Source organism: Lygodium microphyllum, chromosome 27, assembly GCF_053477565.2.
Source record: "Lygodium microphyllum isolate KBCC chromosome 27, Lygodium_microphyllum_v1.1.10, whole genome shotgun sequence".
Classification (NCBI taxonomy): Eukaryota; Viridiplantae; Streptophyta; class Polypodiopsida; order Schizaeales; family Lygodiaceae; genus Lygodium; species Lygodium microphyllum.
In genome coordinates this window covers 109821404-109893492 of record NC_141161.1, presented here as the reverse complement: position 1 = coordinate 109893492, position 72089 = coordinate 109821404, and the positions used below count along the sequence as shown (strand labels likewise).

Genomic DNA, 72089 nt, shown 5'->3' with positions numbered 1-72089 from the left:
TTTATATATGAATAAATAATGTGGGCAGTCACAGTGTACTCGGGCCGGCCCAAAGGCCTTTTACCCCAACATCTAATGAGTTTGATGCATACTTAGCCAAGAATGGCATTCGCACATAGCTCTCATGGAGTTATACTCCATGACACAATGGAGTGATTGAAAAAAAGAATAGGGTATTTATGGAGACTACCTATGCAATGCTTAATGAGAAGAACATGCCACCGTACTACTAGGCTGAGTCTTTTATGATAGCAATGTATGCAATGAATCAAACCCTAACTGCAAGCATTCATGAAATGACATTGTATCAGAAACTATATGGGCATAAGCCAAACATCAGCCACTTGAAAGTTTTTGGCTGCATTTCATATGTTCATATTCTACATGAAAAGAGAAGGGAGTTGGATCCTAAGGCAAATAATAGTGTGTTTGTTGGTTATGCTCATGAACGAAAAGCCTACAAATGCTTTGATCCATCTACAAAGAAAATGTTTTTCAGTAGAGATGTCATCTTTGATGAAATGGATTCTTGGTATGTACCATCTACTACTATCCCTACTGATATGTCTTTAGACCATGGGTCTATTGTTGTTCTGTAGCATCAAAGTACTTCTGTGTTTGGGCCTATAGGTGATGCATCTCCCAATGTATCTCCTTGGACTATAAAATTGAGTAGCTATGAGGGAGAGGGAGATTTAAAATTAATAATTGTTTGTTACTAGGAAAAGAAAAAGGAAAAGAAAGGAAAGTGGGATGGGAGATGGAGAGAGGATATAAATTAAGAAGGAGAGGGAAAGAGGGAGAGGGAGAGGGAAAAGAAGACATGGGTGGAGAGGGACAAAAAGCAATAAAAAATATTGGAAACATAAAGGAAATTTTGAGGTCAAAAATAACGTTGTAAGGGAGTTTGACCAAACTATTCCCTCAAAAAATGGGGCATAATAAAATTTCTACAAATCTCCAAACGTATTGGAGATTGTATATTTGAAACCTCTTGAAGAGCTTTTTGTTGATATATAGATTCTTAGGGTTTGAAAGGGGAACAATGAATCTTTTATATAGCTTTATTGTCCCACTTTCATTGCTTTTTGTTGATATATGGATTGTTAGGGTTTGAAAGTGGGACAACTAATCTTTGATATAACTTTATTGTCCCCCTTCCAAACCCTAACGACCCATATATCAACAAAAAGCTCTTGAAGAGTAGATTATAAATATACAATCTCCAATGGGTCTAGAGTTTATTTGCAAAAATTTTATTGTGCCCCCAATTTTTGAGAAAATATTTTAGTTAAAATCCGTTACAATGATATTTTTTACCTCAATTTTTCCCTAATAAAAGAGAGGGAGAGTGAAGAAGAGGGGACAAGTGAGAGAGAAAAAGAGAGGGATATTGAGGTAGGGACACAAAGAGAGAGAGACAGAGATAGAGACAAAGAGACAAAGAGAGATGGAAAGGGGGATAGAGATGGAGAGAGAAACTTAATAATTTTAGAAAGTAGAAATAGGAAGAGAAAAGAGAAGAGAAGGAGAGGGGGGGAGGGGAGATGGAGAGGGGGAGAGAGAGAGAGGGATCTGAAAATAATAGGGAATGAGGGAGTGGGAGAGGAAAAGAGAGAGGGGGACATAGAGAGAGTGAAAATTTTCAAAATGTTGGAATATAGAGAGAGGGAGAGGGGAGATAGAGAGGGGTAAGAGGGAGAGGGATATGCAAGAACAGAAAGATGGAGAGAGAGAGGGGGGAAGAGAGAAATTGAGAGGGAGAGAGAAACTTGAAATTTTTTGGGGGGAGAGGGAGAGAGAGAGGGAATGAAGGAAAGGGTACATAAACAGAGGGGGAGAAGATGGAGAGGGAAAGGGGGGGAGACAGAGGGATAGAGAGTTGGGGAGAGAGAGATGGAGATCTATTTAAAGAGGGAGAGGAAAAAACAAGAAAATAGTGAGTGAGTGAGAGAGAAAGAGAGGGATAGAGAGTTGCGGAGAGAGAGATGGAGATCTATTTAAAGAGGGAGAGGAAAAAACAAGAAAATAGTGAGTGTGAGAGAGAGAAAGAGAGAGAGGGAGAGAGGGAAAGATTGAATAAAAATTTATTTCATTGGTTAAATTAAAATAGTTATTTATTTAAAAAGAGACTTGAATATTTATTTTCAATACCATAGGTAAAATATTTAAATATTTATTTTTAACATAGAAAAGGAGAGTGAGAGAGAGAAAGGGGAGAAAAATAGAGAAAGTTAAAGAAAGAGAAAGAGAGTGTAAAAAATGACGAATGATGATGACCACAATATTGTAGATCAAGAGGCATATCTCAATCAGTGTGTCCCCTGTCCATGCACTCAATGCAAGTTTGTAGTTCAAAAGCATCATTTATGCATAGACCATGTGTGACGCTATAGCGAGTTCTAGCTAAAAATCATTGATCAAGGGAACTTGGACAAAGAGTTAACAGTGAGTAAAGTGTGAACTAATTTGAGTGTATAACCAATATCTAATTATAATATTTTTAAATATATAGTTTGACTATGAAAAACTTCATAGGGAGATACTAGTACATTGCATGCAATAGATGTCCTACACTTGATAAAAAGAGTTTGTAGGCATACCATATAAGGAGTACCTGAGCATATGCATCATCTAAAAGACACTTTCTTTGTTGTGCCCTCCATTAGAGAAGAAATTAGGGACCAATCGGGCCTCCCTCAAATATTGAAGCTTAAGATGGAAGTGATGATGGAGGAATCACTATCCATGGACCTTGAGTCCTCTAACCTATTGAAAGAGGAGGCTCTCAAATCATTACACAATGGGTGCTAGGTATCCCATTTAAAGACACTTCTTGCGCTCGTAAGTATGGATGGAGCAATGCAAGTGTGACGGAGTTGTTTAGGTACATAATACATTTATTTTTAATTATTAAAAAATGTTTATTAATTTCTTTAAAAATTTTGGGATTTTTAGAACATTGAAATATCACATATTTCTATTTGAAAATACAATGTTAGAGTATTGTGATGACAAAAGGCAAGTGTTGTAGAAGCTAGGTATGGATTATAATAGCATAAATGCCTACGTCAATGATCGTGTGTGTTCTGTTGAGGAGAATATGAGCCCATGGCTACATATTTTAAGTATGGTGCAAATGGATATGGACCAAGTGTGTAAGGTCAAATAGTCCCTTAAAAGGTTTCCAAATACTTTTCACTCATATCACCTTTATGTCACATATTTTGGACGTTAAGTATGGTAAGCTTAACAACATGCTATGCACAAAATAGATCCATGGATGGTATTTAGCATACACCAACAAACTCAGAGGTATGTTTTTGGACTTTACAAGAGAGGCAAGGAATCTTAGTCTTACTAGGATGGCATGGATCCATTCGGATTTCACTCAATCTCTTATGGTGTGTAGCTAGTAGGCCTTGTTAACTACAATATTCTGCCATGGCTTTCTACCAAGAAAGGACACTTGATCCTTAGCTTTCTCTTGCTTGGATGCTATAAAGTCAAGAATATGTATGTCTATCTTTGTCCATTGGTTGATGAGCTTAAGATGTTGTGGAAGGAGGAAGTTATAGTGAAAGACATGAGCAAGCATTCTAAGAGGTGGTCCGCTAATATAAGGGCCATTCTTATATGGCCAAAATTTTGTAATGCATGTCAATGACCTATTCAATATCTCAAGGTCTTGGAGGAGTTACCATGGTTCATGCATATCACGTGGTTGCATGACGCATTAACAAGAGCATCACATGAAGGCGAGGTAGTCACAAGAGAGGAGTGGGAGTTCTCTAAGGGATATGGTCCAAAGGTAAACATATGCTTTCACCATTGTTTTATCCTATAAGTATAAGTAACAACTAACCCTAAAGTTTCAATGCACATTACAAAGACTACATCACAATGATGTGGTCATATGGGTGACAGTTTTGAGAAGAGTACATTGATAGATTATGCTCAATGAGGATTATGGTATCATGGTGAAGTTTGAGCACGAAAGTCCACAGCAGGCCACAAATTTGAATATTGTAGTAGATGAGATGGGTTACTATGGCAACTTGTAAAGCATGATTTCAGTAGATATCATAGACTTTCCATGATCATACTTGATGTGCAATGGTTTAAAGGAGTATTGGAAGGAGGGGAGCCACCGTTCAACAAGGATCATTTGGATTCTTGAGGTAGATTTTAAGAAGAAGTGGGACAAATTAGAAGACATTTTTATCTCATCGAGACACTCTAAGCAAGTGCATGTCCTTTTTCAATTAAATTTCAGCAAATTAAAGGCCACAAAAACCTTGTAATGGTAATTGGTTATTGATTAGTTCCATACATGTGATATTCTACCCTAACCCACAACCACCTCATTGGTTGTATGCTGTCCCTCTAACACTTCAAATGGTTTGAGTGTGTGATGAAAACAATGTCCCTAGTGTGGACAAGAAGAGTGTATAGATAGGCGAGAAAGACTTGTAAGAAGTGGAGGATAATGACTAGAGCTTGCAACATATAGAGAAGGCAATCGTAGGAAATTCAACACATTCACTAGTGGAGAAGACAGGAGTACATGAATTCTTTAAGAGTGAATTAGGCTCTTATTTTGATGGAGACCTCTACATAGACCTTTCAATGTATATCAAACTATGCCAAGATGAAGTTATCGAATTGTAGAACCAATTGTATTTATGATAGCTTATTATCAGAGTCATTGACCCCTTTCATATGTTAGTACTTTATTACATGTTTCTTACCTTTTATGCAACTCTAGATATATGTTATTATTGTGTTTCACTTTCACCTCTACATTGACTTTACTAACATCTCTTTTTGGTTATGCAAGTCATCACACTTGGGCCAAAGAGTAGTATAAGTTGTCTTGGTTTGCATCCTTTCATTCTACCCTAGTATGCATCAACACATCGATCTCTAGCAAGCATAGTCAACATTCTAGATTTGTCACAAAGAGAGGCAACTCAAGTATACCTCGCTCGACTAGTGGATTTCGTTGCTTTAGTGGATGTTGTGGAGAGCTGTAGAATTTCTCTCCTGATCGTATTAGGATTGTTTCTTGAGGATATTAGGAAGATAGGGATGCTACAACCCTACAATCAATTGGTACTCCTCCTCACTCCCTCAAGATTCCAAGGAGGGTGGCTCTACTGATTATTGTGGAGATACAAATGTAGTGTCCCCCTCTCATCAATTGAGTGGATGCTTACATGTCCCACAATTGATTGGATGCACGGAAGGTAGTAAAGAATGACATAGGGAAGCCCATGTGACTAGATCAAGAGGATTGGAGGAAGCTCAGAGAGAAGGCAGCTTCCTCTCCATATCGATGGCAATAGCAGGAGGCATCAAGGGCATGATTAGAGGTGGGAGACATGCATGACATTGGGAGTGGCAGCCGTAGGACCTACCTAGAAGATTTTGCAAGTTCTCTATTTTTTATGATGGCTTTTTTATTTTCTATGTTGCTCATACTACTAATCTAACTCTAACAATACTAATTTATCTTTTTTGCTATAGCACTCAATCATAAATCACAATCCTAAGGCCTTGAAACAAGATATAAAAAAAGGCATTGTCTGACTACACTCATCAAGAAGTTCTATGCACATTGTGGTTCAATATATCATGTCTCTTCATTAGAGCTACATTGCAAGTCATGGTAGCAAGGGAGTGGGGTAAAGTGGGCCCCACTATCACCCTATCATGTAAGGTGATTGTGTGGGTAGTGGAGTTTACATCCCTCCACTTGGAACCCTTCTAAAAAATGGGGTTAGAAAGGGAGTGATATTAAGTGGGCCCCACTATCACCCTATCATCTGCAATGATTGTGTGGGTAGTGGAGTTTACATCCCTCCACTTGCAACCCTTCTAAAAAATGGGGTTCAACTACAACATTAGGATGGATTTAAAAATAAGATTTTTGAGTCATCCAATTAGTGGAAATATTGTCATGTGGAAGATTATTGCCCTATGTAAGGTTCCAACTTTTTGCATGAAATGTGTCTCTCTCTTTCCTAATTAAAATGAGGCTTTTATTTGTTTGTTGCATACTAAGAACGGTCATATTATATAATGAAGTCCAACATGTTTGCACCTAAGGTTTAAGACAATTTAGTGTGTTATAGTCTTTGTAGTATCATGCTTTGGAATTATGATTAGACCACTTTTTAAAATGTTTTTAAAAGCATTTTCGTAAAATTGGACTATCACATAAAAATGCCATTATTTAAGCCTTCAATGAATGCAAATTGTAAAAGCCATTCATACCCAAGGTAAGAAGGAAATCTAGATTGACCATAAGTAATTGGCAAACCACTTGTTAGGACCCAATCTACTATAGTAACCAACTTTACTACTACATCTTGCATTTTGTACTCATTCACAAAGCTAAACTATCTCTTATACAAAACTATAAGGAGGAGCTGCTTGATCCATAAAGCAACAATTTTAGCCATGATATCACATTTCACTTTTAACATTATAAGGGGGCACCAATCTAACAATTGCAAACTTTTCATCCAGTTAGGATTAGCTTCACGAGGCCATCATTAATCTCTCCACATACAAACCCTCTCTAAAACCAATGCTTGACAAAACTTGTGAAATTGTGCCCACAAACATTCCAAAGGGCTTTGTAGAGCTCTATAGGTAGCCCATATAGTGCTGCTTAAGATAAGCTTTACAACCCTACAAGAGTAGAGAATGACAAGTATCATTAGGAGTGACAACAAGAGAAGATTACAAATTCCTTCTAACTATTCTACTAGTATCCATAACCACATGAGTACTATTGGTTATGCTTCACATCGTCTAACAAGTGCGTGAACTTATGATGTTGTAAACATACACTTTCTCTTTCTCTCTCCTATGCTGTCTTGAGCTCCCACCACACTTCCAACATGGTATCAAAGATGTTGAAAAGATTGGGGTTGAGTTATTTTGTTTTTCTTCATTATTGTTTCTTATGTTTCTATGTTTTGTTTGGAACTATGACTTTCCTATTCATGCATACTATTGACTATCAATATTTTAGTTTCTTGATCCTTTGAACCTCGATTCTTTTGATGTGAAGAACTTCACACCTTGTGTTGATAACAACTAGATGCATTAGTGTGCAAAACATGTGTCCTTTTAGAATTACATTGAAATACTTGTGTATGTATATCATTATGTTTGATGTTATGTTGTGCATTTTGCATGGACAATAAACTCTTTCACGCAGCTTCATGTGGATAGGGGGATCTCTAACGTAGCATCTTTTTTTATGTGAGCTTTTGTATTTGAATATGCATTTGCTTCTTTTGGCCCTTGTGAGACCTATGAGGGTGATGTGTGCTTGTGCATTAGTCAATCATGATTGAGGTGTGGTTACATCATGCTTCTAGCTATCCCCTAGCATTGTGCTTGTGGCACCCCTAACATTGTTGTCACTTAGTCTTCGCATTCACCTCTTTGGAGCAACAACACAAATAGCTATTCATGAGTCTTTTCATCCTGTCATGCAAAGATGGTGATCTAAAATCTTTGATCAAGTCTCCCCAAGTTGCTCATGTTTGACCTTCAACATCAACTGGTAGCATAATAATGATTTAAAGCATTTGCTAAATTCTGAGGTTTATCACATTAGATTCAGGGAACAATATACATTGAATGTTAGTGTTTTGACAATGTTTCCATTGAATTGAGTTTTAAGTTTTTATTTTGTGAGTTTTAGAACTTTTATTTTTATATGCTTTAGTGTTTACTTTCTTTTAAGTGACATTACCATCGTGGCCCCTTGAGGATAGAATGCAAAATGTATGTTTGATGGCACTAACTATTCTCATTAAAGGTTAGAAATAAAGTAAAGATTGTGTGGCAGAAATTGTAGAACCATGTTTCAAGTGGAGAATGTAATACCCTCATAGTTGCTACTAAATCACTTGAAGATTTATGCAAGTGCAAGGGAAATTGCAAGGCATATCCACTACTAATACCCTCATAGTGATGGAAGGCAAGGAGGAGGAGGAGGAGGAGAAAAAGAACCACCCTTGGGTTTGTGGTAAGAAGGGGATCTAAGTCAAGATTGTACTTACAAGAAAACCCAATATGTGGGAGATTTAGTTGCAGCTACTATGAAAAACCTTTGACCCAACATGAGGTGGCCCAATGTGGCCTCCTCCACCTAAGAACATAATCTCTAGCCTCATGGTGATGACTTCTAATTCATCCAGTCAAAGGGGGGATGATAGGAAGTAGTCTTTGACAAGGGTAATTAGTGCCTTCCTAGAAAATATTTTACATTTGCCTTAAGGATTGCTTTGTGCTTGGTGCTTCTCGGGTTTACTTTCATTTCACTTCATTGCATGAAATCTGGCACTAGTTTTTGGGAGATGATTTGTGAGTCTGATTCCTTAGTGTGGCTTGTGGGTTGGAACTAGATGCTGCTTTGACATTATCAGACCTTCTGAATGCTACATATGATCTAGGACTATTGCATGATCTTCTTTAACTTTGAGCAACTCTTACTTGGAGTATTTTAGTCATTGGTGAGCTACCACATTTGGGGAGTTTTTCTTCATCCCACTCTTTATATTTGAGTATTCCTATTTGTGCTATCTTTTTGGTACATGTAGTCTATGGACATGACAAGAGCATCTATGGTTCTAGCAAACTTTTAACTTCTTTGTATCAATGTTATCTTGTTTCACTCATGACATTTATTGAGTAACAAGTTGGGGTGTTAGACATACATATGTGTCTCTATAATGAGGAGATAATGAGGCACCTAGGCTCATCTCAAGCCTTGTCCTCTTAGGACTCATCCCATATGTAGAATATATATGAGGGCAACCCTATTTGGTAGCCCACACATTATATGCTACACTCATTGTTGACTCGCTATTAGTTGGTGCTTCACTCTTGGCTCCAACTTATTGTTAGTGTTCTTGGCAGCTTGCTTTGGGATAATTTTTCTGTGATCTCCATCATTATTGAGTTTTCCTCATCAGTCTTGTTTATGACCTACATTGTCTTATTGCTAACTAAATCCATGCTATGATATTGTAAATGCACACTCTCTCTTTCTCAAAGAGTGAAGCTTGCTAAATAGGGAAGATAATGGATCTCCAACTCCTTCTAAACCCAATAGATCATGAACAAAGCCCTTGCCAGTAAATTTGTATTGCCTCATTTTGGAAGCTCCTCAAAGTGTGCCTTGCACATGAAAAACATGAATATCAATAGCCATAACTTGAAATATTCAGCATTGGCTAGGTGATTAGACCAAAACTAGTTTGTCCCTTGAATTATCCATCTAGTTCAATGCTTTGGCCCTCATTAGGGGTGACATATTTGTTGTTAATGAAAATCCCAAATTTTCCTATCATACGTCTCAAAAGGGAATCAAGTGTTGGAGAACTAGTGGGATTTCAAGGGATTAACTAGGTGCATTTGTGGCTAATTTATTTTAGTACTTCCCAACATCATAGGAATTAGATTGGTTAAACCAAATTATAATAAAGTTTAGGAACATGCTGCCCATCTTGCCTAGGATCAAGCTCAATTCAAGCTAAATCATTTGGGATATCAAGCTATCCCATTAGAAAATGTGAGAAAAATCAAATCCCTAAGGTAGATAGGCTAGTTTCTAAAGGCACATGCATTTTGAAGTAACCATACAAACTTATATATACGAGTGTTCAGTAGTCTAATTTTATCAACATGGAAAAACATATCTTTTGGTAAGTTTAGTATGTCTCTTTGGAGACTAAGTATATTAAAGTTTCCCATAGACTTAGTAACTTGATGTCTCTTTTAGGACATTTTCCTTTGTGAAAGGTTGAAAAGAGGATCATTTTCATCTCTTTTGGCAATGATTATGCATCACAAAAGTGTGGAAAGAAGGTGTACAAATGGCTCCCACATTCCATAGGTGTCGAGCTAGGTCAAATGGTTCCCACTTTCTGTAGGTATCGAGTTAGGTCAAATGGTAGTCAATGTTTGATTTCTTATTAATTATAGTCTGCATTCATAGGGCTTGACGCACCACCAAGAGTAATCTTTAGAGGAGTAAGGAGAAGAGTTTTGTAAAAATCATAAAATTGGATGAGAAGAAAAGTATTGTATCAAGTCTACAAAAAAATAATAAATGAGGTCCATGTAACTAGCATGGGATTGCGATACTACTTGGTTTAGCACCTAATTTTTATGTGTAGTGCTAGAAAAACAAGAAGATAAAATATATATTGATATGGCAATGCATAATTCTATAGTAGAAGATGTGGGGAGTGGAATACCCTAGTTGTGTGGCCTATAATTGTCTAGTATGATATTTGGAGAATAAAATTCCCTAGCTATATGACCTATAGTTTCCGAATATAAGATGTGGGGAATGGACATTCATGGTTATATATAGGGAATTCATATGATGTACCTAAGATTTCCTTCAATGAGATGTGGGGTATGTAATTCCCTAGTTATATGTAGGGAATGTGTTTGTATGTACCTAGGAAATATTAGAGAATTTCCTACATTCCAGAAGTTCTCCTATGTAGGATCTGTTCAAAAGCTCCTTTTGGGAGAAGGTTGCTTGCTAGGGAGCGAGCCTTTGTCATCAAGTAGGTAGAGAGGAATCTGCAACATGTAGTTATCCTAAGGTTTGAAGAAGCAACAACCATCATTATCACGAGGGCATTATCATCATGTCATTAGACACATGAGTCTTTGCTACACCCTAATCCACATTGAAGGTGGCTGTGTGGACCTATAAGCCAACACTTTCATCTAAGGTGGCAGTGAGACTTTGGGGGGCAATCTTATGTAGTAGGTGGCCTTATTCAACAAAGAAGTTGGCATACATATAGGAGGAGGTTCACTTGGCTTGTTATGTTCTCATGTCTTCTTGTGGATGTCTTACCAATCCAATACTATATTGGGGATGGTTCAAGATATTCAAGGCCTTTGGTTTTGCACATGAGAAGCGGTTCTACTACTATGAAGTTGAAATATTTTTTAAAATCTTTACAAGAAAAGATCTTTTCAAGAACCTTGTATTTTCATTTAAAGCAACCTAATATTGATTGTGTACATGACTTAGAATATATTGGATGCTTCTTGGTGTCTTTTGCTAATTACTTCCTTGGGTGCCCTTACTAGGTCATATATTTTGTTGTGAAATTCTTTCTTTTGATACAAGCTTACTCTAAGTCCATTGTGAATTTCATTTTATATGTGATTGTTTTCCTTTGATGGAATGGCAAAGTGATATTTATTGAACAAACATTTTTGATGCACTTCTTTGAGAATTTATTCGTTTTGGTTGCACTATCAAGATTGATTGAAGGAATGTGAAAGTCAAAATCTATGTCTATCAAGCTATTGCATCAAGATATGTACACTTACTAGTGCTGCTTGGTCTTCTTTTGTTGGGTTGTGCATTGTGTTTTCCCTCTCACCACTCACATACCATAAATTTTGGTGCCTCCATTATTAGCACCACTTGTGGATTGCTTATTGAAGTTTGGTTGATTTTGAATTGAAAAGATGAGCAATTTTCATGGAGCATTGGATGAAGATGTACATGCATGGATTGATTATGTTGAACAATGCATGCAACAGTTCAGTGTATTGGATGATGAGGCACAACAAGATTTCACTATCCAAGGATTTGAAGACTATGCTTATGAAGTGATGAGTTGTGTCTTGGGTGATATTGTGATGAGTAGTTGGTCAAGCATGTAAACATTTCTAAAGAGATTCTTCCTTTTTTACCCTTGAAGTTCTACTATGAGTGATCAATTATACATGCATTTTCAAAGTTTGCATTGCATACATCTCAACGATATAAGGGAGATGGGTTGCTTTTATTTAGATTGCATCAATGTCTTGTATCCAATGTGGCAAAAGGTACAGGATATGGGTTATTGTGTATCTCCAATTTGAAGAAGGATACACATCAATGAATGCTTCTACCAATGTGGAGGAAGGTTGTGTGAGTGCAGGTAATTCCTATTTGCAATGATGTAAATGAGAGGGATGGCACTCCTAAGTCTCCTACAACTTGTGGTGATGTTGGATTTGCAGGTGTTTTCCTTGACGATGATGATTTAGGTTTGAGTTTATTGTTATCCAATAAGGGTTTACATGTCCCTTGTGAGTTTGATGATGTTTTGAGTGATGCTAGTATTTGTGTTGATGGTGCTTTCCATGGTGATTGTGGTGATATTTTTGAGTTTGGTATTGTGGTGGTGGATTATACACTTAGTTGATGAGGTTTGCATGGTTGAGAAAAGTCAAGTTGCGCACCAATCTTGTATGAAAGAAGATGTGGCTTCTTTGGAGGTTCTTTGGATGATGTCTTTTGTGTTGGAAGGAAGTTTTTTGATAAGCAGGAATGCCAGGATACATATGTTGATGATGTGGCAAATATGCTTAAGCATGATGCATGTCAAAGACAATGCAATGGAAACAAGGAAATATCCATAACCTTGCTCTCTACTTTTGAGGCTTACTTTTCGAATGACCAATGCATGTAGGTATGTCTCATGGAAGAAGAAAGTATTAACGGCAATGTATGGGAAAAACTACATATGGATATTTCTATTGAAGACAAGTATCTAGCCGAGCATGTGTTAGAGCCTATTATGGGGGATGCTAACCCTACAATAAGTATCAAATGGTACTATCAAGGACTTTCAAGGTATGCAAAGGGAAAGGTTTCTTTCTACCATTGAACAAGGTACTCTTGTAGAACAAAGGCATGCACAATTTTGTGAAAAGCAAAGGTAGCAAGGAATAGTATACAATGGGGTAAAGAGGATTGATACTTCATGAAAAGGACTTATTGGAAGATTGGTGTGACCAACACTATTGCTTTATGGAGATGAGGTCTAAGGAAGTGCTAGCCTTCATTAGTTCATCTATGCTTACGAGCATACAAGGTTATGTAAAGAACCTTTTGGTTACGATAATTAGATGCATACGAATTCTCATAGGTCATGAAGACCATGTAAAAGGGCTTTTGTAGACATGTATTTGTTCCAACTAGATCAAGTGATACTCCTTGCAAGTATGCTTTACATAGATTGTAGCTTTGAAGTTTCTTATTTGGATAATTCACATGCATATAGACATCATCTATGTCTTTGATCAAGAGCACACAATTTTTGCAGTAGATTAGCAAGATGAGAGCAAATCCATTTTTATATTTGATCCAAGCTAGCTACTACACATCAATGCTTGCAAACTAGGGGAAGGGCTAAATATGCCACTCGCTTTTGGCTAACACAAATCTAATAAAATAAACACAAAATGCTCCCTCAATAAAGTACATGTATCACATGTCAATACACAAAACAACTACATATAGCTCGTGAAAGGACTCTCCAATATAACCAAAGATTAATCCAAATTAGACAATGCATTATAAGATCTAGAAATTTGCTTCATTGCATGCACCCTACAACTAGAGTGAAGGTGTATATTTATATGCAATCGTAGTAGTGTCTACATGGTGCATGGATTGCAAATTATTGCAAAATGTGTTTGAAGGGGTGCTATGTGTATGAGGTCTAATAAGCCACGCACGATCACTACTATGTGGTGCATGGGACTGTAACTTATTGCAGAACGTTTTTGAAGGGGTGCTATGTGTATGAGGTCTTAACAAGCCACGATCTGCCGAGCCTTAAAAAAGGCAAAATGGTCACTCGCGGGCCTCGCGGCTACATGTGAAAGATAAGTAGAAAAGACCAAGAGAAAAGGTAACCCGGAAAGACAAAGAGAAGGACCAAATTCATTTGGGTTAGAAATTGATTGTGATTATGAGGTGGGAGAAGGGGCTATCAGAGACGACCCCATAGGCGGCCATCAGCGTGTAGACTTCTGTTACGACTATTGCTACAACAGCCCCCATACAATCCCTGAGGGCTGCGTGCCATGCAGATGATGCAGAAATTTCCACCGTGTAAGCTACAATGGGATGCTGTAACACGCACACCCAGGTGAGGAATCGACCGCTGCAAGGTGAACCAAGGGATCCTATGTCTAGGCTAGGGTCGCGAATGGGGAAGATTCAGAAGTGGCTGCCGTGTACTAAGGTTGTAACACACATGGAGAGGTGAGGAATCGACTGCTGCAACGTGAACCAAGCGATCCTATTTCTAGGCCAGGGTTGTGAAGGGGAAGATTCAGAAGCGGCTGCCTTTTAGTAAGAGGTGTAAAAAGATGTCCAACAATAGGGCCATAGGTTGGTTTCATTCAGTAATGAGCTTTGCTACCAAAGGTCCAGGATACAAGCCGCCAGATTTCAGATTTTTTTTGCTAAGAGAGGTGCAGGAGATCTTCCTATAGAAGTGTTGCATTAAAAAGGCTGCTCCAGAAGCCCACGAGAAGATTACTGTGCGGAGAGTAGGAATGATTCTTTACTGGAGATGGATTTGAAGTGGAGCACCTTTTCACAATGGGTTCAGTCATTAGCGGCATCACAACAGAAGAGTGCTGGAAAGGGCTATGAAGATTAACTAAAAGCAGGAGAGCTTTTTTGTAAAGCCAGTAGCTTAGCCAGATATGCTATTCAAAGAATCCTTATTTCAGCTATTGCAAAAAGTTCATTATGCTATTACTACAGGCTTCACCAATGCTGGCCCAAACCCAGTTAGTCATACTGTGAGCTGTAAAGCCTGGTAGTCAAAGCTCCAAACTGTAGTTTTATAGCATCTTCATGACGCTCTATAGTATCGAATGCTGCTATGTAAAGAAGAACATAGGCATTTTGTAAGACGCTGCCAGTGGTGGATGATAGTAGAGATTTGTCCATGAAGCTTTGAATCTAAGAGATTATGCTGCAATATGACGATGTTATTGATGTGATGTGATGTGATGTGCTAGAAGCTTGAGCTCTTTTAGTTCTTTGAGGAAAGTGATCATAGTACTGTTTACATGAATTGAACCAAGAGCATATGTGGATCTCTCTTTCTTGTTAGATACATTGTTTTGTCTTGTCTATTAAGTTGGCTGAAGCTCCTAGGATATTCTGCGCTAATGTTTGTCGAGCCATTTCTTACTTTTTTAGTTAGTTGCTTTCTTTCTGTCTCCATGTATAATTCAACTCATGGATCAGAGCACAATCTACATCCTTGCCATTGAAGACCATTGTGGAAGGTACAGCCCTCCATTTGTGGAAGGTTGTAGTCTGAACCTTTGTTTCATTGCAACAAGAAGATCTCACAACTAGTGGTTGGAACTTGGTCAACCTATCTACACAACATTAGGCTGAGTTTTGTAGTATTCTTCACTCCTATGCCTTTTTGTATTGTCTCCCTACCTCAGACTCGTAGTTTGTATTATACACCTAGGAGCCACTCTCACCCTACCTCCATCCCATATCAGGATGATCTACCTTGTCTCACCTAGACTATTGGTATCATTGCTTGTGATTTGGTATATGGGAGGCTGCACAAAACACATACACGTGGTTATGGCAACATTTTTTATCGAGGTATTTGACAATTATCTGAGTGCGCTCACCTTGGTGTTTATGGAATCCAAGTTAGAGCACTTATGATTGATGTGGTATTACTAAGTAGCAGGTGATGTGAAGATTTTCCTATTGATGTGCAGCATAGGAGTGCTTGAAACATGCTCTTGATGTGGAAGATTTTCCTATTGATGTGCAGCATAGGAGTGCTTGAAACATGCTCTTGATGTGCAATGTAGGAGCATGAACTTGAAGGTCAATGGGGGCTGGCATTGGCCAATAGTATTTGAAGTAGTCAGGGTTTGAAAGCATCAATTGAGGTTGATGTTAAGGTTGCCATGTGGAGAATGGAATAGATTCTTCTAACTGGTCAGTTTTCATATTTGTTACTGCATTATAATTTTAGGCCTAAGTAGTCAAGGCAATGAGGTGAGGGCATTCTGAGGATAATGCAAAGCTTTCCATTGACTAGGGATTTGGCTTTCATAGACTCTTATATATTTCAAACTATAATAGTGGTTTTATATTTGGTTTTTGTGTATTGTAGTGCTTAACTAGTACTATATGTCGTGGATTGTTGCTGTCAGCAGATATGCCAGGTGTGCTTATTGCTGTACTGGTGTACATGGAATCCTTAATACATCTTGGATCTACCAAGATGCTTTTGCTAAAATTTTGTTTAACTCTAGAACCAATAGGTTATCATGTAGACATCATCAGCAAATTTTGGAGGAATGACCTAAGCTCCCTGTCCGTCATGCACGCCTGCTCTCCCAACCCCGACTGACACCCCTCACCCCCGCTCGTCTGCCTTGCCCGTTGCCTGGGGCCCGTTCGTGGCCCCACTCGTGGCCGTTGCTCCCGCTTGTGCCCGTCGCCTGTGGCCGTCGACCCTTGCCTGTGATCCGCCTGTGGTTGTCGCCCCCCACCTCCTGTGCCGGTCGCCTGTGGCTGTCGCCCCCCACTTGTGCCTCCTGCCTGTGGCCGTCACCCCCGCTTGCGCCCCCACACGCGTCGCCCCCCAGCCTGTTGCCGTCGCCCTGCTCATAGCCCACTATCCCCCTGCATCAGCCCGTCCCCCCGCCCCTTCTCCGCCTGTGCCTCCCCAGGATTGTCACTCCCTCAACCCAAACCCCCATTGCTGCCTCCCTCTGCAACAACTTTTTCCCCCATGGGGAGCAAAGCAGCGTGATTGGCAGATTCTCAAGAGGGATGTGCAATGGAAACCTTTGGTCAAACGCTAGTGCCCTCCGTCAAACACCTTGCGCTTCGTGCTCTCTAAGGAACAACTCTTAGCCGTCCATTCCTTTGAGCTGGAGCTAAAGGAAACAACAATCTTTGGTTAGGTAGTAGGACACTCACCATCCAGGGTCCAGCTTCCGGACTTGCTCCACTCCACGCTGAGCATCGACAAAGGGCAGATCGTGGAGGTGGTTCTAATGGGTCAAGAGATCTTCATGGTACGACTTACCTCGACAGACGCAGCTCGAGAGCTACTGGCCAGCTTGCCCTATGCCTCCACGAAGGGAGTCATCTACATGGTTCCCTGGGATGGCTCTTCGGCACTGTCCTCCCCACCTCTTTCGCGAACGCAGTGATAGTCGTAGGAGTCCCAAAGGTACGGGTGGTAGTGAAATATACAAAGAATATACAACAGTTTCTAGAGATCCAGACAGGCGAACACTCTTTCAGGCAGCAGGTTATTGTTGCTGGACGGATTGACATCTTACTATGATAAGAGCACAAGCTCACCCTCAACCAGGCCTAGCGGGTAGGGAAGTTACTCCAAGGCAGTTCACACACTTACTGGGAGCACTTTATCGGTGCCCACGACAGGAATGGAGCTGTGTGCACCTCCATTGACTCAAGTCTCACCGCTTGTGTACGGGACTATGGGACAATTGTGGCAGGGAGGGTTCTATGGATCAAATTGGATATTAGGGACTCGTGCCTTGGAGTCCTCAATGTCTATGCTTCTATAGAGGTCAAGGCACGCAGTAGGTTCTGGGTGGAGATTGTAGCAGGACTCTCAGAAATGGACTCCTGGATTGTTGGATGAGACTTCAACAACTTGGAGGCCTTAGAGGACCAGCAAGGTAGAGGCAGAAATTACCAGGGCATGGTTGGGGAGGAGCAAGAGGCATGGGAGGACTTCCTACTAGCAGTAGAGCACGCGATGCTTGGACAGACCCAACTTTCCATAGGAGGGAGCGGTCGCTAGACTTCTTGTGTCTCTCCAGTTGAAACTCCTCCCCTCGCCTGCCACCTATGAGAACCCTAGTAGTAGCCGATCTGTAAAGTGCGGAGACCCCACGGATCCATGCCTGGGGGAAGCTCAACCTCACCATAGTGCCCTCCAAGAAGTCCTAGTCCACTCGGTCATAGGCTTTCTTGAAGTCCAGGAGTAGTACAGCCAATCCTTGACCACTATGCTGGGCCCACTCTATCGCCTCAAAGAAGGTAAAGACATTGTCTAGGATACTCCTATCCTGGACAAAGCTTGTTTGTGTGTCATGAATGATGTTTGGAAGCACGGGGCAGAGTCGCCTGCCAATCATCTTTGCCAGTGCCTTGTAGGCTATTGACAACAGGGTGATTGGTCTCCACTGGGATAGCTCCAACCGGTTTCCCCCTTTGGGGAGGAGACTGATAAGACTTGCCAAAGACTCCCTGGCATTTGTCCTGAGCTGAAAATCTCCTGGAAAGCTAGCAATAAGGGGTCCTTCACTACCTCCCAATAGGTGGTAGAGAAGGCCTTAGAGAGGCCATTCTCTCCCAGGCATTTCTATCCATCCTATGTGTGGAAATCCTCCTCTAATTCCTTTTCTGTGAAGGGGTCTAGGAGGGAGCGTCCCATCTCCTTTGTGACAAGGGATAGGATGTGATCCTAGACCTATTGCTTCCAACACTATCCTCTGGCTGAGGCTATCTCCTACTGGAAAAGGCGTCTGTAGTAGTTGGTGGAAATCTCCATTACCTCATCCAGGCTAGAGCAAATCCTCCGATACTGATCTCGAAGGCTGCGTATCTGCTCTCTTGAGGTGCAAGGTTGATGTACTTGAACAAACTCTGTGCACATCGTATCCCCTTTCCGCTCCCAGAAGGTTGTTGAGGTGTGGAATGGGAACTTCGAGTGCTTGTCCTCTGAGCTAGCGATAGCTGCTCGTGCGCATATCTCCTGTGCGTGGAGGATGGGATTCCTTGGTGTCTCCTGTAGTAATCTCTGCGTGGTTGCTAGGTTTCGCCGGAGTGCTCTCTCCTCCTCTTGGATCTACTGCCTAGCCTATAGGGCTGCCTCCTGGCAAATAATGCTCGACTCGGCTAGGACCTTTGCAACCTCCGCTACGATCTCGTTCCTCCTGCCCCACTCCCTAGTCCAAATTTGCTCAATCTGTCTCTTCACCTCCTCCCTCTTGTAGATTTAGTCAGGGATCCGACAGGATCGTGTGTCTAAGGAAGATGGTAGGGAATCGAGTGTCAGGAGAACCGGGCAGTGATCCCCGGACAAAGTGGTGTTAGCCAACCGCCCTATCTAACCTCCATGAGAGCAACCCCACTCTCCCACATAGAACTTGTCCAACCGCTCTAGCAAGACTCCGCCTAACCGCTTGTATCCCCACATCGGTACGGCAGGCCACTGACCCTGTATTTGTTCCGACTCTTTGTAGAGGCGATGTCTCACTTAGATCACATGTGAGGGGGTTACGTGGCCTTTGACTTTTGGTGAGAGAGGAGACGAAGGTGTTAGACTTAAGAGTATAGAGCGCTAGGTACTGGAGCCCACAACAGACCGATTTGAGGTATTGGAGATCATAGGGAGTCTCATTGGATTGCATATCTCGAAGCCGTAGTGTCAGGAGGTTTTTGGCGGAGAGAGACCTTCTGTACAGTCGACTTTAGCAGAGCTTTGGACCTCCATCATCCACTCCCTTTGCGGCTGATGGGACCAGGTGCAGGGCGAGTCTCGAGCTCGTTAGGAGCTCCGTTTTCATTTCATGCGCACTTGGGGCGGCTAGGACTTGTTTTTCGTGTTGTAGGTAGGCAGTCCCAGATGGCGATACACCCCCAATCCCCCCCCCCCCCCTTCCCCCCCAATGGCTTCTTGCCCCCATCTCTCCTAGACCGCCTTGAGAGGCGTGTATATTTGATATATCTGTGACTCTGCATTAGCTCTAGCTAGTTTGTTGAGCATGAGCACCTCTTTGTATTCAGGTTTTTTTTGAAGTAATATAATTAGCCACACTTTATTTGCAAAAGAAAAAATCATGTAGACCTCAAAATTCAAACAAGATTACTCTCGCTTTGAGGATAAATGTATTCATGGAACCTATAAGTGATTCATTAAATATAATAGGCACAAGCCTCTCCCCATATGTAGGCACCTTACAATGTCAAAGCTTGTGGCAAGTAAATTAGGAGTGATTGAGGAGAGAGAAGAGATACATGTGAGGGTTTGTAAGCTAGGGCTAATAGAAAACCATGATATTGTGCTTGACTTTACATTGATGAGCTAGTATCCTAATTGTGTACTCTTGAAAGCATAAGAAGTGTTCTATGACCTTTCAGCATTGAATGTGGATTTAATGGTGATGAAGCTTTGAAAATAGTATTTTCACCCTTAGCATTGGAGCAGAACATGTTCCAGTCTCTTGGATTTCTTTAATCATAGGCTATGCTGAACATGATAGAGGATGGGGCTTTGAGATGCAATTTATATGTGCAAAATGAGGGCCTCTCCCCTACTTTAGAGGAAAGCTTGAAAAGGTGTTGGGTGTTGCAGGTTTCGTATGGAAGAAGTTTTCCATCAATTTCTATGAAGAGGGCAATATTTATTCTAATTGTTAGAATTCTCTATAGGCTGTCCAGTCTACAATTGAGAGAGCAACTGGGACAACCATCACTACAAAGCAACATTAGAGGAGACAGTGTTGAACATTTCAATGGAGATCTGTGGAAGAGTGGAGGTGGTAATAACAAGGCCAAACTTGGCTACAGTAGTGGTTCTGATGGTGGAGAGTGAGCCAAATGGAAATTCCAAGAAGAGCAAAGGCCTTGGCAGGATTGCAAGCTATAAGAATCACCATAGTAAGGGAGACCATATTACTACAAAGGCATCACCATTATTTTTGTAGGAGAGAGCAAGTTGATTTTTGCACATTAGTGTGGGCCTGTTTGAGCTAATAAGCTATTGCAAGACAATCATGGTTTTATTATCAGTATGATACTAGCTACTGTAGGTGGCTAGAAGGGGCAATAGGTGGCTAAAAGGGGAAAAAGCGGTTACAAGCCTATGAAGTGGCCTCATCAAAGGGTGGTTGTGTGAGCAGGTGCAACCCAAAGTAAGAGCGAGGTTTACAAGTGGAATTGAGGAATTTCTCTATCATTTGAAGGGTGGGATCACATCATGGGAGACAACATGAGGTGTAGGCTAGGTATCATAGAACGAGGCACCGTTCGTTGTTGTAAAGAGGAGGATAGCTAAGCATAAAGGTAGGATTAATTTTGAGCAAGTCATGATTGGTGATAAAGAGTCTATTCTTAACTATAGCTATGACCATCATATAGATCATTGTGGCAAACCATATTAGTCATATTATGATAATAATCATGGAACTTTCTTTTAATGTTACTTAAGCTTATCTATCTAGCAACTCTTTTTTTCTCATATAGGAAATATTTTTCATATATAGTGAAACATTCTCTATATAGGAAAATATTACCTATCTGGTAATATCAACCATATATCAAAAAATCTCTACATAGTGCAATATTGCCCTTTCTTCTAGTTCAAAAAATCCCTAGATATGTGTATTTTTGCATGGTGAAAAAGGGAGGAAATCTCCTTTTTTTTGTACCTAGATATTTATCAAAAGTTCCTTGTGTCCCAAAAAGTATGCCTCTCTCCTTGTGCTATCCACAACCCCTCCACTTCGATGATCGGGTGCTAATCCAAAAGTTGCTCTACATGGAGCCACTCTTCCTTAAAAAGCATGCCTCCTTTGTCCTTGTGCAATCCACAACTCCTCTTTGATGATCGGGTGCTAATCCAAAACTCCCTCTACATGGTGCCACTCCTCCTTTTTAATGGCTAGATAGTGTTGCTTCCTACTTTGCACAATAGGTTGGCTCCCTTTCACAATTCGTGCCCCTTTTGATATCATGATGATGCTATATGATTGCTGTCCATGCACACTCTAATGATAGTAGCATGGGCTTTTGCGTTAATGTGGTCTCCTCTTTTCTTCCAAATGCTAGTATCTCAAGTAGTGCATTCTTCCACATTCTTATTTTATTGATCATCTCTCTCTTTGGATGTAAGGCCTCACAAAAACTGTTAACAATTCTTTCTCATTTTTCACTTATTATCATGAATCTTTCTTTTTAAGAAGTTTTACTTTTCTTATGAGCATGTTATCCATGTGCTACCTTTTTAATATTCAAAAAATGGGAATTGGGAGATTCCCGAACTCACTAATATTATGTTTTCTTTCTTTTATAGAAGTTTTGCTTTTGTTTTCTTCCTTGTGCATATTTATAAATATTAAGCATTTATATAAATATTATATATAGATGTGTTATAAACAAACAATATATATTAAGCGTTTATGTGTGTGTGTGTGTGGATATATAATCACATAACATATGGGTATATATAATACATAGTATTAAACACACACACACACACACACACATATATAAACATATAATGATGTAAAATATAGATGTATATATAATATAATATTATATATACATATAATTGATGAATTTTTTATTATAAATGAATGACATTTTTCATATATATATATATATATATATATCTATATATATATATACATATATACATACATATGTATATATATATATATATATATATATATATATATATATATATATATATATATATATATATATACATACATATGTATATATATATACATATATATATATCTATATATATCTATATATATACATATGTATACATATATATATATGCATATATATACAGATATATATGCATATATATACATATATATATGCATATATATACATATATACATATATATATACATATATATATATATACATACATACATACATACATACATACATACATACATACATACATACATACATATATATATATATATATATATATATATATATATATATATATATATATATATACATATATACATATATACACATATATATACATATATATACATATATACATATATATACATATATATATATATATATATATATATATATATATATATATACATATACATATACATATACATATATATATATATACATATACATATACATATATATATATATATACATATACATATACATATATATATATACATATACATATATATATATGCATATAATATATATTATGAGAACATTTGTTATAGAGGTTGGTTATCAGGACAGAGTATTTGAAGGCTTCCTTATCAAGCACATCAAGGTTGACAATGGATGTGAATTGGTCTCCTCCATGTCTTTATTCTAGCCTCACTCAGGATTTACTAGAAGTATATTAGAAGCCTTTGATTTAGATATGGTGTATAATTGGCATTAGGCTTAAGCTCTTGCCACAATTAAAGCTAGAAATTGGATGGACAATCAATACAAAGGATCTAACAAGTTTTCTTTATATATTATTTGTGCTAATAGCAATGAGGACAAAGGAAGTGAGGATTAAGAGATGGATTAATATAAGTAGAATCTAATCAATAGGAGATATGGTGCTAGGGATGATAGATACAATGCAAATATTTTAGCAAAAAGTGAAGTTGTTAGGAATGAGAACTCGATACATCCCATGGAAGAAGTAACCTCTATGCTAAATGACATACGTCGCTAACATGAACTTTCATAAATTATTCCATCTTTGGTTTATATTGAAATTGGTGCTATGATATTAAAATATCTATGTTGTAGGTAGGTTATACATTATGTAAGAAGCTTTTGGTTCTAGGTTATGCAATAGGTGTTTATACCTATCATGGTTTAGTTTATATTGGTTATAACTTTGAAACTTTCATATTCCATTGTCATTGGTATATGTCTTTGTAGTTTCTTGGTGGATGTGCTCAATGATTAATGCATTGTTGAATTTTTGCTCAAAGCTATGGACCTCATATATTCTTGATGTCTCCTATATAAATAATATATTATTGGGTGCTTCTTTATAAGAATTTTGTAGTGTTTAAATCCCTTGGACTCTCTCTTTCTCATTATTCCCATTGTGGCAACATTAGGATGGCTCTTGACATTGGGGTATCTCCTTGGTGAAGTTCAAACAATTGTCTTTGTATAGGCGCAAATAATTTTTGTTCAAATGATGTGACCAAACGATTGGACTTCATCCTCATTGTATGTGTATATCCTCAATTTAAAGGGAATGAAAATGCCATCAATGCAATTGCCAAGGGGACATGTCTTACTACATGGTTGAGTGAGGAGATGCTTGAAGGTTAGATTGCTATTTTCCTAATGTTCAAGGGAAATGCATTGTCATCTCAAAATTATTAAAAGTAATGTATGTTAAATTATGATAAAGCTTTTATAGGACTGGATATTTGATTTTGAGTCTTTAGTGACAAGACTAGAATGATTCTCGATAGATCGCATATTGATCTAAGAGTATGTTTACACTTGAGGCTTTGATTTCAAAGTGTGTATATATTCTCTCTCTCTCTCTCTCTCTCTCTCTTTGTGGAGGTGATGGTGTAAAAGTACATAAAACATATATTAGGACACAAACATTGGTGCTTTGAGCTTTAGTGCAAAGTATCGAGACAATACTCGTCCCAAGTGTCATTAGAACACTGGTGTGAAGTGCCATGAGAAATGTGTTAATCAATAGTAATAGTGGTGCTTTAAATTTTGGTACAAACCACCGAAAGGAAACTAGGCGTGGAGCACCTAGTCACACTTGATAGTTATGTCCATAGACAAGTCTAATCTAGAATAAAAAACATGTACATATTTTTTTTTACTAAGGTGGGAGGTGTGGTATTTATAGATGAGAGCCTTATTTTTCCATATGGAAAGAGCCATCAAGGCAACTAACTTACAAGAGAATCATGTATATAAGGACTTGCAATCTCATAAGAAAGGCATGCTCATTTCTATCCAATATCATCCTATCACAATGTGCAAGGGTAAGGCCTTTTAAAAATAATACTTATACATACATGATTGATACCAAGAAACCCAATTTGGCTTTTGATTTTTTAGAAAAAATTCTTGTTTTCATTGAAAATTTCCATTATTGATATTGAAACTTTGCAATGACTAGAATATTTGGTGTACATAATAAATTCAAACCATCCAAACTTCTCTCTTGAAAATTTTGAAATTCTACTATTTCTTAGGCACTAGTATTTTCTACTCATTAATTATTGATCCAAGCCTAAGCAACAACATAAAGGTTTCGTATATGGTCCATATGTTGCATTCATGATCTTGACCAATAGAGCAATATGAAGAGCATATAAATAAGGGAAAACCAAAGGTTTTGGTTTGTTTTTCTTCACTAGAAAGAATCAAGGAAGATGGACAAGTATAGACTTGACTTTTATTTTCATGATAGATTCACTATCAACTCTCTTTGTACATTTTGATGAATATAAGCACTTTGTATAGCTTTATGTGCTTTTTGATTCTCATGTCCATTAACTCAAACTTGGAAAACTTAATGGAAATAATATGAAATTTCCATTTTCACCACAAGATAAAGTTAATAAGGTTGCATGTAATCATGATGGTGGTTGTTTTTGGTGTTTATTGTAGGTGTATTTGCAATCTCCAATTAGGAATGCCACAAATATAGCACCTTGCAATATGGCAAGTAGGAAGAAAAAATAATCAAGGTGTCCTTGATTGAGATCATTTGCCAGCCAATCAACATGACTTGGAGTAGCAGTGTATTTATGGATACATTGCAAAAGGAAAATGCTAGCATAGTGACCAATGCCGCTGCAACACGAAAAGAGAGCTCCTGTCATGGTGGACATAGTCATATAATAATGAAAACGCAAGCATTATTTTTAATCATTTGCAAGTACAAATAGATGAATGACATGCCCACCCACTTAGAGAAGCTTTGCTTTTTCTTTCACAACCTAATGCTATTAGTGTTACTAGCATATCAACTTTAGTCAAGGATTTATTGGCACTAAATGGAGTTGTCTATAACATGTAGTCAAAAGCCGAAAGAAAAAGGGTAAGAAAGAACACTCATGTCTTTTGGAGATGCATTAATTCTAATATCACTAATGAGATAATATTCCTAAGAATATTGGATATCTAAAGAGCCAAATTTGTGATTTTAACTCATACGTATTATAATGAGAATGCTAGAAATTTTTCATTGTCTTTTGAATTGTAAAAATGACAAGCTTGATTACAACCACATTAAGTGCCTTTCATGTGTGTTGACGGAAGCCACTTCACCTTATGGATCTACATGAAATTTATTAAAAATATATTTGAGTACCATACTCACACATTTTCTTGCCTTGGAAAGGTTTATTTGTTGTCCTTTTTAAACCTTGTAATGAGTGTGATTCTATGACTTTCTGCACATGATTCCATCAATAGCCATGACTATCTTTTGTAGTTTTAGCTTCACCAAAGATATGTCAACATTTAATATATCTCATAATTGAGCTTCTTAAAAAGCTTGGTTAATAAGGTGCTTAATCTCTATTTTAAAAGAATCTTAGGTATAAATGAAAGATTGATGTATGATATAAGTTTTAGGTACAATATTTTTGTGTGAATGATTATATGTACATATGTATTTATGTATATACTTATGTATGTATGTATGTATGTATATATGCACGATTGCATGCATATACATACATATATCTAGATATGTGTACATAGAAAAAATAATCATTACTAGACTACATTGTGTCTTTGTTATTTAGTAGATACAAGTTCCTCAACTAAAATTATGTTTACTCTTTTACAAGGGCATAATTATAAGCAAGTTCCAAATACGATCTACTATCTTCTCATTCATACAAACAAGTGAAGCAATAGTATATGCGTGTCATTTGTCTAAAACCTATGAGATTTCAAAAAAGTGTGTTGGGGGCGCATATGAAGTAATATATAAAAGCACAAGTAAAAGAAGGAAATCCTTTTAAAGGTTTGAATAAAAAGGAAGAGAATAGAAATAAGATAGCGACATGTAAGAGCGATGACTATGGGCATTTTCTATAATTAGTAAAAGAAAAACTAAAGCAACCAAGATGTGTCAAATATATGTTAAAATATTAATGGTACGTGACCTTGGACAAGTTTTTTGGTGGACAATAAGAACTATTTAATTAAAGAGAGAGAAAGAGGGAGTTCAAGCAAAGATACAACGAGAGCATGGAATATAAGAGGACCACAACTACAATTTAAAGTCTATAGCGCCCTTCAATGTAGGTTACTTCTTCATAAGGACTGATGCCAGGAGGCATATTCCACGGTGGATTCTGTGAGGTTTTACGGTGGATTCCATAAACTTAGATGATCGGGGCTCATACACAAAGAGGATTCTTTGTGCGAGAAGTTGATGGGGACGCCTGTCCTTTTCGGGCGTTTCATTAATTTAGTGTGTACATGGGTGGTTCCATAGCGGGTGATTCCACAAAATGCATATTAAATTAATAAACGTTTATGAGTTTAGAGTGCGCGCTCGCAATAAATTAAGGTTAGGATTTATTTCTAACCAGTTGATTTATTTATGTAGCTGAAGACTGCTAGGTATTCACTTTTGTCGGTTTAATTGTATTAATTTACTAACGATTGTGAATGCTTCAGTTGATGTGTAGAGATAGCAGCAGTGGCGGAGGAAAGCATTGGAGTCTAGCGGATTTTCGACTCTTGGACTAGATTTTGATAGGCGCCACGCCTATATTTTGTTATGTCTATTGAGACATCGATTATTTATTATTATTTTGTATGCGCTTATGCGCCTGGATATGTTATTTCTATTTGGACATTGAGATTGGGCGTGCCAGACACTATGGGCACTGTCCATTAGCTTTATTTTACTATTTTTGTAGAAAGCAAACTCAAAAGCTAAAAGCTTGTCATATTTTTGTAATTGGGCTATTATTGAGCATGAAGATTGGAAATATACATAAAATACATGCTTTGTGAAGCGCTCACACAAGGCATGGGGGAGATTGAACCCAATTTGTCTCTTGCCTCTTGTCGTGCTTGCTTTTACATGGGTTTTTGTGCTAAAAAGTAGAGTACTTTGTTCTTGGGGACCTTCCGGGATTCACCACGTGAGCTATCTGCGACCGATCTGCGCACCAGTGGTATCAGAGCGGAGCAGAGATCAAGAGCTTCCAATCGCTACCAATCTCGGGCGAAGGCGGAGCTCCAGGAACAAACGGCCTCTACAGTCAATCTCGTCACGATCGTCGATACAGGCAGACTTCTGGTGATCAAGAACCCCTGTTTCCACTGTCAGATCGCGAAGGACCAGGCTCTGTAGGTGGAGGACCACTCCCTCATCTCCATAAACAAGTCGTGGATAAAACAGTAAGAAGCCATATCTTTTTTCTTCAAAAAAAAAGCTTAGTCTTCAAGCTTAAAGACTTAGGAATTGAAGAAGTCCCACAAAAATTCTCAACGAGGTATCTGAGGCTGTCCGAAATTCGCGCAACGTCATCAAACACATCCTCTTGACCTCCACGATCTGCGCCGTTTTCAGTCGACTCTCCCTCCCTAATAAGCCTAAGCTACTAAGCTTATTAAGCTTAAGCTTAATTCATTAAGCTAAGTCACACAATCTTCTGCAAGTCACACTGGGCAGACAAGTTCAGTAACTCCGGGTCTCGCACTCCTGAAGTCAAGTTTCGTAAGTCGACGGTAATCAAGTTCTGCAAGTTCTGCAAGTCGGCCTAAGTCCAGCAAGTCAACAACTCTGCAAGTCTGTTAAGTCTGTAACTCTGCAAGTCAGACTAAATCAGAACTGACTAGTGCTTACAACTCATAGAAGACTTGTTCGTATGCAAAAACTCTGAACTGGAAAGTTGTTTGCAGCAAGCTGTTCTACCTATCTACAAGTTCGTTGAAGTACTTTCAGCAAACGGAGACAAAAATATTGCAGAATTTCTAAAAATTGAAGAAGAAAATACCCAAAAATACATAGCCTTGTAACCCCAAATTTGAGCTACGCTCATCCCGCTAACCGATTTTGAGTGAGAAAGGTTTGTTGAGTTTTACAGGATGACTACCTCACATATGGATGATCCTATGGCTGAAGACGATCTACCCGAGCCTACCATGGAACAAAAGCTGGATCTTATCATGCTGCAATTGGAAGAAGAGCGAAGAGCTAGGCAAGCCTTGCAAGCGCAATTGACAAAGCTACAAGGAGCGTCCACTGATAAAGAAGAACCGCAAGCTGAAGATTTGATTCGCCGTACCATCAACGCCACTCTTGAAGCACAAACCATTCGCAAGGAATCCAAGATAAGTAAACGAAGTTTCAAGTTTCGCACTTTCAATGGCATAAGAGAAGGAAAGACTGTTTTATCATTCATTAGCCAGTTTGATGACTATTTCCATGAGGAAACTTATCCCGAGAAAGATAAAATCAAGTGTGTTACTAATCATCTGATAGACAGAGCATCACTTTGGTGGATTGTAGTCCGCAAGAGTATAGAATGTCCTGCTACATGGGAAGATTTCAAGAAGAAGTTCATGCAAAATTTCCTACCACCGCAATTTCATGAGAAGGCTATCAAGCAATGGGATTTACTTCAACAGCGCGATCGTGAGCCTATTCCACAGTATACAGAGCGTTTTTGGAATGCACTCCTACAGTTATGCACGCTTGAAGATGTACCAGAGACGACACATAAGCGGAAGTATATGTCTGGACTTCTTGGACATTACTACGCTGAGGTGAATATGTTCAAGCCTGCTACCCTTGAAGACGCCATCTCCTTAGCTCACGACACTGAAGATAAGTTACGCGGAAGAGATCGACGACCACAGCAATTCCAAGCAAACGGTAATTATGGATCTAAACAATTCAATTCCAATTTCAGAAGGTTTAATCCAGGTCGTTTCTCATCACCATCTTTCCGTAAGAACTGGCCTAAACCACCTGCATTACCATCCACTGTCAATCCAAATCCTAAGCCTATTCCACAAGCAAATCCAAATATACCCAGACTCCCAGCCATTGCAAATAATGTGACCAAAGCCAAGCCCATCGTATGCTACAAGTGTCACCAACCAGGGCATCTTGCAGCAAATTGTCATTCAAAGAAGCCATCAGCACATATCAACTACCTTGGAGCTATGGACGAAGACGAGCATGAGGATATGCCGGATTTCACTGAAGAAGAAGATGATCCTACTACTACTTTCGACACTTTACCAGGTATGCCTACATCACATTCATTGTTGACTATGAAATGTATGGTGCATGGAAAAGAAAGAACTATATTGCATGATGACGGTAGTACCCATGACTTTATTTCAGCAAAATTGGTAAAGGAATTGAAATTGCATACTGTACCTACGCACTATCGCATAAAAGCTGCATTTTTAGGCACTAGGTACAATGGCACACAAGAAGTTCAAGATTTAGAAATTCAAATTGGTCCATATATTGAAAGAAGAAATTTCTTAGTTGTCCCATTATAGTCTAGCGACATTATTCTAGGAATGCCATGGAGACACCAACATAATTCCAATATAGATTATTCCACACACACAATGAATATTAATTTTCAAGGAAAATCTATTACATTATTTGGTATGCATGCATCTCATATTTTTCCACTGTTTTCGCATACTCAAGCAAAACGTGCACTACATAAGAATACTAAATCATATCTCATTTGGGTGAATGAATTGCATGCAAAGGAAAATCATATGCACCCTAGGCATAAGGAATTTCTCGCATATTTTAAGGACTGTTTTGCAGAAGACCTACCACCAGGTTTACCTCCATCACGTCCAGAAGACCATAAGATTGATCTAATACCTGGCACACAACCACCTTGCAAAGCCCCATATAGGCACAATCAAATAGAGCAAAAAGAAATCCAGAGTCAAGTTGAAGAATTACTAAATAGAGGCTTAATTCGACCTAGCAGTTCTCCATTCGGTGCACCTGTGCTCTTAGTCAAGAAAAAGAATAATACTTATCGGATGTGTATTGACTACCGAGCATTAAACAAGATCACTGTAAAGAATAGGTATCCTATACCTAGAGTTGATGACCTTATGGACAAACTGCAAGGATCTTCTATATTTAGTAAAATTGACCTTAAGTCTGGATATCATCAGGTGAGGCTAGACAGATCCGACATATTTAAGACTGCATTCAGAACACAGTTTGGCCATTACGAATTCTTAGTCATGCCATTCGGATTAACTAATGCACCTGCCACTTTCAGTAGAATGATGAACCGTATTTTTCTAAAATATCAATATTGTGTGATTGTTTTCTTTGATGATATTTTAGTGTTCAGTCAAAGTGAAAAAGAGCATTATGAGCATTTATAATTAGTTTTTCAATTACTGAAAGAAAATCAATTGTTTGCAAATCCTGACAAGAGTGAATTCTTTAAGACAGAAATAGAATATCTAGGTCATATTGTATCAAAAGAAGAAATAAAAGTTGATCCTAAGAAAATTGATGCAATATTGCATTGGCCTATTCCTAAAAATGTACATGAATTACGCTCATTCCTTGGTCTTGCTAGTTTCTATAGGAAGTTTGTACGTAATTTCTCATTACTTGCTTTACCATTGACAAAACTTCTTAAGAAAGGCATTGTTTATCAATGGACTGAAAACCAGCAGAAATCCTTTGACTTACTCAAACGTGCATTAACCAATGCCCCTGTTCTACAATTGCCTGACTTTAACAGACCATTCTTTTTAGTTGTGACCGATGCTAGCGGATCAGGAATAGGAGCCGTGCTAATGCAAGACAACCATCCAATAGCATATTCTAGTTCTAAGCTGAAACCCTCTGAGCTCAAATATTCCACTTATGACAAGGAACTCTTAGCAGTTGTCCAAGCATTAAAACAATGTAAGCATTATTTAATGGGTTCAGAATTCATGATAAAGACCGACCAGCAAAGCATTAGACATCTACTTAGCCAACCCCAAATTTCTGACAGTCATATCAAATGGGCTTCATTCATTCAAAGTTTCCATCCTATCATTCAATACCAACCTGGAAAAGAAAATGTAGTTGCTGATGCATTGAGTAGAAGACCTGCAATTCATAACATTTCTATCATATCTTTTGATTCTTTGATTGCTATGAAAGACACATATCACCAGGATATCACTTTTCATTCTGATTGGCAAAAATTACTTCAAAATAATTTCATTCCTGTTGATTCATTGTCATATAATGATGGATTCATGTTATTTGAAAAGAGACTGTGTGTTACTATTCCATTCCGATCTTTTGTTTTGAATGAAATTCATTGTCCCCCATATCAAGGTCATAGAGGTATCATTTCTACATTACGCATGTTAACTGAAGATTTTTATTGGCCGCATATGGATGCAGATGTATCTAATTTTGTTTCTGAATGTCTGATTTGTCAAAGAATAAAGAGACATCATGGTAAACAGTATGGGTTATTAATGCCTTTATCTATTCCATCTAAACCTTGGGAACATATATCTATGGATTTCATTACTGGCTTACCAAATACTAAATCTAACCATGACATGATTTGGACAATTGTAGATAGATTTAGTAAGCAAGCATATTTCATTGCATGTAAGAAAACTTTAACAGCATCACAAGCAGCACAATTATTTTTGAAAACTGTTTTTACTAACCATAGATTGCCGAAAGTGATTATTTCAGATAGAGATTCTAGATTTTGTAATAATTTTTGGATTACACTGTTTGCAAATCTAGGCACAAAGATTGATTTCTCATCTGTATTTCATCCAGAAACGAATGGACAAACCGAAGCCACAAATAGTACCATTCTAGATCTTTTACGTGCATACACTATCTCTAAACCTCAGACATGGGATACTCATTTACATTTATTACAGTTTGCTTACAATAATACACCGCACACATCTACAAAGAAAGCACATTTTGAAGTTATTTATGGATATAGATTATCTACCCCTGTTGCATCTTTGTCTAATATAATTCAGAGCGCTGATGATATTGCTACTATGCATAACTCTACTTTTGATGAGGTTAAGGATATGATTGCTAAAGCCCAACAATCATATACCAAACAAGCCAACAAGAAAAGACAAGCCATGAATTTCAAAGTTGATGATTATGTTTGGCTTAGAATAGAAAAGCGTAGACTGCAAAGTGTAGATAGACATCCAGTTGTCAAATTAGCTCCTAGATTCTACGGACCATTTAGAATCATTCATAAGATTAATGACAATGCATTCAAGTTAGAACTGCCATCTCATTGGAAAATTCATAATACATTTCATATTAGTTTATTGAGACCATTTAAAGGCCAATTACCTATCCACCCTGTCTATGAAAACCCACCTTTACTAGAAGAAGAGACTGAAATACTTGAACCAGAAGCCATTATATACACTGACTACATGACCACTAGAACTGGCCGAAGGTATTCTAGATATCTAGTCAAATTTAAGAACCATCCTGTAGAGGAAGCACAATGGATGCACGCTAGAGACCTAAATGCTTTCCCCACTCTGTTAGCTCCACATTGAGCTAATAGCAATTGAGGTCAATTGCTATCCCACCCCGGGGGTATGATGCCAGGAGGCATATTCCACGGTGGATTCCGTGAGGTTTTACGGTGGATTCCGTAAACTTAGATGATCGGGGCTCATACACAAAGAGGATTCTTTGTGCGAGAAGTTGATGGGGACGCCTGTCCTTTTCGGGCGTTTCATTAATTTAGTGTGTACATGGGTGGTTCCATAGCGGGTGATTCCGCAAAATGCATATTAAATTAATAAACGTTTATGAGTTTAGAGTGCGCACTCGTAATAAATTAAGGTTAGGATTTATTTCTAACCAGTTGATTTATTTATGTAGCTGAAGACTGCTAAGTATTCACTTTTGTCGGTTTAATTGTATTAATTTACTAACGATTGTGAATGCTTCAGTTGATGTGTAGAGATAGCAGCAGTGGCGGAGGAAAGCATTGGAGTCTAGCGGATTTTTGACTCTTGGACTAGATTTTGATAGGCGCCACGCCTATATTTTGTTATGTCTATTGAGACATCGATTATTTATTATTATTTTGTATGCGCTTATGCGCCTGGATATGTTATTTCTATTTGGACATTGAGATTGGGCGTTCCAGACACTATGGGCACCGTCCATTAGCTTTATTTTACTATTTTTGTAGAAAGCAAACTCAAAAGCTAAAAGCTTGTCATATTTTTGTAATTGGGCTATTATTGAGCATGAAGATTGGAAATATACATAAAATACATGCTTTGTGAAGCGCTCACACAAGGCATGGGGGAGATTGAACCCAATTTGTCTCTTGCCTCTTGTCGTGCTTGCTTTTACATGGGTTTTTGTGCTAAAAAGTAGAGTACTTTATTCTTGGGGACCTTTCGGGATTCACCACGTGAGCTATCTGCGACCGATCTGCGCACCAAGGACAACTAGTGTCCTCTTGATGGTACGTGACTTACATGTAGATCTTACACATTTAGATTTCTTGCTACTCCCATCAACCTCCTCCCATTCATGACACTCATATGTACTTTAGGTCCACCATCTTATGTTCACAATAGTGATTTGTGTGCACCTCCATGTAAGCTTATAGGGGCCATGATGTAGCATGGGAGAGATCCATGGCATGGATCAATCTATTTGGTTCCACCATTTGATGAAGCTAGAGGCAATAGAGGAACTTGTGAAAGGTGACAAGGCCTTTGATAAATCTAGAGACAATACAGAGAGTGAAAGTGCCAAGGCTAGGGGGTAGAGGGAAGTGAAGAAGTCGGCAACATGGATGGAATGGTCTAGAGATAAAATGCAAGCAAGGTAAGTAGTGAGGGAGGAGACCTACCATCACCTTGCTCATCAATAGTCGAGCTACAATGTCCATGGATAGTCAATGTATAGTGCACAAGTTGTCAGCCTATAACCCGCTTACTACTACACTTGACTGGTGTTTTTTCGTGCAAGTTGTGAACGAAGAATGACCTTTGCCACATATACATATTGTGGGGTTCACTCAAAAATATGTAAGTCTTATCATATAGATTTAGAAAAAGGGATTTAATCTTTTAAATTTCCTTTTTGGGTATTTTTTCATTTACAAAACTGTGTAATTTAAAGGGTATCTTCACAAAGTGAATAGGAAAAGGGTATGTTTTGTTCATAAAAAAATCATAAATAACAAGTTTTAACATTTAGGCTTTGAGCTCATATGATAGGGCCAGGGTTTATATATAATGAACCTCTCAAGTTATGTATGTGCGCACAATCTCATTATCTACAATGCTCCTACCTATGTTTGAGCTAGGCAACACTTTTAGTTTGAGAGAGAGAGAGAGAGAGAGAGAGAGAGAGAGAGAGAGAGAGAGAGAGAGCTTGCATGGTTGGCAAGCAACATATTAATACCACCCAAATCTATACAATGATTAATATATAAATCTTGAATGCATATTTAATTCAAAATAGATTCTCTAAGTTGGAGAGGTGCTTTTCTAAATCCCATGTTCAAGAGTCTTGTGAGGCTTGAAAATTGTGAAGTTTTATACACTACTAGGCATGCAGTGCTTAGACTATGCAAAGTGTGACTCTAGGTTAGTGCTTTGCATTGGTGTTAGTGAAGTTAATTTGTAAACTACTTTTCCATTAATATCACAAGTAGTTCTTATGAATATGGTAATTATGATAATGATTTATTAAGATTCTCTTATGTAATGTTTATTAATGCTCTCTCTATCTCTCTCTCTCTCTGCTCCTACTTTCATGCACTTTGCTTGTGTTGTTACATGATAGAGATTTAGCTTTTGTCTTGTTGCCACAAGGTGAGATTCTAAAACCTTCTAATAATGTACACTAGGTGCATCATGCCTAGTGCTCGACGCTTTGCGTCAGAGTCAGGTAGGTCGGATGGCAAGCGTAGAGCATGTCTTGCAGGGGGCTTTGCGTGTGACATGTGGTACTTCCCCAAAATTTTCCATAATATTATATAAGGAGAAAGGAGATTATAGGATAGGATATATGATATATATTATAGTCTATAGGTAATAGAATTTTCCCTTTGCAAGACACACATTTCTGTATAATGTGCACTTTAATATTAGAAGATGTCAAATTTGTGCCTTCAATCCCCTTGAATGAGTTAACAAAGACATTACACACATTCTCTCTATCTCCTCATAATAAAATTTACATCTCTCTATCTTGTAATAAAATTTACGTTGATGCTTCAAAAGAACTATGTAGGCTACCGTTGCACCTCAAAATATAGGATGGGAGGGCCGAGAGTATATAGAGTGTGTGTACACGTTTGTGAGTGAGTGAGTGAGAGAGTGTGTATTCGTCCTTCGAAACGGCTCCCAACCTTGGGGTATGGCATCCCTTTAAAGGAATCCACCGAGATTGGCAGTTTTAGCTTGTGAGAGTCCAACACCGGACCCTTGATCCGGGGTGCTACGTGCCTACCCACGCTCCACCATTTGGGTAGTAAACCGAGTTTTCCAAGGAATATGTTCCTAAAGGAAGTAGCGAAATCGTAGCTAGTGGCACAGGGTTCTGCCTTTGAGCTTGATTAGGCATCTTACTCAAAAAATAAAAACAAAATTTGTATTCGTGAGTGAGTGATTAGTGCAGTACGTGTGTAGTTATGAAGTGCTGGTAACAAACTCAAGATACTTCTAAGGTGGATAGTTATTAGCGTATTCAGAATATGCAATTTTGCAAACGTAATTGAGAAAAATCCATAGAGGACAACCACTAGAAAATTCATCAAAGGTCGAAAATAAGAAAGTAGAAAATGCAATTTTGCAAACGTAATTGACAAAAATCCATAGAGGACAAAACATGACAAAACCCATGAAACGTCGAAAATAAGAAAGTCGATAAGGATGACCTGCCATGTTGCGCATGTTGTACGGGAGCTGGTCGTATAAGAACTCGAGCAGACCGACACCATGCAACGAGGCTGCCAATCCATGGAGGCAGTACTGCGGGAGCAGCCATAAGACGGAGATTTGAGCGTGAGAGGCGAGGGCGCGCCGGCGGCGCTCCGACTCCACCAGAAAAAAAAAAAAAAAAAAAAAAAAAAAAAAAAAAAAAAAAAAAATTTTTTTTTTTTTTTTTTTTTTTTTTTTTTTTTTTTTTTTTTTTTTTTTTTTTTTTTTTTTTTTTTTTTTTTTTTTTTTTTTTTTTTTTTTTTTTTTTTTTTTTCTTTCTTTCTTTCTTTGGTTGGGGGCCTTTGTCCTTTTCCTGTTTGCCTTGCTTTGTTGCTGTTTGTTACTTGGTTTGTGGACTTTTCCAAGGTTTCCTATCTGCGAGATCCTTGTCCTGAGAGGATTCACGCCCCACAGTGGCGCTAACCCCATCACCGCCTTCAGTTCCTCCACCTGGCTCACCCTGCACAGCCTGTAGGGGTTCCTCACCTTACCCTCTGCATCCAAATCCTCATCGCTCACTATGGCTGCTTTATCTAGCCACCTGCATACATCCATACTTCAATATAGGTGTGATCTCAAAAGATACCATGCGTACCTAATTATGCATTCCAAATTCGATGTCAGTTTCATGCTTATGTTTGCACTCGAACATGCATACATGCAAGCTTGCATATAAACATATACACATACGTGCATGCGTACATACATACAGCTGGCATTTCGATGAGAAACTACATATACACATGCAGACATATTTAGTACTTACGTTCACCAAGGCTGATACATATCAGTACATGACAACGTATAACTTAGAGATACATGCGACAATAGTACTTTCTCACTCATTGCTTACTCTCTACGTGGGACATACATGCCATTCCAAAGTCTACTAAAATCAGAAGTTCAATATTCAAGTCCAAAACTCCGCTTACATTATACGCTTTGTGTGAGGAAGATCATCATCATGTATCTCGTTTCCATAATATAGCATGTCTGGTTCTGATGGCGATACCTTTTGTCTCTTGTGAAACGCTGCCACAATTACTTGGGCAAAAGAAGTGAATGCACTTCCACTAAGAGGAGCATGTCGATATGTCTTACTACCAATGAGAAATACGAAGATGGCAATTAGAACACCTCCTCCCGATATAGAGAAACCCCATACCCAGCCTGTATTGTCTTGTACGTAGACAAGAATAGTTGCACTAGCCAAATAGGCTATATGCAGTGAAAAGAAATGCCAATTGAAAAAACTTGCTATTTGATTCTTAAGATCTTTGAGTGGCATATCTGCTTGCTCAAACTGGTCAATTCCAAATGCATACGTGCATGGCCGTAGAAATGCAGCAGAAATAGTAGTGAACCCCAAGGCAAACATGAGAAATGCAACTTGACTTGCTGATGCTTGTTGATGGGCTCTTGGTCTGAGGGAAGGGCAAGTGGCTGTGAGGATAAGAAGTACAGATTCCTGAAATGCAAATGCTGACATTAAAACGTTAGGTTTCGGTCAAAAAATTGCTTCATACATGCATTCACAATTGTATTGACCATTTACTTGACAATATTAACTAACATGCATGGAACATATGTTTTCGATTCCATATTACTTGCAACTTATTTGGGTTTAGCATACTTCCTCCAAATCCAAACATATAAGGAGGGTCATAAATTCCTTGTATTATTGCATGCACTACTTTGGTTATTAGCTTCATTCGTCTATGTGGAAGGCTTGGCTACTTATTGAGCCATAAATTGATGATTGGAAAGATAAACAACTGATACGTTTATCCATGAGACAGAGTGTACACATTCCCATATATAAACAAAAGTGTTACTTAAGTGGGCATAGATAATATACTTTTCAATAAAGTACGTGACCAAACATTAACTTGCTCAATTGTGAATGGCCTCTACACACATGTGGTTGGCACTCCATAACATACTGTGTCTCTAGAAAAAGAGTTCGAACGGGCCATAAGACCAAACACCAAGCTACTGAGTTGTCAATTGCTCCTACACACATATAGTTGGCAGTCCATAACACATTGTCTCCAAGAGAAGAGTGATCAAAGCATATTGAGTTGTCAATTACCTCTACACACATCTAGTTGGCAATCCATAACATACTAGGTCTCCACAAGAGTGATCAAAGCATATTGAGTTGCAAATTGCCTCCACACATCTAGTTGGGAATCCATAGCATACCATGTCTCCACAAGAAATGTGGAAATGATCTTACCAATAGGTAGGAGACACCTTCATCAAATATTGCTTTTGGTACATGGTCCTTTGATAGTGCTCCCTTTTAAATTGATATGGTCATGAACTAGTTTATTGTATAGGATAAGCACTTACTATGGTAAGACAAAAGGTGAAAAATAGATCCAAATGGAAGGATATACTACCAATTGAAGTGGTAATGGTGCAAAGGCTAGAGCCTAAAAGGAAAAAGGGAGTACTTGACATGCTAGGGAAATAAGTACATTAGATAGTTTTTGGAGTTGATATTACTAATGAAATTACATGCAGCTAGTTTAAATTTAACAAATACATGATGTACCATGCATGTGCATGGCATGATTTTATATGTACATATGGATCCACATATACATGCACATTTTCAATTATGTACATACACAGAAACACAATGTTCTTTGATTAATCCCAAGTTGAGAGTTATGATCATTGGGTATTGTAAGGAATCTATAGATTCTTGAGTTCCTTGGTTTGTTTGGAATTTTTAAAGTACTTTAAAACTTTTGGGCCCTTTTTTGTAAGAAAATATTGCATGACCAAGCACAAATTATTCCATTCATAGATCCAATTTATTTAACATCTACATGTTCGAGTCTAGTTTTCAACAAATTACTAGAAGGCATTGCTAGGAGGTTGAAGCTAGAAGAGCTAACAAACATTGCTTGTCTAATGTGGAATACGCTTATAGGAATAATTCTCTTATGTAGGTTCAAAGAATAATAATTTTACACTCCATATATTTCTTTCTTATGGTGTGGACTACAACCTTTTTGTTTTTCTTGTGGATATTTTGGTTACTTCCTAAAGAAGTGCACATATAAGAAGTTTTTTTCAATGTAAGATGACATTAGCTATTGATTTATCAATTCTAATTGAAGTCTTACCCTCACTTACCAAAGCATTGTAAGGAGTCATTTTAGTAGTCTCTCTTTGTGATGATCATCATGATTTATAGAGAACTTTTGGTTTCAATGTAAGTTGGCACATCAATTGCTTTGTATCTATATATGTGCACATGAAACCAATATGTACTAATATGCATATAAGTCATTTCCTTCTAACCATGAACTTTAGTATTTTGGTGAGTTGGACTTTCAATATTCTAGTAGAATAAGACCTCTCTTCTCTTGCAAAGATCTAGCAAATAGTCTTTTGAGAGTGATGAAACTCAAGCATGTGTTGTTAAATTTATGGGCCTAACGTATGTGCATACAACAAAGATATTTTGGTTGAGATTGTGAAGTTGAATTTTGAAGAAAAGTCAATTTTATTTCAAATTGTTTGAATCTTCAAAAGGTTTAGAAAACCATGCGTGGACTTGTATTAAACTAATATTAGTTGATCCATAGACTACTCTTTGTGATGTTGGGCTTTGGCTTTGTTTCATGATACCTATTTGGATGTGGTAGGGTGCTATTGGATATGTTTGTCAAACATAATCAATACCTTATTTCTTGGTTTGGTGCACATGTGTGCATGAGTGTGTATATGTGGACACACACACATGCCTTAATAAACATATACATATACAAATACATAAATATATATATACGTTCTAGGTATATTATGTATACGTTCATGTAGACATACACATGCACATACTATGCATACACACACAGTGACATACATACATATGTAGCATGTGTTGAAGATATTCTTTTACATATCTAATCTTGTTTTCTCACTCTAATGACATGCATTCACATATGTGGGCTACAAGAGAATATCCAAGTCCTATCTCATATGTTTTAACTCATGAACAATAAAATTTGGACAATAATTACATTGTGGGTGAATTGGTATAAAAATATAAAGGTTGTAAACTTTGATATTACCTCATATATACTTCTATTTCCTTATTAGTTAGTCAATCTAAAAATTAGTGTTATATGCATTACCAACAAGATGAATTTTATTTAGATGATGGCTATAGGAATGGTATATTTTTTTATTTTTCCAAACACGCATATGTTAATGATGTTGGCTACGATTATTCACTTAGTTATTGAATAATCTATTGCATGTCTTGTTCATCACTTGAAATATTGTTTCTTGAAGGAATGTCCATGCATGATGAAATTTTCAATTGTGCTATAACTACAAAATATATCTTTTGATCCTATGCAAAATTAATTTCATGTCCAAATTAATGTTTGAAAGCTTTTGATGAGGTATAATGAGAGTATGTACTTGAGGTTGTGCAATTTTGTAGCTTTATAAGTAAGCTTTCCAAAATTGTTAAATTTATTGTCTAGACATGAAAAAACTTAAGAAAAGTCACATAAAATAATCACAATTCACTACAACAGAAACGAGGCATAGATGTGCATGCTAGACGCGCAAAGTCGGGCGCGTCTATCATTGCATCTATATGTGCGTGTAAAAGAGCGTGTAAATAGACGCGAATTTTGCGTCCATATATCCGCATAAATAGACGCCAATATAGACGCGCCTCCAGACGCGCAATTATTCAACCACCTAAAATTGGACTTAATATAATAAAAAAACCAGAGTTAATAATTATTTAACCACCTGAAATTGATTCTTGAGTATGCACTTGTGCGCATGATAAAAACCATAGAATTAAGAATACACATTGAATCATTGAATAAAAAAACCAGAGTTAATAATTATTTTTGCATTGCTCTCTAATGAATGGCAGTTCCTCCAGTTGACAAGCTTGATATAAGTAATTAGTGGCAAGCGACAGAAACCTTATTATACAATTAGTAGCAAGCATTGCAATATGTATCTCGTAATTTCTCTACTTGAAGATGATAAAAAATACTTCCTTTTTATTATGAAAAATTCAATTTAGCTTTAAACTTGACTATTGATTCTTGAGTATGCACGTGTGCACATGATAAAAACCATAGAATTAAGAATACACATTGAATCATTAAGCAAATTAAGTATGTTACAGTGAATGATCCATCTCATCTTCAATGAGATCAGCCCTTGCTAAACTATCTACTTCTAGGTCTATGTTACCAAGAGGTAATGAAACAAATAAGTCTATCCCACTATCAGATGTGTTGCTATATTGCTCAATAACTTCATCAATATCATCGACAATCACATTATTGTCTTCTTTTGCGCCGTGCATGTGACGTATAAAGATTGTTTCGTCTACTTAAAAAATCAGAAAAGCGGCTTGTGGCAGGAGATGTTGAGGGCAATCCATAGGAGGTACCCAAATCTTGAGGGTCAGCGATTCTCGGATGATTGGGGACGCACAAAAGTGAGGGATTTGCTTCACAAAAAAAGATCCCACCTCATGATATGCGTGAGGGACTTACTGCGGAGGCAGGAGGAGGGGCGTGGAGCCTATAGCCAACCACCTATGTGCCACTGCATAGAGTGGAAGAAAGCCAAGAAGAAAGCAGTAGAGAAAGTGAAAAGTCGCCAGCACGCAGAGGCGCGACGCATCCAAATGGAAACCATGGGATCGTCGCATTACGGATCAGGCGATAGAGAGTCGTGGGGGGCAGAGTTTGTAAGTATATTTTGATTTCTAGTTTTTTAAAATTTATGTTTCTTTCAATTCTTTATATAATTTATTCTAATACATTGTGTCTCATAATTATTTGTATATATCACGATTGTTTTGCAAACTACTATCGTTGGTAGGATCATACCTACTCCTAGAGAGGTAGGTTACCATCGAGACCATGACCATACAGCCACATGGCTTCACTTCTATGAGGAGGGTCTCATCACTGAGGAGCAATACAACCGGGCTATGAGGATGCGACAGCCAGAGGAGGTATGTTTTTCTTACTTTCCTATTAAAAGTATAGCTAATTATAACTTTTTCTCCACCATGTCTACGTAAGCAACCTTGATCTTTTGTGTGTGTAGGTGAACCGGAATGTGGAGCATAGCGAGGAGAGGGATAGCGACGCTAGTAGTCATGGTGGTGCTAGCGAAGATGTTTCTTCTTCAGATTCGTAGAGGAGCACTATACCTCCTCTATGGCCTTGTTTTCTTGTATATGTATTATCCATCTTTGAGCCTACTGCTTGCAGCCATGCTTTAGGTTGCAAGTACTTAAACTCCCCATGTAAATGCTTTTGATCTATAATGGATACATGGACTTTTATTTTCAACTCTCGTGCTTTTAGATCCATTGTCTTTTTCCCAAATGCACAATCTGATGTTTGGGACTTTTTTTTCCAGTTCTGTTTTGCGCGTCTATCCGCACGTCTAAATTGCAGAAAACGCACGTTTATAAGCGCGTCAAAAATGCAGAGTACATGCGCTCATACACGCGCTAGATAATCAAATTTAAAAAAGAAATTCAATATAATTTTTTTTAAAAAATGAGATTTTTTGTTTTCCGTTCGTATCTATGGGTGCTTGTAAAAGTGCGTCTACGGGCGTGTCTATATGCCCGTCTAATTTGCCAGATAGACGAACTGGTAGACGCACGGAATAAATTAAATAAATAAAAATTTTGGTTTTTTTAATGCACTTGTATTCACACATGTATATGTGCGTCTGTTGCGCGTCTATTTTTGCGTGTAAATTCCTTTATACATGCGATTATAGATGCGAATCTGTAGACGCACAAATAGACGGGCGGATAGACGAGCCCATAAGATTTTCTCTATATTCAAAAATTGCATCTAAAAGTGCGTCTAAGAGGCCTTTTTGTTGTAGTGGTTGTTACAAATCTGATGCAAGTTTACTCTTTAAGTGCTCAACCAGTTGTAGTTGCTCTCTTATGTTCCTTGGATAGAGTTTCTACTTCAGGTGATATGAATTGCTTACATGTCCAAAAGCATAAGTACAAGGGCCAAGTTTATTATACTTCTATAGTCATTCATGCTATGTTATATGTTTTGCTACTACATGCTTCTAAAGGTGACTTGATTGTTGTAATGAACATTGTGGGCTTATCATCTTTACCCTTTGTAATCAATTTATTTGGCTTATTCTCTTTTTCCTCATATGATCTAGGCTAGAGCGGAAGGATCATCCCCAAATGCACTATCTTCCTAGCCCAAGGTTGTCCATTATGGATTGGGGTTTTGTTACCATTTTGGAACATTTTGCATGGCTCTTATAAAAGGTCAACACCATACTTTCTTCTTGAAATAAGTTTTCATGGGATTGGAAGGGAGTAATACCAATTATATCTCCACAACTACTTCCTCCTTTACTTCCATATTCTCAATTAGACATAGATACACTTTGAGTTGATCATAAGCATGCTTATGGACTTTATAGTATGTTTTCAAAAGGATAAGTAGGATGTATTATGCATTGGCAAGCACAATTTAGCCACACTTCAGCCTTTAGGTAGCCTTTATTTTTCTTCTATAGATTGCTAGAGCACTTTAATTCAAGCTTACATGCTGATACTTATTGTAGATATAATTTTGTTTTTTAGAACTCTAGCTCTTATGTGCCCTAAGAATCTCAAATGATTTTGTTTGGAGACTTCTCATATATTGGATAAGAATCTATGATAATATATTCACTTTCTAAGAGCTTTAATTTCTTGATTTTGATGGTTAAGCCAAAACAATTACTTTGTAATGGCTTTCATCTTTCTTTTGACTAGGTTAGGACGTAAGGATGGCCCAATGATAGATCTAAATGTGGGTTGCAAATTGAATATTTGGGGCAAAAGAAAATGAAAATCATAATAATGCCCAAACAAGATTAAAGTTCATACTTCAATATGAGGCCACCCTTCTCTATAATCATTAAAGTTGTTTTTTTAAAACATCAAGTTGCTTTCTTGTGACAACAAATTGACACATGCACAAGTCTTATTAGCTAGTCAAAAGTGGGATATCAGACGTGCATGTAGAGAGTCCTTGAGGATATTTTCTTATGCAAGAGTGACATGCTATTGGTTTTTAGATTTCATGATTCATTTAAGAGAATTATTTATCCCAAAATTAAATAAGTCATAAGAAACTTGATTTTGACCCCTTTTTAATTTACAAAAACCAAAGAAAGAGTGCATTAACAACTATAAAATTGAATAAACAAACATTAAGCAAAAGCTTGAGATGATAAAAATTTCATACTATGTATCACTAGCTTCTTCCAAACCTTGCATTTGAGCTTAATGCTATTAGACATGGAAATCGTGATCAGTTTTCAAAATGGCTTCCTAGGAAATAACAAAAAAATAGGAGTAAAACCAAGAATAAAACATCATGCAAATTTGGGCCTATGTATGAAGTATTGTAAGAACAACATGAACTCTACATTTTAAGCAAAGTCACTAAGGACAAGATTCTTGGGAGAGACTCTTTATGCCATTGTATCTTTAAGTAAAGGAGAACACTTCCCTCGTTAAATTACTGAACCTAGGAGTGTCAAGGAAAAAATGAACGACACTTGATAGTCAATTTACATAAGGGAATGGGGCAATATTGATGGCCATTTGCGACACAAAATAGCAGTGTCACTATTAGCATCACAAATTCTATTTGTGATGCATATATGCAAAATAACGGTGTCGCTATGAGCGTCGCAAATTCTATTTGCGATGCATACATGAAAAAGAGCAATATTGCTAAAAGTGTCGCTATTCGCGTCACAAATTCTATTTGCAATGCACATAGCGATGCACATAGTGACGCCGCTCTGAGAAAAAGTTTTGAAAACCTGAGCATGACATTTGCCGAAAACATTTGTGAGAAAGAATGACAAAGAGAGCGAGAGAGCTTAAAACTTTGAGAGGGAGAGGGAGAGAGGGGGAGTTCATCACCACCATCACTGCTGCCACTACTAAACATGAAGAAGAAAGAGAAGTGTGCAAGGGAGAAAAAGGAAGAGATAAATGAGAGATGAAGGGAGGGAGAGAGGAGGGTGAGTGAGAGAAACAACGAGGGAGAGGGGGGGGAGAAACAAAGAGAGAGGAAATAAAGAAAAGGAAAAAGAGAGAGGGAGAGGGAAGGAAGAGAGAAGGATGAGGTAGAAAAGAAGGGTGAGGTAAAGAGAGGACGGAGAGTGAAAAGAAGAGAGAGAGAGGGAGAAAGAGAGAAAAAAAGTAGAGAGCGAGAGAGAAATAGGAAAACAATGAGAAAATGAGAGAGAAGGAAAAGAAATAATACTAAAGGGAGAGGGGGGAGAGAGAGATAAAGAGAAGTGGGGAGACATTGCTTTCAATGTCTTTGTTCTTTAAGCTTTTTATTCTCTATCTTTAATTGTGTTTGCAACGAGATGCATTGAGTGAGAGTGCGAAGGGAAGGAGGGAGAGAAATAGAGAGAAGAAGGGAGGGGAAGGAAGAGAGAGATGGAGGTAAGTGCATTCTCTCTTCTCTCTTTGTTTTTCTCTTTTCTTTACTTCTCTCTTTCTTTTTGTTGATGAAGAGATATATAGAGAGAGATCAAAGCAAGGAAGATTGAGAGAGAGAGAGAGATTTGAAAGCTATTTGCTAGCTACTCTAAAGAAAATTAAACTATCAATATAGCTCAAACTAGCTAGATATTAAACAAACTCAAGATTAATTTATTGCAACCATTGAAAATGTTAATGAATCTAAAACTAGGTCAACATGGTGGCCAAGGAGGACGTGAAAATGAGCAATTTAGAGTGTAACCTAACCGACCTCTGAAGATTATCAATATAAACTCTATAGGGAAATTCAACACAAACCACAAGAGTAGGAGGAGGAATTGACAAACTAATAACACAATTATACAACTTTATAACTCTTGAATTTTCTTTTGTTTAGATGCAATTGTAATATGGGCTTGTTGAACTTCACCTTCACAGTTAGAGAGCTTATCCAACCATCTCAAAAAAAGCATGATCACGCTCCAAGCTATGGGTGACATCACCTTTTTGAGAGGCTACAATCTTAGCTTCAGGATCTTGAATAGTTACCTTTTGTGAACCCATTCAACAATGGTTATGGTCATTTTTTGTGAATGTCACTCATAGCGGCCTTCTCTAAAGCCAAATTCTCTAACCCCTTGCTCAACTAGAAAGTCAAAGAATTGATCTTGTCCTACAAGGATTTGGAGAGATAGGAAGTGATAGTTGTCTTAGTTGTAGCTTGGATAGTGGAAACCATATGCAAAAGCATAGATCCAACTATCATTGTCTGTAAAAAAGAAGGATTTTGAGGTTCCTAAGTTGCAAAAAGGTTAGTGAGACGGTGAGATCTATCATTGCACCAATCCTCTAAATAGTCCTAGTAGCTACAACTATTGGTCAATAAAATTTTCATGGCAATCATGGAGGATTAGATGAACTAGTTATGAAGGAGATAAAAACACATGTAGGTTATGGCAAGAAAGTGAACAAGCTCTAGTGTGAAGAAGATGGATTGTGAAGAATCTAAGGAGAAAGAAGGTGAACTAGACGAATAAAAGGAGACAATGCAAAGAAGATATAGATATACAATTAAGTTGAAACATTTTCCTATTGAAGTGAGATAAAAATGATATGACCTTGACGAAGGTTTAAAGAAGTGAGTGTGAGATTAAATTTTAGGTAAGTATGTGAACTTAGTTGGAAGATATGTCAAGAATGAAAGAAAGTAGGATGTATAAGCAAACATTCTGTTAAAACAAAACAACACATGAATATAGATAGGGGTATACTATACTCCTATGTTGGAGGCTGAGAGCATATCTGTCTTTTTGCGATAGAATATCTAGTTACAACATAGTCTGATGAAAGGTAAATAAACTTTCCACCTAAGCTTAAAGCTTATCTTTCCTCTTGCTTTTAATTGTGAGATGTCATTCTTCTTCTTATTTTGAAATGATGGAAAGTTTAACAAGGAATCCCACAATATGTTGAGTAGAAGCTTGATAAGTCTTATGAATAACTTTCTCCATAACAACCACATCTAATGAAACCCCATGTATATTAAGATATGTAATTATCATGTGTACGAAACCCCCTATAAACAAATCCATGTATACATATTTTTTGGACGTTTTCTATTGACAACCTATGGTAGTGGCTATTTTGTCAATATTAAGGCAATATTTATCATGTATACATATTTTTTAGATTTTTTTAAATTGACAACCTATGGTAGTGGCTATTTTGTCAATATATTAAGGCAATATTTATCATGTGTATGCAGTCCCCTATAAAGACAGGCCATGTATACATTTTTTTTTCATTTATATAGCCTAATGTAGAAGGGTCTCTCTATATATACACTCTTTCCTACTAGAATTTAAGCACTCCCTATGTAGAAGAATTGTTGTATAGACATCCCTTATCTCGAATCTCTCTATAGTTCACAATAATTCAATACATCTTATCTATTTATATATGTGTTATGATCCACGATGGACATAACCAATCAAACTAGAATGTCTTTCTCCAAACCATTTTCATGTAGAGTTTACAAAATGAAGAAGCATAGAACTCAAGATAGATACAGTTCTCCCTCCTAGTATCTATAGAAAGATGTATGCTGTATTTCGATTAGAATTATCTAATGGAAGAATAAATTATGGATCATATATAGATACATGCTTTATTTTGATTAGCACTATCTAAAAGAAAAATTTCACAAAAAATTCGCCCAATTAATGCCTTATAAAAACATAATGAACTTAGAAGTGAATCCACGTAGGACACTTTAGCCAACTAGTCATCTTTGGTATTAGTTGGATTTGAAGGTGAAATTATGTTAACTAGATAGGGTGAAAGGGGCAATAATCTAGCATCCACTCCCCTAATTGGAATCCACAATTGCACAAGGACAAAGGGATTGATAGTATGATAGTGGTCATTCTCCCCATTGCATCCCTATCTTGTCTTATAATTATATTAGATCAAGTGATGAAGCAATATTTTGCATGATTTAGGTGAATCTTCAACAAACACTGGAAGCTGCTCATGAACCATTCAAGAAGATCATGCACTTTGATGTAACCAAAGTTGTCCAAGAGTAGCCCATCAAAGGTTACAGCCATGGGTTTGCAATGTGCTAGTCCAAGAGTGTGACAAGGACAAGACTTTAATGAATCAAAACGTGGATTCTAGTGCAATATGACGAAATCAAATGGGTATTAAAAGGACACCACATGTGGTTTTGTAGAAAGGCTTCTTGACCCCCTTGTCCAAGTGGGAGGGTGTAAAAGTAGTGATATCATTGTTGCCACTCAGTCCATATTACAATTGAGCATTTACAATTGAGCATTGAGTTGCCACATGGTGTATTGTGCTCTTTATTGGCTCACAACTTTATGCTTTTGCACGCTTTTTCTACTCAAGTAAATATCTCAATGAGGTGTGATCTTTGATGACATAGAAGTCTAGCATTGAAACCACTCATTCTTAATTATTGAAGGGTGACATGTGCTTGTTATTAGCTGAATACCGCCCCTTACTCTACTAATCTTAGCGAGTTGCAATCTTTGACCACATAAAAGATCGATAGCTCGTTTGAAGTGAATTTATCCAAGGGAACTATGTACAAAAGGAACTCATAAAAAACTACTCACTCTTAAGAATTGAAGGGGGACTTGTACGTGCTAGTAGCTTAGTATTGCCCCCCTTACCCTAATGTGCACACTTATGAAAACCGGCCATTTAGCACGATTATATGAGCCCGAAATAACTTGGTATGAGTAGCATCTACCTTCTTAAATTTTTTTTGAGAAGATATGAGCTTTGAAAGATACCTCAAAGAGATGTATGGAAGGTTTCAACCAATGTACTTATTTACACAACTTGGTCTACAACAACATTGGCAGCTAACCCTCCATGTACAAGCATGAGCTTTGCGAACAGCGGTAACAATATTAACCTAATCATTCACAGTATCCATGGACCTCGGAGCTTGCAAATATAGCATATCTATCACGTCTCAATATAAGCTTGTACGATGTGTTGCTGCTTTAAAACCAAAACCTACAGTTCTATGTATGGTGCGAGTACTTACGAAGAGGTTGGATACCGATCCGATGATCAAGGAGTAGAAGCGGCCCAGGTAGACTTCAGAAAGGAAGGCGCCAAGCAATGGCGTGAGGTTGGCAGTGCCCGACACAGCCGCTAGGATGGACGCCGCCCGCACCTGCCCCATCCCGTACTCCCCCATCAAGTACGAGATGAAGTTAAGGCCAATAGCACTCGATGCAAATCTCTCAACCATCTCGCTTACTGCAGAATCATACATCCCCATTGGGGTTCATGCATGCTAAATACAAGACTAGCATAGTTCTGCAATTACGGTAGCGCTCTCTCTCTCTCGTGTGATGCAAGCAATGCTGATGCTTTATTGCGTCTAGAGTACATTTACGTAGAATTACGCTCAGAAGATGCTTAACCAGCTTACAGAGGATATATGGCATGCTCCTCCACCCTCCCGGATGGCTTGATCTGCTCGATCCACCCTCGTTGACAGTACTGAGTTGCTCATCATTATGATTAAACTTCACTGCATCACCATCATAGATCATCATGATCATCGTACATCATGCTTCGACATACATAAAATTAGGCACACAGCTAAGGTAGTTTGCTTAATAATACTCACACACACACAGACACATTTCTTATAAGAGAACTGATTAGCACGTTTAGAAAACACTCGAGCAGCTTACAGGAGATGCTCCACTGTTCCAAATGAGCTTTTCTGGATCCATCCTCTCTAGCATCTGCATTGCCTTGATTACCATTGAGATCAAACATGGAAGGCGGATTAGTCGATGCTGCACGAAAATCAGCTCGTGTAGCCGGACATGCCGGATTATCCATCGCTACAGATTGATGAAGATCAACCACATGCAGTAGAGTGAGGTACGCCTTAATTACTTTGGTTATTTGAAGTGGCAATAATCAAATGACCTAGCGTGAAAGGGAGAGATATAACTATCTTTAGCAGCTAGCCTGGTTTCGTCAGTGCTGGATAAATATAGGTGTCGTCCGTCAGCTCCTATGAATGAAAGCCGGCTTCGAAAAGATGCGAAGCTCGCACGCAGGAGATCTCGGTCGCCGGCTGAGCTGGTGATCGGCGCATTGTCCATAAATTAAACATTGACACATTGCATAACCATATGAGGCTACTTTGACGCGTCTTCCAAACAGTCTGGACACGATCTGCGGCAAGATTCGTTTGAAAAACATCGTCAAACGATTCCTGTCCAGGGCCAGCTTTCTTTCTAAAGGCATATTGTTTATTAGATAGATTGCTTGTAGGTCCAGGGCGTATTACCACAAGATGCTTTAGACATCTTGCCCACAAGGGAATTGCAAGGAACTTTTGAACAGTTTCTACATAGGAAAACTTGTGGAATGTAAGAAATTCCCTAGTATTTCTTTGGTATATACATATGCATTCCTTACATATAATTAGGGAGTTACATTCCCCACATCTCATAGTAGGAAATCCTAGGTATGCCTATATGATTTCCTTACATATAACTAGGGAATTTTTTTCTCCAAATCTCATTTAAGGGAATCACAGATTATATAACTTGGGAATCCCATTCCCCACATATTATAGTAGGAAATTATAGGCCAAACAACCAGGGAATTCCATACCCTAGATGCCCAAATAGATCATGCATTAAACTAAGTAGTCACTCAAGTCCATGCTAGATACATGGGTCTATTTTATTCATTTCATTCCCACTTGGTACAACATGTGTGCATTATATTCGTGAGCTTCCGTTTTCATGCTTTTGCTATTAGAATTAGAATTTTCAAGCTTCCATTTTTGTGCTTTTGCTGTCAGAATTAGAATTTTCAAGCTTTTTAGCAAGAAATTTGTTTCATCACATGAATACTATGCTTTATAACACATTGGGCAAACACAAATATTATATGTAGATGTGTCACATATTTTGGAAGCACAAATTACCAACGTCAATAAAAAATAAAAAGATAAATGATATTTAAAGCACAAATTACCAACAACAATGAAAAATAAAAAGAGCTTGTTGAGTGTCACTCAGTGCAGAAACACGATTGAATTGTCCAATTGCAAAGAGAGAGAGAGAGAGAGAGAGAGAGAGAGAGAGAGAGAGAGAGAGAGAGATTGAAACAACTAGGGTACACAGTGGGAAATAGATAATAGTTAGAAAAGTACAAATGGCTACTAGCATTACTTCTTTGCAAAAGTTGGGATGACTCCTAAAAAACTATCACAGTCTTCCAAAGTTTTCTTTCATGTCGAAAAGAAAACAATCAATGTGAGCCCAAATTGGTCCACTTCAGATCTATTTCTAGAAATAAGTAGGCCACATGATAACTCTACGGTATTGGCACAATATGGCTATTATGCCTATATAAAGAAGGAGACTTGCTCTTCTTAGATAATTGGGTGCATCTTTTATGGTTGTCCAAGCATAAAGACAATGTTTGTAGATGTGAGTGCTAGTTGATGTATAACCATGTGCTCCTTTGGTTGGAGACCAAGAATATGCACATATACATAATATATGTGTTTATAGGCAGTGAAGGACTTTTATGCACTCTCTCTTTTTTGGAAATCAGGATAAATGTAGCTAGGATCTTATTTAATGTGCATATCATGTGTACTTTCTATGAGTACCTAAAACACTATATGTTGCTTATGTACTTTTGTAACCTCCTCCAAGAATGTCACAACCATGTTGCTAGCTATCTCTAATATTTTCTATGCTTTCTTTGAAATTCCATGTGTCCACTTCTGCTTCCTATTGCCACTTGAACAACCCTCACTAGAAGTAGGTGGGATCTATATTGGTGTGGTAAAATATGCAACTTGGAAGCTAGCTTTCCTTAAATTGGACAACTCCTCATTGGAAACTTTGGTTTCCTTTGCAAAAAAGGACACAATGGAAGTACAAGAGGTGACACATTCACTTGCTTCTTCATCACCTTTGTATTTTCCACATTGTGATTGCACAACCACAACCATTGTGTGATGTATTGTCCTTGTATACCCATCTTGACCAAAAACATAGTGTAACTAAACTTGTATAACAACTTTAAAGTGTGTTAATGTAATTTTTCTTGCCTACCATGCCAAAGCACTTCCTAAGGAAATGAGCTGGCATCCTCCATAGTGTCCATTGGTCCTCGGGAAATTTGACCTCCTCTACACATTGTGGTGTCCCCTTTCTTTTTGTAAGAGTCTTCCTAATCTTGCTTGAACCCTCCACGTCAAGCACCTCATCTTGAATATATATCTCAGCCACACTATTGTCATCAAATTCTACGTGTTGTGGAAAGCCTCTTGCTTTGCGTTGCATTGACTCCATGACATATTCTAGTTTATATGAACTCAAAGATTCTAATTTACCTGTTTTCTTCCTATGCATGGTCTCCTTATCCCGATGCATAATTAGCTCATCATACATTGGGGTTCTTGCAACTTGCCCTTGCATGGCCCTTAAGACAATGGTAGGGCTCCCTATTTTGTAGCCTGCCTACTTTGGACAACAATGACTCCATAGAATGCCTGGATCTGATAAACCTCCTTTTCATGAATCCCAACAGTTTTGCACATTGAATGTATGATTTCAAAATATCTGACACATATATCATATAGTGATATCTTACATTTTCCTCCCTCATTGGACAACCAACTAGCATGGACACTCTCAAAAAAGTTAATACTTGGAATTTGAGCACACTCCCATAGAATTTTGTTAGCTTGCATGGAATTGTAGGATTTTAGGATATACAAAAATACACATCAAATGCATAACATGAAATCTCAACATAAAAATTGACATCCAATTTGTTGCTCCCTAGTGTGCAATTCATTTCTCCATTATTTTAGCCATCTTTGTAAGGGTTTCATGTTTTCAAAACATACATTACTAACCCATCAATTTTAGGTTGCATTTTCCTATTGAGTAGCTTGTTGAGTGGTCTTTGCATGCCTCCATGCTTTGCACAAGGCTACATGATGTCTGTGCCTATCTGAGGGAACTGATTTCTTAGGTGTTATTTTGTGAAATAACTTGAATTTTGAATTTCCTGTAGGCTTTGCTCCTAGTGAAAAAAGCAAGACCGTTCTCTCCCTTCCATTACATTGTGAGGTCCCATGTTAAACAATGTCCTTATAGCCAACCAATTTGCTGCTAGTTCATCTTCCATGAAACTAGCAAAGTTGGGCGGGTCATGCTTGCACTGTTCCATGACATTATTTAGGTTCTTCCAAAATAACTATTACATGCAATTCTCGCATATTAGTATTACGTGCAATTCTCTCATGCTATTAAAAATTAAAAATTAGTTCATAGGATGAAAAGTTAACTTTGTGATAGTATTGATCAAAGTATCTTGAGGGATACTCATCAAGAATCATTTACTGAGCAAGACATTGTTGCCCGATTGTCTACTCATCAGTGAGTGGGATCAAAGTGCACCTAGGTTTTTCATAGATCCCTTGTGCATGTATGTCAGATGTATTTAACCAAATCCACCTTGAATCACGACCTTTTGAAGACATTTTAAACAAATAACATTTGTACTTAGCTCCTCCATATCCAAGAAATCTCCTTCCATGAAAAAAGTGAAACATGAAACATCATTGTAGTTGTAGTATGTTGTCATACCCATTGCCAACTAATGTACCTTCTTTGGACTTTTCTTACGAGTGTATTTGCTTAAGACCATTTGATAGTCAATATAAATCCTATTGATGACCAACATCCACAATAGAGTAGCAAATAAAAACGTTGTTGATCTTACCCTTTGTCTTGTAGAGTGGCATCATTTGTTTGAGAAAGTGATTGAGTGAGATCTTTTTTAGTTGCCATTGAGTCATGTTCCTTGGTAAGAGATTGTACTTTCTCAACGGAGGCCCATTGTGTTCCTTGTTGGACATTATGCGAATGTTCTCCACATGCATAATCAAACATTGTCGAAGGATGATTGGGTCAAGCCACGAATCCATGGAGGTTCAAAGGTTCAGGAATGTCGCAAGATGGAAGAAGTCTCAACAAAAATTTGTAGTGAGATTCTTTTGGAATTTTAAAATCACAACTAGTTGAAGCCACGATAATCTTCAAATCAATAAAGAAAATTTAAGTTCATCGAAAGATTCTTTCTAAAAGTACAGAGCTTTAAGGAGCTCAAGATGTAGCTTTAAAAGGAACACAAAAGAGAGAGAATATGAAAAATATAATGCTCCAAAGGAAGGGGTGATAAAGCAACGAAGAAGAGAAATTTGGAGTTAACAAAAGAAGGAAGAATAGAGTGGCTTTATTTGTGCATGAAGCTTCTTCTTCAGTAAGTTAGTTCACTCGTTTTGACTCCATGGGGTGCAGCAATGAGGTCAACTATCTCTGCATCTCCTTCTTCAAACGATACGAAGAAATGACCACAAGTTTCAGGGCATAGCATTCTTGTAGCATATTAACTCCACTAATCATGATGATGTTACGAAACTCTACTAAATACGAGGGTGTTAAAGGATTGAAACAGTGCAAACACTCTACTTTTGGCTACTTACATTGGACGGATTCTTGTATTAGTAGGTTGCCTTCATGTAGAGTTGCAGCTCCACTAGGATCACAGAGAACTCGACCCGCCTTGCAAGCCTCGTCCTTCAATCCTTCCTTTCCGCATGCACTATCGTCCTTCATCAACATATTAGTACTATTGTCGATGAACACAATAATGCTGATCAGTATGGCTTTGAAGAATAGGGTGGCCATGAGGATCCAAAGGCCTCATACAAAGATGACGGCTCCATTGATAGCGTGCCACCTACAGGGTGTTGTGATGCCCTCGTTCCTCACAAGTCCCGTTGATAGCGAGCCACCTGCAGGGTGTTGTGATGCCCTCATTGGTCACATTAAAGTCACCTTGGGTTGCTTCCATAGAGGCAACTGAAGAGAAATACGTAGGTGCTGATAATGAGAAGAAGATGATGAGGTCACCCTTCAAAACCATTCATGCCAGTCTGATCTAGATTGGCTAAGAAACACGACTAACATTGGCCATCGTATGCAGCAAAAGCATATTCACAAAGCATGATTGCTTTTTCCCAAAGCATACTTTCTTCCTTCCCTCTCTTGTGCCATCTAATCTCCAAGACACAATAGCTTCAAGTCTTCACACTGCTTCATCCTAAGTATTTCCCATTCTACTAACTTTAGAAGCATTTTAACATCTTTGGAAAACTCCAAGTCACTCATAACACAACATGCGGCTTTGGGACAATGTAGCATGACCTTTCCAAATCTTTGGAAAACTCCAAGTCACTCATAACACAACATGCCGCTTTGGGACAATGTAGCATGACCTTTCCAAATCCTCTAAGGTATTTGGGAAGACACTTCTATCACCATTCCTTCATTAGCTAATAGGAAAAACAAATGGAAAGAACCAACTAGACACAAGAACGATGGCTCCTTATTCCAATTAATCGTCCTAGGTTTTTCAAGGTTAGATGCACGACGTCATGACAACGTAGCATGCTATCATGGAATGGTAGGACATAGTAGATTATGTAGTTAGAAAACGCAAAGCAAGTCACAACTTTTTGATAGTAGTAACAGGTAATTTGAGTTTCCCTTAGCCATAGAATACATATTTCTTACTTGTTTGTTCAAGTGGCCATGAAAACAAGTGCCATTGTATCTCTTTTGATTTGCATAATATGGACATGTTACGCTATGATACTTGAGAGTACTTGGATAGTAGCTTAAGTGCACAATACGTTGTATGGCCACGTTTGATTGTGTAGGACTAATCCAAACATGATCATCAAACTTTTGTTGAATTCCAACCATCCCTTTCTTTTTGCCAAAGGTAGCTAGTAGCTCAAAACACATAGTTCCATTATACATAGGAGGAAGTTTGTCAACTTGGAGTGGATCTTTACACATGCCCAATGGATTCTTTAGTTGACTAGCTATCATGATTCTTATAATCCAATCAATACTCGATTTGCTATCCAAAATGGCATTTTCTTCACTTCGACTTTCTAGATGCATTACATTAATATCCTCCTCCGCAACAGTTCTCTCACATGCCTCCATTTCTTTCACATCTTCCTTCATACAATTAAATTTCACATCAACATGCATAGGAGTTGACTTGCTCCAACTAGGTGTGCTGGTTACCATTGTGTTGACTTCCTCTTCAGATGAATCCAAACTCTTAGAGACATAAATACATTCATTTGAATGCATAATCAAATAGGTTGTTGATAGTGTTTTGTTAAGCAAGTAATGCTTGTGTCCCTCATGATTACATTGAGGGGAAAAACTAATATGTGTTCGACTGTCCTCTATTTAAATGATAGCTTTCAGACCTAGCAACTTGCAATGTGGAGGCAATAGACTTTGGAGATAGTTTGTACTCAGAAAAACTTCATCACTCCACATTGAAACTTTGTGTTGTACAAATGTTCCATCTATTCTCCAAGTCAAGGTGGAACTATGAGATAGGCTCACATCTAGCTACAAAGATGTGGGGCATTAGAGCACAAGTAGGTAGAAGTAGAGGACATGGTTCAACAATATCTAGATTAGTGAGTAGTTTAGAAGAACTAGTGTCATGCAAATTATCATCCTCTATGTAGCTCTTGCCTCGCCGTACCTCCTTCACAAACCATGTATCTTTCCAGACATCGTGCCCTATTGTGCCATTGTGTATCTACTTTTGAAACCCACGATGGAAGGGTGCTTATTAGGAAGATGGCTAGCTTCAAGAAAACATTGACAATATGTTATGTTCAGCAAAGTAGGATGTATAGGTTGGTTGTAACATGTATGAATAAGATTGTGGGCTTAGAGGAGGAAAGCCCATGAATGGATTGTGTTAAGGAGGAAGTGAACTTCGTTTGAGGTGGAAGGTCAATGGTGGGAATTACAAATTGCGACTTGCATGGTCCCTAATCCACACGCTCACAATGTGTTCATGAACTTAAGCAAGGAGTAGGTTGTGTTCCATGGAGTAGATTCTCTTTGCGAAGGTTTTGCATAAAAATAAGTTTTGTGTGTACAAGCATGAGGGAGAGAAAAGTACATTGCTTTAAGGGAGTGTTTTTTGTTGGAGAGGAGATAAAGCTAAGGATAGGAGAAAAGGAAGGTAAAAAAAGCTTGAGGGTGGGCCGCCATGCAATGGGTGGGAAGGATTCCCAAGGAGGAGGTTGAGGAGGGAGAAAATAAAGCTTGCGTGGAGAGGGAGAAAACGAAAAAAACACAACTTTGCAAGGGACATAATAGAAACAAGAAGGGACTACGTGAGAGTCTGGGATAAGCAAACACGTGAGCAGGGTGATGGGGGGGGGGGAGGGGGGTCTTCTGCACGCTCGGTCTACAAAGAAGAGGAGATGACAGAGTCATGTAAGAGCGAGGCATCCATCATCTTCATTTCGCCCACCGTTATCTCAATCATCTTATGCGCTTACTGCCGCTAGTGTCCTCGCCTACTATACTTGCTGTGAGCGTCACCGTTGGTATTACCAACACCTTAATGATCATTATCATCGTCAGTGTGTTCTGGACCGCCTTGTCTCGTTACTTGGGGATGTCATAGCAGCATGAAACGCAATACCACCCTTCCCCTTGCCTTTGAATCATCCTCTTTGTGTCGATGGAGCCATGATAACAACTTGTCGCTGTCCCATTGTGGTGATGATCAGCGCAACAAAGAGCCCTTGGTGACATGTATGGATGCAGCAAGTAAAACTCCATCACCAGACAAAAACCAATACATGCTACATGAAGGAATGTCTCTTACGATGACCCTTTTTTAACTCCATTGTAAGTAAGCTATTATGACTGCTCAATCCTACTATGGTGTTTAGAAAAGTACAAAGTACAAAAGCTTAGTCCTTTGAGTTCATTATTGCGTGAGCTAGCATCTCTATGTTCTCCTCTAATGTTGTCTCAAATTCTCCATCCTACCATTGGATAATGAAAGTATATTGATCTCCTAATTGGCATTCAACAAAGCCATCTTTCCATGACTTAGGTAACTTGCATGATATTCTCTTCCATATTATGTTGAGCTTCTAAAATTTCACAAGGATTCTCATTTGGAATTGGTTGTAGTCCTACTTCCATCTTACTTTATGACCTATCCTTTGTGGTTTTTTGGCTTGACCCAATTATCCTTTGACATCGCTGTTGAACCCCACGTGAAAGCCACAACCTAGGCATTGGCAAGATGGAAGACTCAACTTCTTTTGCAAGTTGTCACTACAAGGAAATGCAGGTATAGCAGCGGTGGGTAGCGACACAAGAATAGCGGCATCGCTATTTGCATAATAGCAACGCCCCATAGGAAAAAAAAAAGGGAGCCGAAACCCGAGTGCGTTTCATTTCACGCATTCGTGAAACATATCGAGAGGAAGAGCGAGAGAGAGAGAGCGACCGTTTTGCATAGAGGGTAAGAGAGGGAAAGGAAGAAGGCTTGCCACGGCCGCCGTTCGCGAAGGAGAGGAGGAGCCGCCATCGCGAAGAGGAGCTGCCAAACCCTCTTGTAAATCTTTACGATGAGTCCATTCTATCTCTCTTTTACCTGTTTAGGGTTTAATTTGTGTATATTGAGAGAGGGAGAGGAAATGAGAGAGAAAGAGAGGGAGAGTGGGAGAGAAAGAGAAAGAGAGGGAGAGGGAGGGGGAGGAAATGAGAGAGGGAGAGGGAGGGAGAGAAAGAGAAAGAGAAGGAGAAAGAGAAAGAGAAAGAGAGGGAGAGGGAGAGGGGGAGGGGGAGGGGGAGGGAGAGGGAGAGGGAGGGGGAGGAAATGAGAGAGGGAGAGGGAGGGAGAGTGCATTCTCTCTCTCTTTTATTTATTTTATATAATTTTGTATATATATTGAGAGAGGGAGAGGAAATGAGAGAGGAAGAGAGGGATAGGGAGAGGGAGGAAATGGGAGAGGGAGGGGGAGGGAGAGAGAGAGAGAAAGAGAGGGAGAGGGAGGAAATGGAAGAGGGAGGGGGATGAAATGAGAGAATGAGAGGGAGGGAGAGTGTGTTCTCTTTCTTTTTTATTTATTTTTTGTATAATTTGTGTATATTGAGAGAGGGAGAGGAAATGAGGGAGAGGGCGAGGGAGATGGAGGGAGAGAGAGATAGAAAGAGAGGGAGATTAAAGAGAGGGAGGGGGAGGAAATGAGAGAGGGAGAGGGAGGGAGAGAGAGAGAAAGAGAGGGAGAGGGAGAGGGGGAGGAAATGGGAAAGGGAGAGGGAGGAAATGAGAGGGAGAGGGAGGGAGGGAGAGAGAAAGAGAGGGGGAGGAAGAGGAAATGAGAGAGGGAGAGGGAGAGAGAGAGGGAGGGAGACATTAAACATAATAGGAAAATGAAAGAGGGAGAGGGAGAGAGGGGGGGAGAAGAAATGAGAGAAAGAGAGGAAGAGAGCAAAAGGAAATGAGAGAGGGAGAGAAGAGAGAAAAAAAAGAGTAAATGAGAGGAGAGAGAAAAAGAAAGAAGATGTTAAACATAATAGGAAAAGAGAGAAAGAGAGAATGCTATGGTCACACTGAAGGACGATGATAGACTGACTGGAGATGTGGTGGTTGGAAATGGGGTAGAAAAAAGAATGGATGCCTCAATGGAGGAGAAGGTGATTCACTTTTGTATGTTGCACCATGCCTCTATGGAGACGTGACTCACCAAGTACAAGATCGCTAGGCAAGATTGAGAAGAAGCACGAGCTCAATTCTGATGTAGTACGCGTCATTGACCGATTCGATAACCCGTAGACATGGAGGAGATGTCGCGGTTCATGTCAATGCGATGGTTGCATGGAGCTTTGACCGCAACGTCTCGCGAAGAGACAGAGATCTCAATGGAGGAGTGGGAATTCTCGAGGGGATGTAGTCCAAAGGTGATGAGGTGTTTAGGATGCGTCGTATTTAAATTTTATATGCGACATCTAATTTGAGTGTTTCAATGTACAATACAAAATATATAGTGCAGCGTGGTCACACGGACGGTATTTTCGCGTGGAGCGTATTGACAATATGCGCTCCACAATGGACTGTGGTATCATGGCAAGGTTTGAGCAAGAGAGCCAACCACGAGAAACGGATCTAAACACGGTTGTGGATAAGATGGAGTATTTTGGAAACTTGCAAAGTATTGTTACAGTGGATTACCGTAGCTTCTCCATGATACTATTCGATGTGCAATGGTTCAAAGTGGTACTTGGAGAAGCTGGAGCAACAGTTCGAAAAGGTCCATTTGGATTTCTTGAAATAGATTCCGAAAAAAAAGGACGGATTTGCGCGACACCTTTGTGTTACCAGCCCATTGTGAACAGGTGCATGGAGTCATTTGTTACTTGTATTACGTCATGGTTTATGTCACAATAGTTTAAACTCTCTTGTACATGTTTGTGAACATGTAAATTTCTATCCAAACCCTCGACAACCTCGATGGTGGTATGTTATACCTTCAACTCCCCGAAGTGCGAGAGTATATGATCAAAGCGATGTTCCAAGCATAGATAAAGATAATATGCAAATAGAGGGGTCGATATTGCAAGGGGTGGAGGCCACTGAAAGCTTGGAGCCAGCATCGGCTAACAATGATGGAAATACAGGAATCTAAGAATTCTTTGAGAATGAGGTAGACTCATCCTTTTATGGTGACATGTCTATCGACCTTCGAGTGTATGCAGAGTTGTGTCAGGAGATTGACATGGGACCATAGGATACTTCATACTTGGAGAATCAACTTACTCAATTCGTTGACCAATCGCTTATCAGGATACATAAGATATGTATTTTAAGTGATATATATTTTTTAGGATTTATATTACTGTGCTTTGTATGATTTAAATTGATTATTCTAACATCATTTTTTATCTATGCAAGTGACATTTTTCGGATGAGTCGAGGGATGAGCGATGAGGAGTTACAAGATATCTTCACACTCATGTCTCCAGACCAGATCGCGAGATTCAGAGATATGGCAGACCAGGAGCTGTCTCGATCTTCGTTAGGGCGCTCTGCTAGATCTACTTCAACGCGATCGGATGCTTCAGCTTCGAGTAGACGAGCTCGGCGCTACAGACTTGGGCCAGAGGGAGGGAGTGCTTCAGGGTTAGGGGGATGCTGTAAAGATACGGATGCAGTGAGCTCGCGGTTGACACAGGATACATGTGCTACTCCTCGCTCTCGTGGCGGTTCTAGGGAGCGTGGTTGAGGCTCGAGTGGATGCTGTGGAGGCACGAACGCAGTGTCTCCGTCTCGTCGTTCAATTGGAGTTGCGTCACCTGTCGGGACATCTATGCCAGTTACTCTAGCTTTTGCTCAGCCCTCAGCAGGTGGCATCCCTATGGGTGCCACTCTGAGAGATATTACCCCGGTTGGTACACCGGATACACAGGGGTCTCCTGGATATGCCCAGGAGCGTGGATGCAGATGGGAGATGACCCATCTTAGACAGACCCCAGGGGGATATGGATATCTAGTTGATGATAGGTCAGGAGTCATCATCATGAATGATGAGGGGAGGAGGGTGATGGCTCGCATGAGAGAGTTGTGCCAACAAGTTTTTCAGTACAACGTCTTAGATCATTGGAAGAACATACCGGAGGGGAGCAAGGACTATATAGTAGCATCCTTGTATGAGGAGTTTCTGGTGCCAGACTCAGTAGATAGATTTTCTATGGGTTGGATGATGGATTGCATGCGTGCATATATGTCACACAGACGATTCGATGTATGCAAGGCAATCAAGAGTGGGGGTGCAAAGCCCGAGTGGTTAGATGCGGACGACTGGCGCCGACTGAGGGAGGAGGCTACAGATTCTCCAGGACATTGGAGTTAGCAGCGCGAGGCGGCGAGGGCACTACTTGAGGCCGGAGTGGTCCATTATCTTGGGAGTGGTAGCCACAGGACATATTTGGAGGACTTTGTAAGTTTTTCTTTTGTTTTGCTTGTTTATTTTTTTGCAATATCCTTTGACTGACAATCATGTTTCTAGCAGTTAGCATTTTGTTTTCTTTGTAGCACTCCATTACAAATTGTGATCCGACTGGTCTTGAGACTCGATATACAGAGAGGCACGGTCTCACTTCATTAATCGATGGATTGTATAGATACGGCGGCCCTGTAAGTCACTCATCTTTCTTGTCCGTAGTTACCATGTTTAATTAGAATGCATTATTGTATGGTGGACTGATGCATTGTTGTTGTTTTTTTTAGAGTCAGTTCGATGCTCCTTTGCGGCGGGAGGAGCTTTCGAAGGGCAAGGATATGTAGCTCGCCCTTGGATTCCTGAGGAGCTCAGACACCTTTATTTTTTGGTCGCTTGATCTATGTAGACATTTTCTATGTATTAGTGATATCTTGTCATGATTGTACCAATTGCTTATTATGTGATCATGTATTTATTTCATGTATTAGTCTTATGATTTCAATATACTTGATTTTTGTTTGCAAGCACATTGTACACAGTGCAGAAACTATTTTGTATGGCTCTAATAAAGCACACAGTGCTATATGTGGTAGGGTAGATTGCTGCCCTGCCACAATTGTTTTTTCCTTATTACCATTGCTATTAACGTCGCTAATTTTATTGCTCGCGTCATTATTGGCGTTGTTATTTTCATCGCAAACCGTCGCTATCAGTGTCGGTAATGGCGTCGGTATCAGCGTTGCATTTACCAACGCCAATACTGACACTGATACCGATTATTATATGGCGTCACCAATAACGACACTTTTTATGACGACGGGGGTAAATTTGTTTATTTGCATTTTCGTTGCTTTTAACGTCGGTATAAGACCTATATCTTGTAGTGTGTTTCGCGGTTGAAGAGATGAAGCACCTTCTTCGTATACTTATGGAGCAGCAATAACAGCACCATCAGCAAATCGATGCAGTTTTAGGCCAATGTGCAAGATGAAGTTGCTGCTTTGAAGGGCATGGGGGTGGTTGAAAGCAAGCAGAAGCTTTTTGATGGCCACAATGTTACAAACTACTTGAAGCTCTATGAGTCAAAGATGGAAATCTTTGGTGTGCCTACTCATATGATGAGTCAGCCATTTTTACGATTGGTTACTTCCTTAAATTTGGACTACTTTCAAGAAAGGTTAAAATAAGAATATTTTCTAAAGAATCTTGGGATGGATACGAGGCATAGCTTCTGCATGTGGGTCCATATGTCAAACAAGGGTTTGGTAGCAATTGAGCTTCTTCAAGATTTTGAGTCCAAATTCAATGAGATGGATACTATAGGATCAATGGCCTTAGAGCCTGAAAAGGTGGAGTTATTCTTATAGGTGGTGGATCCCATGCTACAGGTGCAGCTAGGATAGCTTTTGGAGGACAAGATGCAATTTATGGGCTTGAAGATTGATTGGCAGAATGGAGAGGATACTATTACACTTTGGTGAAGTGCGAGAGATGTAGAAGTCGTGGATACAGAATGGCCTTGTGTCACCTATGATCCCTCTTGTTACCTTGCATTCTCCCACTTCACATGTAGCTCCAGTATTTCTACCTACGCCCACTCATGTACCTTCTCTTGCCATGCCTACACCTCCTATGCCTATGGATGTTCTTCCTACACCTTATGTACCTTCATTAGCTCCTATGCCTACACTTGTTTCTAGCTCGTTAGTAGAGTGAGGATTAGAAGTGTTGGTTTAGGTCTAGTTGTGGATGATTTTGTAGAGGCTTTTGCTAGTAGAGCTACTTATTCTCTTGGAGTCTGTATTCTGGATATGATCAGTTTCAACTTGCCTTAGAGAGTAGGGACTTGACCATTATGAAGACGTAATTGGGACTTGTTTGGATGTGTACTTTACTAGAGGGAGCCACAAAGCCAGTGGCTCATATGATGAATGCTTTGAGCAAGGTGTTATGTGACTTCATTCCACAACTAATTGTGCCTTTTTTGAATGATGTGCCTATTAAGGGATGTACATAGGAGCAAAAAGATACGTCTTTTGATGCTTCTAGTTGTAGACACTTTGTTCTAAATCATATTTTGAATTATGATAGGATTTTGACTAGATTGGAGGTGGTATATTTGACCTTATTAGGTGCAGACTCGTATGTTTTTGGAGTTAATGAGGTGCTTATAGTTGGACACATGTGTGGTCATCATGGGAGGAAGCCATCTCCAGCTAAGGTGGATGCCATAAAGAAAATTGTAGAGTTTCTTACATTAGTTTCTAAGGTGAGGAGGTTTCTTGGTGCATGTATATTTTATATGATATGAATTTTGCATTTTGAGGCCTATGGTTATTTTTTGCAAAAGGGTTGTTTTGGAAGCATCCTAAGAAAAGAGGTGGATTTCCTTTACATGTAATCTATGATAAAGCTATGTAGTTGCATATTATGGGTGAGTTTCATGAAAGTGGATGGACTGGATAAATAAGAGTATGGACTACTTATGAGAAGATTAAAGTGTGCCATTGGTTGAAATGGATCTATAAGGATGTATCATACTATGGAGACATACATGGAGTGTCAGTTGTACTCTTCAATATGGCATAGGGATGAGTTGCATTCGACGTCTCCACTTTGCATGCACTACAAGTGGGTTGTTTATTTGATTATTGTGCCAGTGGGACTTTGGTAGATGAGGTATATTGTGCTTGCAAGAGAAGATCTTAACAATTAGGTCGAGGGAAGAGCACTAAGAACAAATAATACTAATGTTATATCCAAGTTTTTGCTTGAGAAGATATTTTGTAGATATGGTTTTGTGGGTAAGATTACTATAGATCATGGAGAGTTGGATGCAGATAAGGCTAGGGAATTCTTCTATAGACATGATATTAAACTAGCTTTGACTTCTACATATAATGTGGAAGGAAATGGGAAGAGCTATAGAGGTCATCCACCTATACTTAAGGCTCTAGCCAAAGCTCGAGGTGGAAGGATTGGCGAGGATGTTGCCCTATGCTCTTTAGCTGATTGCACTATTCACAATGTTACCACAGGATTTATGCCTTTAGAGTCACTACAAGGTTTGTAACGTATAGCGATGACGGGTAGCGACGCAGGAATAGTGACGTCACTATTTGCAACGGAAATAGCGATGCCCCATAGGGAAAAAAAAAGGCCGAAACCCGAGTGCGGTTCATTTCGCGCATTTTCGTCAAACGCTTCGAGAGGGAGAGCGAGAGAGAGAGAGCGACCGTCTTGCATAGGGTGAGAGAGGGAGAGGAATAAGGCTTGCCACCGCCGCCGCCACCATTCGCGAAGGAGAGGAGGAGCCTTCATCACGAAGAGGAGCTGCCAAACCCTCACCATTTCTCATCGGTGAGTCCGTTCTCTCCTTCTTTTGCTTGTTTAGGAGAGGAAATGAGAGAGAAAGAGAGGGAGAGGGAGAGGGAGAGGGAGGGAGAGAAAGAGAAAGAGAGGGGGAGAGAAAGAGAAAGAGAAGGAGGGGGAGAGGGAGGGGGAGGAAATGAGAGAGGGAGAGAAAGAGAAAGAGAGGGAGAGGGAGAGGGAGAGGGATGGGGAGGAAATGAGAGAGGGAGAGGGAGGGAGAGTGCATTCTCTTTCTCTTTTACTTTTGCGTATATGATTTGTGTATATATATTGAGAGAGGGAGAGGAAATGAGAGAGAGAGAGAGGGAGAGGGAGAGGGCGGAAATGGGAGAGGGAGCGGGACGGAGGGAAAGGGAGAGGGATGAAATGGAAGAGAAAGCGGGATGAAATGAGAGAACGAGAGGGAGGGAGAGTGTATTCTCTCTATTTTTATTTATTTTTTGTATAATTTGTATATAATGAGAGAGGGAGAAGAAATGAGGGAGAGGGAGAGGGAGAAAGAGAGGGAGAGGGAGGAAATGGGAGAGGGAGGGAGAGGAAATGAGAGAGGGAGAGGGAATGAGAGAGGGAGAGAGAAAGAGAAAGAGAAATAGAAAGAGAGGGAGAGGGAGGGGGAGGAAATGAGAGAGGGAGAGAAAGAGAAAGAGAGGGACAGGGCGAGGGAGAGGGATGGGGAGGAAATGAGAGAGGGAGAGGGAGGGAGAGTGCATTCTCTCTCTTTTACTTTTGCTTATATGATTTGTGTACATATATTGAGAGAGGGAGAGAAAATGAGAGAGAAAGAGAGGGAGAGGGAGAGGGAGCAAGAGGGAGGAAATGGAAGAGGGAGGGGGATGAAATGAGAGAATAAGAGTAAGGGAGAGTGTATTCTCTCTCTTATTTATTTATTTTTTGTATAATTTGTATATAATGAGAGAGAGAGAAGAAATGAAGGAGAGGGAGAGGGAGGAAATAGAAGAGGGAGGGGGAGAGGGAATGAGAGAGGGAGGGGGAGAGGGAATGAGAGAGGGAGGGGGAGGAAGAGAGAGAGAAAATGAGAGAGGGAGAGGGAGAGGGAATAGGAGAGGGAGAGGGAGAGGGGGGGGAGACGAAAACATAATAGGGAAATGAGAGAGGGAGAGGGAGGGAGAAGAAATGAGAGAAGGAGAGGAAGAGAGCAAAATGAAACGAGAGAGGGAGAGGAGAGAGAAAAAGAGAGAGAGAGATAGGAGAGAGAAAAAGAGAGAAAAATAAATAAACCTAAGAGAGAAAGAGAGGGTGAGGGAGAGGAAATGAGAGAGGGAGAGGAGAAAGAAAAATGAATGAGAGAGAGAGGAGAGAGAAAAATGAATGAGAGAGGGCAAGGGAGGTAGAGGAATGAGAGAGAGAGGAGAGAGAAAGAGAGAGGGAGGGAGAGGAGAGAGAAAAAGAGAAAAAAATCATTAAACCTAATAGAGAAAGAGAGAAAGAGAGGGTGAGGGCGAGGGAGGGAGAGGAAGAGAGAAAACGAAATATTATGTACTAGGTACTGAGTACTAGGTACTAAATACTAGTGTTCTATGATATTATATGCTAGGTCATAGAAAAAGAGAGATGGAAGGAGAGGATAACAATCTAAGAAAAGAAAAGAATGATAACAAAAACAAATTGTTTGTTGTAATGTAGACAAAATGGAAAACGAAGAAGGTTCGAAGAAAGTCCTATTGTTTAAGATCGCGAGGCGTATCTTAATCAGCGTGTCCCATGTCCTTGCTCTCAATGCAAGCTGGCAAACACCAATTGTCTATAGAACACGTATGACGATTTGGCGAGTTTCAATCTGAGATCATTGATCAGGCGATTGTGGATTTTTAGCAAATGGTAATTTGAAGTTAATATCAATCATGCATTGTACTCGCAAGCTAATTGAATACCATATACAATAAGATTGGGTCTCGCAAGCTAATTGAATACCATATATCCTTTGCAGCCAATTAGAAGAGTACGTGGGTGTGCGATGGATGGAGTGCAGGAGCCAATCCACCACACGCAAGGCCAATCTATACCGTTAATGCCAGAGGAGACAGACTTTTCAGGTTATTGAAATATCATATATTACCACCTGCAAATACCATGCTTGAGTCTCGTGATGATGCACGACATGTTTTACGGAAGCTTGGCATGGACTACAATAACATCCATGCATGTATCAACGATTGCATACTATTTCGAGGAGAATACGAGACTAAGGAGACATGTCCAAAGTGTGGTGCTCACAGGTATTGACAGGACTTGCAAGGGCAAACCATCCTTTAAAAAGTTCTCAGACACTTTCCACTTATCCCCCGCATAAACCACATGTTTTGTGCATCGGCATGGCGAGCTTGACAATGTGGCATGTCTAGAATAGGTCCACAGATGGAGTTCAGTGAATATCAGTGGATTCACACGCATGGAGCCACATTGACTCTACCTTCCCAGGCTTTGCCCGAGAGCCAAGGAACCTTTGGCTCGGTCTTGCAATGGATGGCATGAACCAATTCGGTCTGTGCTCAACTTCTTACAGTGTGTGGCCTATAGTCCTTGTCAACTACAATATCCCTCCATGGCTTTCTACGAAGAAAGGATATCTCATCCTTAGCTTGCTTGTCCCCGGACGCTACAAAGTCAAAAATATGGACGTGTATCTTCGTCCATTAGTCAATGAGCTTAAGATTTTGTGGGAGGAGGGGGTCACCGTGCAAGATATGAGCAGGCGCGATGGTCGGCGGTCAGCCAATATTTGAGCCATTCTCATGTGGACGATGCATGACTTTTCGAGATTCGGAGAGTGCTCAGGTGAGCAGGCCTCCGTTCTCGCTGGTAATATCTATATTTTATCTCGTTCAAGCAAGTATCACTAGGTCATGGTGTTGGAATAGGTTTGGTTACCTCAGGTTATTATGCATGTCCATTGTGCGAGCCACAGTTAGACTCCCGAAGGTCACGAACCATGAAGAAGATGGTATATCAAGGACACGTTGCGTTCTTTCCAGAGGATCATGAACTCAAGGAAGGTTTCCTTGGACGACCTCCAACACGTATGAACGCCGCAAGCTGGTATGAGCTGAAAATGGTCCATGCGGAATCACATCCAAATGGAATGTGGCGGTTCTCAGTTTTCTACAAGTTGCCATATTGGACCCACTTATAGATCAACCACTTGTTGGATCCCATGCATATTTTCAAGAATATGGGCAGCTTGTTATGGGATCACATCACAAGAAAAAGAAACACTATAGGGGCACAAATAGATTTGAAGGAGGTAAGTAAGATTTGGCCGCAGTCGAGTTGCTGATGGTCGCATGCAGCTTTCTTGCACTTCTTGGGTTTTTTTCACTAAAGAAGAGCACATTGTGAAGCAAGTAATCAAGTCTATCCGCACTCTGACGGGTATGATGCGTTCTCTCAAGTCCGCATTTTCTAAAGACGACCAATTATCAGGGCTAAAATCCCATGGTTGGCATAAGATATGTCAGGTTTATATTACGAATGGATTGTAATTGGTGTGGGCATTTTGCTATTTGGATGTAGCCATTATTCATAATGCTTTCTCATTTGTGGCAGTTTGTACTACCGATCACGATCACAGGATGTCTTACTCCAGAAATACGCGGGGCCATTTACAAGTTATCGACTTTGGTGCAATGGATCTCACAGAAGGAGATTAAGACGTTCTCTATTGAATCCGCGAGGCAGCGAGCAGTGGAGACGGTCTGTCTCTTTGAGAGATACCTTCCCACCATCATGCTCACGATACAAATCCACATTCTTGTGCATCTTGTAGATGAAGTGGAGATTGCTGGGCCTGTCCATACGCAATGGATGTTCTTCTTGGAGCGCTTCATGAAAACCCTGAAAGGCTTTGTGTGACAATGAGTTCGGCCAAAAGGTAGCATGGCTGAAGGTTGGTTGGTGTCTAAGGCGCTAGTGCATATTTCACAATGGCTACTAACAGTGGAACCAGACAATGAAATGCTATGGTCGCTGAAGAACAATGATAGACTGACTGGAGATGTGGTGGTTGTAAATGGGGTAGAAAAAAGAATGGATGCCTCAATGGAAGAGAAGGTGAATCGCTTTTGTATGTTGCACCATGCCTCTATGGGGATGTGGCTCAGTAGATAGATTCTCTATGGGTTGGATGATGGATTGCATGCGTGCATACATGTCACATAGATGATCCAACGCATGTAAGGAAATCAAGAGTAGGGCTGCAAAGCCCGATTGGTTAGATGCAGACGACTGGTGCCGACTGAGGGAGGAGGCTACAGATTCTCTAGGACATTGAAGTCAGCAATGCGAGGCGGCGAGGGTACGACTCGAGGCTAGAGTGGTCCATCATCTTGGGAGTGGCGGCCACAAGACATATTTGGAGGACTTTGTAAGTTTTTCTTTTGTTTTTCTTGTTTCTTTTTTTGAAATATTCTTTGTACTGATAATCATGTTTCTTACAATTAGCATTTTGTTTTCTTTGCAGTACTCCATTACAAATCGCGATCCGACTAGCCTTGAGACTCGATATGTAGAGAGACATGGTCTCACTTCATTGATCAACCGATTGTATAGATGCGGCGGCCCTGCAAGTCACTTATCTTTCTTGTCCGTAGTTACCATGAGATATTTGAATGCATTATTGTATGGTGGACTGATGTGTTGTTTCTTTTTTTATAGAGTCCGTTCGGTGCTCCTTTGCGGCGGGACGAGCTTTCGGGGGACGAGGATACGTAGCTCGCCCTTAGATCCCTGGAGCTCACACATCTTTATTTTTGAGTCGCCTGATCTATGTAGACATTTTCTATGTATTAGTGATATCTTGCACAATTTTTTTTTTCCATGTTATCGTCGCTATTAGCGTCGCAAATTTTACTTCTCGTGTCGTTATTGGTGTCGTTATATACATCGCAAACCATCGCTATCAGTGACGACAATACCAATGCTGATAGTGATGGTGATACCGACTGTTCTATGGCGTCGCCAATAACGACGCTTTTTGCAACGACGGGGGCACATTTTGTTATTTGCATTTTCGTCACTTTAAACGTCGGTATAGGTCTATATCTTGTAATGAGTTGATGTATCGAAAAAAACCAATTATACCAATAGAGGTGTGTGCACTTACTTGGAGTGTTTTACCTTGGTAGGAGGATATGCCTAGAGAGGAGCTCTTAGCTCTTTGCATTTGGCAACTTGAGTGAAGGATAGAGGATGTATAGAGTGCAATGCACAAGCTCAAAGAAGCTAGGTTATGCAATAAGGAGACGTTTGATAGCAGGAATAGGCTACAACCTAATGTAGTTGAAGAGGGAGATTGGGTATTCACCACAACAGAAATGAGGCATAGACGCACAAAGTCGGGCGTGTCTATCATTATATCTATATGTGCATGTAAATAGACGCGAATTTTGTGTCTATATATCCGCTTAAATAGATGCGAATATAGACGCGCAATTATTTAACCACCTAAAATTGGACTTAATATAATAAAAAAATGAGAGTTAATAATTATTTTTGCATTGCTCTCTAATGAATGGCAGTTCCTCCAATTGACAAGCCTGATATAAGTAATTAGTGGCAAGCAACAGAAACCTTATTATACAATTAGTAGCAAGAATTGCATGTATCTCGTAATTTCTCTACTTGAAGATGATAAAAAATACTTCATTTTTATTATGAAAAATTCAATTTAGCTTTAAAATTGACTATTGATTCTTGAGTATGCACGTGTGCGCATGATAAAAACCATAGAATTAAGAATACACATTGAATAATTAAGCAAATTAAGTATGTTACAGTGAATGATCCATCTCATCTTCAATGAGATAAGTCCTTGCTAAACTATCTACTTCTAGGTCTATGTTACCAAGAGGTAACGAAACAAATAAGTCTATCCCACTATCAGATGTGTTGCTATATTGCTAACTTCATCAATATCATCAATCACATTATTGTTCTCTTCTGCGTTTTCTTGAACATTCTCGCGAGGTTCATCTTGTACTATATCACACATATCATCCATTATGGTGTCATCATGAACACCATCATTAATTGTTGGATTGTCATCTGCTATCTCT

The 72089-nt window shown here is 39.0% G+C and overlaps 1 protein-coding gene across 1 annotated transcript; it reads right to left on the bottom strand.

The window, feature by feature from the left end:
- Positions 1 to 16224: 16224 nt before the first annotated feature.
- Positions 16225 to 50579, bottom strand: LOC148012706 (protein NRT1/ PTR FAMILY 3.1-like). The gene is made up of 7 exons (XM_087669196.1): positions 50426 to 50579; positions 50158 to 50259; positions 49765 to 49982; positions 37555 to 38090; positions 36944 to 37163; positions 36603 to 36751; positions 16225 to 16531 (listed from the first exon to the last, which is right to left on the bottom strand). The coding sequence occupies exons 1-7, from the start codon at positions 50577 to 50579 to the stop codon at positions 16225 to 16227; spliced, it is 1686 nt and encodes a 561-aa protein (XP_087525322.1).
- Positions 50580 to 72089: the final 21510 nt, after the last annotated feature.

What these genes read in the sequence shown, in the direction of transcription:
- LOC148012706 (XM_087669196.1), bottom strand. Translation starts at nt 50,579, where the DNA reads ATGGATAATCCGGCATGTCCGGCTACACGAGCTGATTTTCGTGCAGCA. An exon ending in GGAACAGTGGAGCATCTCCT is followed by an intron (nt 50,260 to 50,425) that starts GTAAGCTGCTCG and finishes ATGGTGATGCAG; the next exon opens with TGAAGTTTAATCATAATGAT. An exon ending in GAGCATGCCATATATCCTCT is followed by an intron (nt 49,983 to 50,157) that starts GTAAGCTGGTTA and finishes ATGATTCTGCAG; the next exon opens with TAAGCGAGATGGTTGAGAGA.